The following is a 72089-nucleotide window of genomic DNA, read 5'->3' as shown; positions in this document are numbered from 1 at the left end:
CTCTTGAGGACAATTTACTTTCAATTAAGTGCATATCAAATGCTTTGTGAATCCATTGTTACTGAAAGGAATGCCTTTGATTTAAAGAATATCAAATCTGTTCCCTTGGGGGTAAAGAATGCCTCCACAAGTTATCTAATGATTGATTTTAGCAAATATGTGTGCATGTTTCTGTGATATTATTTCAACTGTTTAAAAAAAAAAACTTTCACTAGTTAAGACAAAACAACAACCCTAAATCTGTACTGTGTACAGATCATTATGGGTCAATCCAAACTCTAAAAAATAAAAAACCCTAAAGAAATTGACAACATACAAAGGAATATTTTTATAGGAGTTTTGATTTTAACTCATTAGAAAAAAGTTTATTGTCTGTACTTTGCTGTGTTAGTGTCTTGGGTGTGTCATGTCCCATATGCAGTTGAGTCATGATAAGAAAATTCTTAATTTTGTAATATGAATGGATTAACTTTGGTACAGATACAGACGGATTTACTCCGTTGACTGGTTCACATTTGAACATTCAGGTTGATTTGTGAATAGGCAGATACACAGAGCATAGAGGAGTATCATCGTATCATCAGAAAGTTTCCCCTCAAACCCCTACCCCCTTGCCCGTCCGCTATATTTGTTTGTCCATATTATAGAGACAATTAAAATGACATACATGGAACGCCTGAATGCCGTGCCGCAGAGGAATGAGTAAAAGTTGCCCGAAGGCATCATGGAAATAATAAATTTGTTCTCCCCCCAGTTGATGGTCTAGTAATGGTGTTTGTTGTCTGTGCTGTGCGTACCAGACACGTGACAACTGGCGGAGGACTGTCATCATTTTGCGACTCCCGAGGAAACTTGTGGCGTTCGGAAGTCCCTGTGATGCTATAAGCGGAATGTCATACCTTTGGATCTGCAATAGTGACAAGATCCAAAAGACAACCAGCGGTGGGGGTTGTAAATCTATTGAATTAGGAAGCCGAGAAGGATGTTACAATTTTCGGGAGAGATTGTTCGACAACCAGGCGAGAGAAGAGATGTCGGAAAAACAGGTTGAAGGACACTGGGATGGGGTGCACTGGGAATGATGGGAGAATAACAGGACCCATCATTTGGATTTGTCTGGCATCCCCCCAAAAAGTGGAGCGAGGGGGGAATTGTGGGGTTACGCCATTTAAACCCCAAAAATGGTTCCCGGACACTGGCTGGGTCTCTACTCTTCTTCTGCACACTTTGAGGCTTTTAAATTTCACCGAAAACTTGCCTGGGGGACAAAAAATGCCCTTCAAACTTTGAAAACAACATTTACCAGCAGTCAAAAGAGAGTAACATAGTAAAAGAGATGAAGATGAGAGAAAAGGAGAGAGAGCAAGTGAAGAGATTTTATCAATGGGATGTTTGTTTGACTCAAGGGGAAACTGTTCCCTCATCTACATGTTGTAGCTCTACCTCCCTATCTGGCAATTGTGCATCCAAATACAAATGTATTGTGCTCAATTTTTTTTTTTTCATTTGCACCATGTTAGTTTTGTGTTTCATACAGTATATAAGTATGATAACAGTGAAGGCACAAGTTATGTAAGTTCTCCCTTTAAAAAAAAAGAATACTTATGTCATTAATGAAGATTGGACAGCAAGCCTTTTGTGAAATAATGTTAGTGACGTACCATCATTGCAAGTGTCAAGATTGTTGGTGGACATTAGGCAACGTGCTACAGCCTTGATGCAAACGAAGTAGACCATACAAGTGGTTTTGGTATACAATGAAATAGGAGAGCAAAAATAGTCATGAAGGATTTTTTTTTTGTAAAAAATAAAATGTCCTCCCTATAGGACTACTTGTACAATTGACCCAGTTACTTATCTACTTGTTGCATACCTGGTTTGCTTCTCGATTTATCTATCATAAAAGTGTTGTGATCAGTAAAGACACCTTTCCAAATTGTTGTGCATTTGTTTACCAATGTGCTTCAAGTTGCTATGGAAACCCAAGTCTGAGTTTTTTGACAGTGATGATGAGGAAGGTTTATCAGTGTTCCGATTCTCCCCGATGGTCGTCTGGGATGAACTCTGGAGATCCAGGTGTTAAGCAAAGGGGGTTGCAGGGACTCAGATAATGACTTGACGATGCATGAAGATTGAGCAGTGCCGCAGCTGACTGGAATGAGTTTGTGTTTTAATACTCTTCATCACAGGATGGGGGTAACATATTTCACAAAGATTTGTAAGAGTGCGACTGCTCCCAGCTTGCCATTGCAATCACAATTCATTATAGGTGATGCTGGTTGCACTCACATGTGTTCATTTTGGTTCATTAGACATGTTTGTTTATCATGGGCGAGTGTCCACTTATGAGATTTAGAGGCGGTATGACTGTTCCCCCGCCTTACCATTCCAGTCATAGTCCATTTGTTTAATGTTTGTTGAGTTCACACATTGCTTTTCTTTTTCTTTTTCTTTTTTGTGATTGTTTTGCTGTGAAATATATGCGATACAGCAGTGACTTGCTAAATCCAGTCATAGGAGACTGACTAGAAATAGAAATGATACATCATTTCTTCATTTGCAAAGCTTTGGTGTCGTAACAGTCTTTTAAAAGGGGAATTTCAGACCTGATTAAAGTTATTCTGATGAGAAAGAGTAAAGTTTCATTAGCACAGCAATGAAAATTTGATCAAGTTAAAGGATATTATTAAATTATGATGCTTCACTAATTTTCACCCCCCAAAAATCTCGAACAGTCAATATGAATGTGCAAATGAGTGAGTTGATAATGTCATCCCATTACAACTTGCACTATAGTGTACACAAAATCTTGAAATTCCTTTTTTTTTTCTTTTTCTTTTTGTTGTTGTTCAAATGCAGGTATGTCCCAGTCTCAAATGCTTATATATCTTGCTGACCATAAAAAAACAACAAAAACCAAAAAAAAAAAAACCCAAACAAACAAACAAACAACAAAAAATGTTTTTCGATTTTGATCAGGGAGTGATATGATGAACTCTTTCTCTTCCATGGACTTAGGACAGTGTGTACGACTCTTTAGGGTTTTCTGTCCTAGTCTGCAATCAAGGCATACAAAGGATTAAGAGCACCCATTATACTTTGTACTTGATACTGATGAGGAGGACAAAGATTTAGCTAATGTCCTCCCCCCTCCCCCTCTTGCCTCCCATCCCATCCTCACCCACCTTTACACCCCTCAGGAAGTCTCTGGCTCCATTTAGTCACGCTAATCTCAGCTGGCGTCCACAGCGTGGGTCCTGTGAATCAGTTTCCATGGAACTTGAAGTGACAGGGGGCTTTTGATGAGCAAAATGTTGCTTTGCTTGTTCTTGGAGCAGATTGTTTGATTTACTCATAAAAGATATGTACACAAGCACATGTCTCACACACACAAACCCTCACACTCATTGTTGTGTATATTTGTGGCTTCATTACGGTTGTCTTTTGTTATAAATTGTAGATATAGCCTGTATGTGGGGTATTTGGTTCTGTACCAAGCTCAGATTGTGATTGTGCAGGTGATGGGGGGGTGGGGGGGGGGGGGTGGAGGTCACACAAATACCTTCATAATAATCAAATAATTGTCAGTTTTTCACTGGTCTTTCAGGTGTTCATGCTTATAGTCATGTTTGATATGCTAATACTTGTTGCTGTTTTACATCTGCTATACCTTCTGATGGCTGGTCACAACAATTTTTTTTTTTTGTTCGAACTCTGTTCAGCTGCCGTTTGCTATCATGTCATAAAGATTCCTTGTGTATACTTTCTAGGAAGAGGAAGGTACCCCCCTTCCTACAGATCGCATCATGAAACTCAAGGAATGTGGAGAAAATGTGCAATTTCAGGTTTTACTTGCAAAAATGTTTATACAGCTCTTACATGTCAAAGAGAGGAGTGGTCTGACTATAGCAATGTAGGGGCTAATGCATGACAGCTTTCTCCATGCTTTCATTGGAAAAAGTACTGTCTGTGTACCTTCTAGATTAGTACTTGGAAAAAGTGACAATATATATCTGCACTTCTTTTTTTTTATTGACAGACGTATCCATCTTGTACAGTTTAATGACTGTTTTGGCCTTTAATTCGCCATGGATGGTGATTTATGGGTGTAAAGTTCATGAATACACATAGATATCTCAGTTAAGCGATCATTCTCATTTACTAGTATTGGGAAACCCATAACACGTTTGTTTGATTGCTGTCTGTGTTAGGTATTGAAATATTACAATGAATGCCATAATGACCCCATATTCACCTCTTGTATTAGGACCATCTATTCACTGACTGGAAAATTGTGACATTTTGGTGAAAGTTGCTTGGCAACTGCCATAAGCTATTGAAACATCGCCAGAAAAATCACAAATCAGAGTATACTTTTTCTAAGTCTTGCGTGAACTGTGCTGTGTCAATTCATATTGTTATGTTATTTTTTGTCATGTGACTTTACCTTAATGTTCGAGATCTCTGCACGGCCACAAATAATATGTGCAGCTAGCTGGTCATGCAGTTGTATGTATGTCACAGCCCAACGGTGGCAGCAGACTGCCACACCAGTTCACACATGCATGCAACCCTCTGAGTTTTGAGAGGGAGCAATAAAGATTGAGAATGAAGGAGTGTTTCATGAGGCAGAAAACAGGAATACATGAGCAAAGAGATATGGCTGACAAAAGCATTAACAGTGAAGAAATTGGATGAAGGAGAAAATTATGGGGGCAAAACTGATGAATAGTGTTGCAATGGTGCATAGCACAAGTAGCTGTAATCATGAATTGCAGAATATTGAAACAATCTTTTCTACTGAAGTAATGCTGCAACGTATGCCCCTCTTTTATATTCCGCTTGAATTCTGGGAATTCTGGAAATAGATTGGTTAGGGTAAATTGCGCCTGTCTACTGAATATGATTTCTGAACATGGTTCGCGACAGTTGCCATTTCCCCTTGAAGTCTCTTCCCCATCTGTTTCCTTCCACCCTGCATGCCGGTACTGTATTGTGGCTACAATTTCAAGTATAGCACCCTCCCTTTTCTGTGCTCAATGCCACTCGTGGGGAGTGATGATGAAAGGAAGAGTGTCACATGCTTGTTTAACCCTAGAAACCCAGGATTCACTACCAGGATAGACAGCTTATGTGTTCAGATGAAATGTTTTTACTGAGCTGGCATAATTAATTGTGAAGTAAGCTATTAAACTTTGGTGGTTGTTGAGGCCCCAAGGAAGTTATGCTTCAAGTTTGGGATTGGTATCATTTTTGGCTAACTTTGAGTTATGAATCATGGTCCTAAAGGTAATGACAAGATTTGGTGCAACTGAGTCATTGGATACGTAATTTCTTTGTTTATGTGTCTTGTTTTAATTAATCGAGTTTGTTTGTTTGTTTGTTTTTTTAATGGAAGAAAACTGGAGGAAAGAGTCCAGTAACTTCTGTAGCTGTACCCATAGATGGACTCATTGCTGAAGGGGATGGGATGGGGGAATGGGGTTCTCCAAGACTTCTATTGCTCAGTCATCGCTTGGCAGCGGCTCTCCCAAAACAGGCTGTTCACGACAGCGAGTTGTGGGAGTAATTATCAGCTCAGATCAGAGAGCAGTGCACTTTATTTTACCCTTCCTACTCGCTTCATTCAGGGCTGAATGGGTGAGGTGCGAGCCAGCTCTTTACGCACTCATTCTCTGGAAAGACCAATATCATTTTGATGTCGAAAGATTGTAATGGTGTGGTAACTTTCGACACTCTCTCCTTTAATAATCCTTTTGACTCTGTAAGACAAAATCTGTCCATAATTGTTCAGAATAACACTTGATAACAGTCTTTGGGGTACTATTGTGAAAATATAATCCGTGCACTTTGAGTCTTTTTATGTGACCTTTACATAAGAACAAAAACATTGTTAATGCATCTCGTGGGTCATTAATTAGACTTGCCCATCCAAACGACATTAATTCTCTTTTTCCTCAGTGTAATTTCACTCATCTCCTTACTGCACATTTTCTATTCCTTACTCTTTCTTTGTCTGCTGGAGCTAGGGGCCAAACTCCCCCAAAACATTTCCTCCCAGATCCAAAATTGAAACCTCCTTTTTTGTTTATTGCTTCTTGCAGCGGAGAGTGTGACCCACCCCCCTCCTTTGGTGCCTATGACAATTGGATACCCCCTTTTCAGTTCTTGCAACAGAGATCATGACCATCCCCCTCCCTCACTGACTTTGCTTCTCAGTGTTAACCTCAAGAGCTGTATCCATTTTCTTTTTCCTGCTAGTGTGATTACACATATCAGTGGTCCTTCCTTCCTCGGTCAAGTCCACTGGGTGCACATCTCTCAGTGTGTCTTGCCAAGGGGGTGGAGTCGGGGCCCCTCCCCTCGTCCTCTCTGGTTGCACAGTCCATCATCGTCCGACGGGAAGTGCTATCACTAGCATTAGGTGCCACATCCGGCGGGCAACTCCCAAGCGTGATTGCCCGGCCATCTCACTTTTCCTCTTCTGCCTCTGCCTCCTCTTTCATCCTCCCCCTCCAGCATCCTCCCCTCCCCCTCCCCCTCCCATTCTCCTTCTCCCCATAGTCTCCTGGTCTCCATTTCTGGAACTCAACAAGATGAAGACGACACTCCTGTAACATCTGGAAAGTGCAACCTCCTCCTCCTCCTCCTCCTCCTCCTCCTCCTCCTCCACCACCACCACCACCATCTCCTCACTTTCCGCCCTCTCCCTCCCCCTCCATCTCCCTTCTACCCACCCCCTCCCTCCAATCAATTCTGATGTTTGCGGAGCTTGAGACGTGCAAACATGTTTTTCATGTCCCACAAGCTATAAAAAAAAAGGGGAGGCAGAGGATGTTAAAAGTTGAGGGGAAAGAGGAGAGAGGGAGGGGGGAAGTAATAAAATTGGATGGGTACGAGATGGGTGCATTCCATTTACGTAAATGGATGGACATTAATAGGCTTTCTAGTGTCTGCATTCTTCACACTTAGCCATCTAGTTTTGAAGATGTAGGCCTGGGGGTGGATGAGTTGCGTCCGGTGGGGAGCTCGTTGTTTGATTGATGAAGAGGAGGAATACTTAGAGCTTTCTAGGATGATACTGTCGAGGCCCTCTGGGATACGTTCGCAATGGTGATACCAGTCATCACCATCACCATCATCATTATCATTATTATCATTATCATTATCATTATCATCATTATCATCATCATCATCATCATCATCATCATCATCATCATCATCATCAAGATTATCAAGAGATACAAAGAAATGTTTGCCCAATGATCATTATCTTATTTGTAATTTGTAGGAGAGAAGGAAGTGGTAAAAAAATTATCAAATTCGAAGATTACCAGCTCCCGCTCCTTCAGTACCACTATTTAAAAATCATTCACAGGTATGATGTGGTTGGGGTTCCATGACAAAGTGCCTTTTGTGTGTTGTTAGCGTTAAGACACAGCATTGTTTTGTGATTTTCAGTGTGTTGGCATGTTTTATTTCATGATAACTGTATCGCTAACAACTTTGGAAATACAAAGAGGAAAAATAGATGCAGGTATAGTTACAGAAACTTATATGTATTCTGTATTACAGAATCCATCCTTTTTAAAATCTTGCCCCATTAACACTTGAGAAAAATCATTGTGGAGTTTGGCTTTGGTCTTGGCTTCAGGCATTGCGTGTAAAGCATATAGTGCATGGACCTTTTCTGTGTATTACAAGAGTTACAGTGTATACCTCAATTTATCACAAGGTAAAGGTGATTATTCATTTTTATATTCATGATTATTATCAGTGTCATGTATGGTTGTTTCCATCACTATCATATACTATCATTTTTGTTACTTTTACTATCATTTCTGTTAAGTTATAGTTTATCCAGTTTTTTTTTTAAACTTATTATAATTTCTGTCACTCTTACAAACTTTTTTTTGGGTCACTTTTACTTTCATTTTTATCACATTTACTATCATTGTTATTACCTCAACCACTGTGCCAAATAAGCTATGAACCTCATTGAGAATCAGCGTACTTAGCTTTGGTCACTTTACTTCATAAAGTATGGTGTTTGTTAATGGTATTCCTATGTGAGGACATATTCATATTGCACCAGAAGTTGCCATGGCAACTGGAAGACATATACAGCAGCAGTATTTTCTGGGAAAATGACTGTGAATAGATACCTTGCCGCAGCACAGTTAGCCGAGGAAATTCTTGGCAGGGGAATACTATCAGGTGCTACTACTCTCCGTGTCACGTGTGAATCCTGTGCCTAATTAACAAGCTGGTTGAGACATCCGCCAGCAATTAATTGACAGTGTGGGACTATGAGGGTTGGGTTGGGTTGCTTTGCAAGGGTTCTCTGCTAAATCACTGTGTGGGTGAGAGGAAATAAGAAATAAAGTTTATCTTCATTTGGGATTGATTAGCACTTACGCCTACAAGCAAGTTTTTTTTTTTTCCCCCAGTACTAGCTTCTGTGCTTACACATGCTCTCCCTCTCTGTCAAATGAAGATAAAAGATAAAAAAGAAGCCAAAATTTACCGGAGTTGAATTGTGTATTGTCTGTTACAAACGATTAAGAAGAATTTGCAGCAAGAAGAAAATTCTCTTGAGAGAGAAAAAGTGCATGCATGACTTTTTTTTTTCAGTGAAAATTTCAGGGGAAAGAGGAAATGAGGTAATTGGAGAAAGAAATACTGTGTATGTCCTTGATAAACAGAGTGAAATGATCACTATAAGAGTGAAAGTTTTGAGAGAAACTGACAAAATCAAAGGTGACGTCAGAGGAAAGTTTTAAGTAAATCACAAAGTATTTAGAAAGTATGGAATGTCAGTAAAAGTAAAGCACCATGTTGTGTAGACTTCAAAATATTATTAGTTACGTTCAGACGACATGCCCTAACCTCGAGGTTATGCTCTTGTGTGTCCACACGGTGCTGAACTACAAGTGGGACCCTCCCGCGGCTCGTGGTTAGAGCGCTAACCATAAGATATCTCGTGGCTCTTAACATCAAGCTAACCTTGAGGTTAGCTAACTAGAGTGCGTCTACACGGTCCCTAACTACAAGCTTAACCTCGAGGTTAAGGCTTGTCGTCGGAACGTAACTATTCTTTCTATAATTACCCTGTTGTTTACCTGGTGGTATACAGGATTTCATGACTGAATCTTGAAGCTCATTTAGTTACCCCTCCCGTTACATTTGTATTGCTGTATAATTGCCCAAAACTTTGTGAGTTTCTCCTAAGCATACTACATATACTTGCTAATCTAAGTAAAAAAGATGGCGGCATGTTTACAGTGAGTGCATTGATTTGCAAATTGCCATTGAGTGTGTGAATCTGAGAATGTGCATACCTTTCTGAAATGGAACCGACAACGTCAAGTTTAAATGGCCTGGGTAAGCAGAGGTGTAGACTCCTACAGTGAGGATCGTCTTTGGATGGGGAGTAGGGTACCACCCATGGGTGCCTTGTCCACCCCCATCGTCTGGGGACGGCATCCTTCCATCCACTGCCAGTTTCCTGCCCCAATTTCCTTTGCGGTGTGTTTGGGGGTCCCAAGCCGCCCAACAGTATCGTAAGTGAAAGGAGCGAGAGAGAGTGTGACTCGGTCGGAATTTTGCATCTTTGCCGTGGTTTTGTGAAGCCATTGGCCGCGTGATGGTCCAAGGTGACCTCACAAAGTTCGGTTCCCTACCTCTGTTGTCGGTTGGGTTGAACCTGTCTGGATTTATTCAATAATCATTTTTAGCTCAGTGACTGCATAGCAACCAGGAAGCTCTCAGGTAGATGCTAGACCCATTCACATAGCCACCAATAGTCGCGATTTGAATCGTGATGCAAAAAAACAACAATAATTTTTTATGTGTGTAGACATAAAAATCACGACTATAAGCGAGATTCAAGCTGTGATCCATACACCACTAAAAGTGTGATGTTTCTGAAACAGTCACATTTTTTTTTGTTTGAAATTGATTTTATATGTGAAGTGAAGTGTGTATGAAAGCTGTGAGAAATCGCATAGGTTTTTTATATCTCATAATGCAAAGCGTGCGGGGACCTCACTGATGCACAGTCTGTCCTTGCTTGAACCTGTCTGATTTGAGTCAAGATTTTCCTCTGTGAACCAGTGCGATTTAGACTGCAGTTTTTTTCTTTCCTGTGTACGTGTGAATCAGAGTGCAAAAGAGCATGAATTAAATCACGATTTGACTCAGGCTTTTTTAATGTATGTGGATGGTCTACTGAAAACTTCAGAAAATGTCAGATAAGTTTTTACTAGATCTTCTGCAAACATGAGCATAGTCAGGCCAAGAATTCCTCCCCTCACACATACACACTTATTTCCTTTTCTCCACTCCTTCACTGAGAATCCACCTGTGACTTAGGCCTTGAAGTTCGAGATTAGTCACTTTATAGGCACCTTGATTCCACGCCTTTTGACGTTATCTTTCTCTGGCCTTGTTTCACATGCCTTAGTGTGTCTTGTCATTTAGTCTAATTACTGGCCTAAGTACATGTGAATTATTGCCGTTTTACAAGGGCAATTTATACCAATAAAACAGCATTCAGTGTCATGACACGCAGTGTTCCTTCTTCATCTCTTTCTCCTTCTTTTTCTTCTTTAATGTGTTTTTCTCTCTCCTTCTCCCCCTCCCTCTATTTTCATCTCTCTCACTCTCTCTTTATATATCCCCCAAATAATCTACCACACAGGAATTATTTAAAGCGCTGGGTATCTAAAAAATGTTGTTCAAATTTTATTAGCGTGTCAGACATCTTTCTATCTATCTATTTTTACATTTCTTTCTCCTCCCCCATCATTTTACAGTGTCATTTTTACCCCCCCCCATATCACTCTTCTCTGCACTGACCTAGGACCAGTAGCCCCCGCATGTTACAAACCTCATTCTGACGTAGTCTGGACTACGTTGTGCGTTGGTGAATTCCGAACCACACGCTGGCATAGCTATTTGAGATGCGTTCTCCTCGGAATTATGACCTATGAAGGTGATTTATAGCATATTTATAGAGCTGGGTCTCCTAGAACTGAGAGAGACGACCAGCCAAGTTCAAGTGCATGGACATAAATTGCCTCCCCCCCCCCCACCTTCTGGAATGTGTTATATATGGCACAGCTACTTGTCTTGCGATCAACGGCCGAAGATCATTCCATGCCCAATTTCACCTCAGCGAGGTCTGACACGACATATGTGACCGTGCACCTCAAAACGAACATAAAGTTGCACACACTGATTTTGTGTGAGGACTGAAAACAAGTGAAATGGGCCAACCTTGCCGAACTTGACTTTTTCATATTTTCTGAAAGAGCGGGTCTTCTTTTACATTATGCTAAAATTTGGTATCATAAAACGGGCAGGAAATTGTGTTTTTTTAGCAGTTTATTTCGAACATTTTTGGTAGAATAGTGTGATTAGGTGTGCCTTTAGAATCCCTTTTTCATTTCTGAAAAACCTTGTCCACACTCTTCACTTTCAACTCTAATAACTTTTGAAAGGATAGTGCTACTGCTTTGAAAGTTGGCATCAATTATGGACAGAATGTGTCAATGAGGCTTGCTTAATTTCAGTTTAATCTGATAATCCCCTCATTGTTGTTACTCTGGTGGTTTACTTCTTGTTTTTTGTCCCATTCATCACACAGCCAGCACGGTTTGGTAAGATAAAGCGCTTGAATAGACACTACTTCAGAGCCTCTTTTCTCAGTTCACACTTTTCCTGAGTTTGTGCTTTCTTTCCAATATTTAGATAGGTTAGAAGAGTCCATTCGATTTGAGTTATACATCATTTTAAAGCTTAAAGTCTGCTCTTTCAGAATATGGTCTTAGCTAAAAATTCATGTCCGGCGACTTTTTGTTTGTTTTGAGTCGCAGGGTCACATATATTGTTACGGAGTGGGCGGGGAGGGGGTGTGTGGCAATTATTAACCCATTGAGGACTGTTTAATTTTGCTACAACACGCATTTCCCATAGAAGCTTGCCTGAGTATACTCGGGACTCGTCCTCAACAGGTTAATAAGCCTGGAAGAAAAGTACAAGAGATACATGAGTCCAAAAGTACCAGTAATAGTCACAAGACTTGTGGCTTTCCCTGAAGTTCCAATACTTTTCCTGTCGATACTCTATGGGGCGATATCTTCAATATTTCTTTTGTCTCATTTCCTATTACTCAATGCCCTTCCAGCGATCCCACCCCTGTTTGTTCAACAACAACATAAGACAGCCAAAGAAACAAAGCCATCCTTTTACATCACCACCCTTTTTAATAACTATTTGTTATATTTTTCAATGACAAAATCTGTTGTACACTGTATGTCCACCCACAAGATGCACTGTCAGTAATTTCTGCAAATATTTCAAAATACATTTCTTTGTTACTGATGCAATAGAGACCTTTTATCTTTATGTGAAGATCTGTGCCACTAAGAATTATTAGGAGGGCTTATGAATGAAATTAGTCGAAAAATATGTGATGAATAGTTAAAAGGCCTCAGTAAAAATAAGTAATAAGTCTGAAATAAGTGCCAACACACTCTTGGTAATGGGAAGAAGACTTCACTCAACTTGGTGATGAATATTGGAGACTAATGAATATCATGTATTTAAAATCAATTATTTCTCCTTGACTGTTTTGGACAATTACTGACTGGTCGTGATGATGCATTTTTTCTTTTTTTTTTGCACAAAGATTTTCAACTCCCCCCCACACCATTCATTCACCCGTCATTCATTCATGAATATTGAGTTTGCCTGGCAGCGAATAGCATCTCAAGAGTAACAGGAAATATCTTCCAAACATGAGTAGCTCCTCTTTAGGATGTGGACAGCAGATGATGGGAGGAGGAAGAAGAAAATAACAGCAACAACCCAGGATTGATGACGTGCTATCTTTGTAGTGAAAACAAGGAGACTTACGTCAAAGTGGATGGCCACAAATATGGGCCGGTCACTGGTGAACCGTAAAGTATTCCCCATGCTGCAGAGAAGTTGTGTTTATAAGACTGAGCCATTCACATCTCTCAGATTTACTCCACTCTACCTACCAGTGATGGCCGGGGAGAGGGGGCGGCTAGTAATCTTACGCGCATTCCCTTTTCTCGAGGGGGTGAGGAGATTTATGTGAATGCATTCATCATCGCAGATTGCGGATGATCAAGTGGTGTGTGTTGCAATCCACGCCTCTTGCCACCCTCCCCCCACCCCCCCCCCCCCCCCAATCTCTCACAAGCCTTGAGTTCAAGAGTCGGGCTGTCGAGAGGAAGACCGGTCTCTGGAAATAGACCTCTCTCCTCACTATCGGGCTCAGGCCCTGGATGTCCTTACATGGACAGGAATATTTGGTAACCACTTGTGTCGCGTGTGCCCGCCATGAATATTGATGAGCCGCATTCACAAGTGGCCTAACATGGCCACGACGAGGTCTTTGAATATTAAAACCCCCCTCGTCCGATTTGCATAAAGCGAACGCACAGGCTGCATTTCTCCGCAATGATGGGGCCAGAGTGAATAACGGTGAGCATGATGACAATAAATTCTCTTGTTGGCAAATAAAATCTGTGATGCAAGAAGAGGCCAATTTTGGATGTATAAAATGCCACGACTTGACGAGTGGTGCTTGGTTACAAACTTTGATTGAAATTCACGAGACCTCTTCCATATCACTGTGTAGAGATGTCTGTGCTATGTGCATTTGTTCAAATTATTGAATTATTGAAAGGAAGGGCTTAATTGCATTGTAAAATGTTATATTTCTTTTTTACTGATGATATGAGAATTATTCATGGGGAATTTTCATTACTGGAAGGGAATCTCTCTCTGTACCTGTGCATACTTCAAAGAACACAAAAATATTCTGGGATCATATGAGAGAAATATTTGAATTATTTTGGTAATTCTCATAGAAAATAAGAAATTTGAAATTCCTGTATCATATATGTGGCAGTCATATGAGGAAAATGAAGTAATAGCCATCTCTTTCCTCATACATTGCTTGTGTTAATCTGAAAAAAGGAAAAAAAAATGTTTAAGTATTAAAGAAATACCAGTTTTAAAAGAAAAATCCCTCAAAACAACCAGAAATGAAGAAAATAATTATCTATCCATGTTGTCATTATTGTTGTAATGTTGTTTCATGGTTTGTCTACGAAATGATAAGTTGAGCCCCATTGAGAATCTGTCATGTAACCCCAAGTCCCTTCCCTATGCCATTAGCTGTCATTCAAAATTGACATATCAGTGTCTGACCATGGTAATCCATAGGTAAAGATGTCATTTATCTCTCCCCCATCTATCCTCACTCTTTCTTTCTGTTTTGGTATTGGAGGTAGGGGAGGGGGTTTATCACTTTAGTGGATTATGGGGATAAAGTGAATTAGGTCACTCAGCAAGCCATCACCTGTCTCTGGCCTTCAGTTTTCCCCCTGCCCCACCTCCTTTGGTCTCTGTCAAGTTCAAGAAGTCACTCACCCCGCAGACCTCGAAGGTTCTTCAAGGGTCTATTCCTCCACAAGGAGGGAGTTGCTGTCAGGTATTAATGGCAAAGACAAATAAAAACATCAGAAGGGGGGGGGGGGCTAAAATAAGACAGAATGGATAGATGATTCTGGGAAGTTCTGACCATTCAAATGTTGGTAACTCTTCCAATCCATCTTTCCCGTGGTATGGCTTGGTATGGAACACACTGACACATTTTCTAAGAAAAATGCAAATAGCGTATTGAGTACATTCTATTCCTGCTCCCTGTTTGTGTCAGTATACATTAAAGATGCATTAAGATTTTTTTTTTCTTTAATACCATCTTTCACACTGGCAAAAAACAAAACAAAACAAAACAAAATAAAACAAAACACCCAGAAATGTGCTTGCTTGCAAAACTTTCAGATTCTAAGTTTAGGTAAGTAGTACTAAGGCTCTCCTTCTTGTGATAAGTCCTGTGGAATCTTCAAACAATAGAGTAGGATGAATACAAAAGTATTGACCTCATACTTGCATGAGCCCAAATTGGGAGAACTACAGAACCAAGAGCTCAAATGTCATTTCACTTTCCTTTTCTTTTTTTTCTTTTTTTTTGGGGGGGGGGGGGGGGGGGGGGGGGGGGGGATAAATTGACCATATACACAAAAGAAACTTCCTGTCTGCTTTCAATAAGCCAGTTCGGGGTTCCAGTTTGAGCATGAGCAGAAAAAGGTCATTTGTACCGAGAGACAGGTTGGTTTTTAATTTCACTGAGATGAGCACCTGTAATGCTATGATTATTCATTTAATCCTTATAAATGGTACCTGCCAGTACATCCACCTGACAGCAAGCCTGGTATTTGGCAATGTTAACAGAAAAAGTTTGTTAATGTATTCAAAACAGCACGATGAAATAGATGCTTCCCAAAGTGTTGATTGACGAACCATTCTGGTCCCTTCATCTACACAGGTTCATTCTTTGTTAGAATACCAGTTCCATAAATTGCGATGTTGGGCAAGCTGCTGCATTATGTCGCTTTGAATCGAGAGAAGTGCCTAACCAACTGAGAAAAATGAAAGGTCATTTGTACCCATGTCCACATGAGCTATCTCCGAACTGGCTTATTGGCTTGTTCACACACACACTCCAAAAAGAATGGTTTTAAAGAATAGATATTTGCAACCTGGTGTGAAAGCTGATGATTCTTAATGTGCAGACACATACACACACACACACACACACACGCACACACACACACACACACACACACACACACACAAAATCAGTAACTATGGCTCTCCACACGAAGTTGCACAAATCAGTCCTTGATTTTTTTATTATTATTATTTTTTTTGTGTGTGTGTGATCCTATGATGATTTGCCTTGTGTAGTACGTTGAAATGGCACACAAAAATAATAGCATTCACCCCCATCACAGTGGTTCATCTCAATACACTAAATCCAGGTGAGGGTGGAGGAGGTTGTGCTCTGGTTATTGTTCAGGAATGTGGAGTTCAGATATTTGAGGTGCTTTTCTTGTATTCAATTTTTTTTTTTAATGCCAATAGAATCAAATTTTGCATCATGATTCAAGAACCAGTAATTCATGTATGTGAATGGGCCTAATGACCCTCGTGATTGTTACACACTTTCACACCTTCCAGGTTTAATGATGTCCATTCCTTGAGGGACAATCTTGAATACTTCTCTCTTTTATTTTCCTGTTTTTTCTTCAAAACAAATGAAGACTGTGATACATAAAAGATTATGTACATGTGGTGTTGTGTTTGCAGGAGTAGACATGATCCATATTAAAGGCATAATTTACCATGTGCAGATGAAACAAAAACCCAGCTTTAGTGCTTTAAAATAGTTCTAAAATGTGAGTTATGGATAGAAACAACCACTGTAAAAATCTGAATCCGTAAAATTGATGTTAAGTAATTGTTAAATATACAAAATGTGAACAATAGCTATAATAAAACATTTTCCAGACTAAACCGTCTACAGTTACGGTTTAATGAGAAAAATACAAATATCTCCTTATATCTTAGGCTTTATCGTGAAAACATTATATGATAGGATGTTTAGTGGTACAACATACCTACACATATGCATCAAATGTCATATCTTGAAATTTTTTAGAATCACTGTTCCCAAAGGTAAATAGGACCTTTAAAGTATTCCTTGCCTGCCATATTGGATATCTGACTGAAATTTACTCAGTATGCTTTTGACTTTTTTTTCTTAAGTTTCATAGATCCAATCTTTCACGTATCTATCCTTTAACTGAAAACAACTTCCTCGCTGTATGGAAAGAGGCCATCATTCTTAAATTACAAACTGTTTGGTCAAGATGACATCACAGAATAGCTAGCCAAATGGCACACCCAACTAGAGGCTGCAGATGGAGTGAATATCATCTAGGAGTCATGTATACCAAAGCAAGTTGCATACTTCATGCTTCAGAAGTATCAGTCGAGATCAAGACAAGTGTTTTCGACCCTATTACCTGTCACTCACTGGATGCCTACGTGTCCAAACATTCTTTTGAGAACACATTCATCAGTTCTTTTTTTGAAATATCTTGTGAGTCATCAATAAAAAAGAAAGAATGTGACAGGAATGGCTGTCTCAACAGAAAAAAACGGTGAGGGGGGAATTGATTTCGTGAGGAGAGAATGTTGAGAGAACGAGTGATAAGCATCATTACCTATGATATGTCCCTCCTCGGCTCTCTCTCGTGCCCACGTGCGTTCTCTCAGCTATGCTGTCTTGGATTGGCAATACCTGACCACAAGAGGGCAGCATTCAAATCCACATCACAAGGTCTATTGTGTTGATGGACATGATGGCTTATGGTGTGATGCCATATTTCCTTTTCTCCTTCCGTGATAGGAAGGTATATACTCAATCACTCTGATTTTAAAAAAAAAAAAAATATGCATAGAGGATAAACTCCTGGGTGAAATGCCAAATGACTTTTCAGAAATTTTACCCTTGAATCGTCCCTGGTAAACTCACAGGTGTCCCTGCAAACTCCCAGGTGACGCTGTTGCATGAAAGGCATTGCAGGTAAACTCTTGTGTGAAAATACGAGGTCAGCATACCAACAATGTTCTGTGGGCCCTTTGGTGCATGATTTGCCCACTGCAGAAGAGCGGACAGAATAATTCCACTAGGAGCTCATTTGCTAGTATCAAAGAAAATTTTGGCAGGCGTTCCACATTTGATTTCCCCTTGAATCATCCAGATGATCTCCCCCCGCCCCCCCCCCCCCCCCCCCCAGTGACGAGCGCGAAAGGGATATCAGAGTTTCTCAGAACATGGAAGGTGCGGACATCCCTCCTTCCCTAGGAAACACATTGACCACAGGCGGGGTCAGTCTCAATCCTCATGGCTGACCGTCTGTCTGTCTGTCTGTCTAGACCTGACATTTCTTATCTGACGGAGCCAAGGTGTGGCAAAAGGAGACTACGGTGGGTCGTGGGTCATTAAAAAGGGAGTTCTGGGAATTTCAGAGAACTGGCCCACCAGATATGACATTTTGATGACAAATTTGGCAATGACTGACACTGTGGTCTGCCTTCCTTGAGAAGTGACATAAAATGAATTAGGGCGAATCAGAAAGAGGGAGGGATAGAGAAAGAGAGGGGAGAGAGATGGAAAGTTAGATAAGAGAAAGTGTTTGTCTGTGTGCATGTGTTCAAATTTACTTTAAGCAGCAGTAATGAGTGGAAGACTGTCTGTTGTTACTGCTTTTTCGTGTAAGTTTTTTGTTGTGAATGTGATTTCTGTATCTGTGGATCAAATACAAATAAAGAAATATGAGCAAAATCATCTGATGGGATGGGTTCTGATAGTAAGATAAGAAAGAACAGCATAGTTACCCACGCCGATGAAAATCGGCAGGGGGTTATGTAAAGGGTTCCGTATGTTTGTTTGTTTGTTTGTTTGTTTGTATGTTTGTTTGTTTGTTTGTTTGTTTGTTTGTGTACAAGATAACGGGTAAACGGATTTGCACGAAATGTTCAGGGAATGTTTGGATAATGACAGGAAAGAATCGATTAGATTTTGGTGATAATCGGTTGACCCTTGCAAATTCTGTGTGACCTTGAAGTTTTGACCCCATGGTATAGTGACCATTCCGAAAATTTCCCGTTTCTCACTTTGCGATTTTCCGCTACCATACGAACACATAAACTCCCCAACGATCCGACTTCGCTGCTCAAATGTTCGTAAGAATTCCGAAATTTACGTTTAGGCCTATTTGAGGGACTATGTCCTTCTAGATTTATGAAAGTTCGTTCTCCGTCATCACAAACTGGCCCGTATTTTGATGATTTTTCAAATTAACATTGATTGTTTTTTTCGTTGGAGGAGCATTTTGCTCGGTCGCAGTCACACTGCACGATATGCGTGCTCAATGTCAATTCGTGTGCAAGGCCGCTGAAAATGTATCGCGCTCTACACTGTTGGTGCAAACTTGCACCGGGGACGTTGCGGCGCTCGTTGGTGGCCGAATACTGGTGCAGTAGACATTTGCATTCAACCCTTGCATTGAATAATTCCCGTAGACACTAATCATAGGGGTAATTGCCTAGGGGGTACGTAAATTTTGTTTTTCTTTTTTGCTTTTGTGGATACCATCAAAGATCGTACACTCATACGACCTTTGATATTTGATGATTTTTCAAATTAACATTGATTGTTTTTTTCGTTGGAGGAGCATTTTGCTCGGTCGCAGTCACACTGCACGATATGCGTGCTCAATGTCAATGCGTGTGCAAGGCCGCTGAAAATGCATCGCGCTCTACACTGTTGGTGCAAAATTGCACCGGGGACGTTGCGGCGCTCGTTGGTGGCCGAATACTGGTGCAGTAGACATTTGCATTCAACCCTTGCATTGAATAATTCCCGTAGACACTAATCATAGGGGTAATTGCCTAGGGGGTACGTAAATTTTGTTTTTCTTTTTTGCTTTTGTGGATACCATCAAAGATCGTACACTCATACGACCTTTGATATCATCACACTCTCGGCTTGCTATAATCAAAATATCCCGCAAGAAAACGGCGTATTTCTCGATTGTTAGCGCTTTTTCCGCGACCCGTCGCGTAGACAATACTCTTAAAACTGGACTTAATTCGCGCACGCTTGGAAAAGTTCCGATTCTGCACTTTTGATGGTGGAATTTGGGATTTTCGATGGATTTTTGGAGGAGACTTAAGGACTTTCCTGTACGTGAATGAGTGTTAATACCGTATGTGTAATGATGTGATTTGCGTGTGATGTGACTGTAGAACCAAAGATCGTACACTTCAGTGTACGATCTTTGGTAGAACTCACTGGCTGGTGATAAAGCACACTGGCAATTAAGTGGCCGAATTCTGGTAGATGACCGAATGCACATTATGTTTACCCCGACTTTGTACTTAGGCGTGGGTCTGCCGCCTTTGACGGCCCCTCTCTAGTTGGACAATGTGCTGTGCTTTGATGTAAGATTATGATGTAATAAATGTTGCTATGTAGAGCAATTTTTCAAGCTATATATTCATGCAAAGAGAATGTCACAACCAACAAAGTCATGTTGCAATATCTGTCAAATTCATTTCATGAATTGAACAAATTTATGAATCTGTAGTAATTTTCTTTTTGACTAAGGCACATTTCTGAATACCACAAACCATGTTTAATGCTGTAGTTAACATACGAGACGTTGCTTCGTGGTCTTTTGGACATTCTGGCATCGAGGCTTTTATATGGAGTAATTGTTGTACACAGACCATGTGGTTTCACCATTTCACTTGTCTTCCGGGGCTCCCCTGTATGGTATCTTACCTATAGATGGCGCTATAACTATTTCCCCCTTCCACATCGCTTGGATGTCCTGGTAGCAGGTATATTAGCTGCAGTGGTGGATTGGTTGCTTGGGAGAAGAAATCAAGGAGAACTTGTATCAGCACTGTTATCTCATTGGTTACCGGACCTGTTACCATGTTACTGCCAGTCAATGTCGTCCAATGGAAGATAACTCAGTACACAATAATCAGTGTTCGTTTGGGTTGATTACCTCAGAATATTGCAGATGCTAAAATACAAGAAGAAAGGGGAAAAAAAAAGACAGTGTAACTAAATTACCCCCCCCCCCCCCCCCCGAACTTACATTGTGGATTGTTCCATCCATTGGAATAATCAGATGGATATGAAATATGGCTCAACTGATTCATAACTTCCATAACTATATTTCAACCAAATTTGAATTAAAGGTTCACAGTGCCTAAATGATGATGTTGTTGTTTTTTTTTTCCCTTGTATATTGGACTTTTTTGTGTGTGTTTTATAATCATTAGACATTGAGTTATGATTTCTCTTCATAGAATTGATTGCATATTCATCTATTTCTCTTGTGTTTTGATCTTTTCACTGCAGGAGGTCCACCGCTGTTAGCCAAGAGGATAAAGCCAAAATATAATAAGAATGAGGGGGAAAAAATGCTCCTCCTCCCCTGTGCGGGGAAGGGAACGCCCAGACCCCTCATGTACTGGATGAGGAATGGGATACGGTTACAAGATAACCAAATTCCAAGACTCAAGATAAAATCCAGCAAGTAAGTGGCACCTGATGTTGTTCCTGTACCTTTCTATTTATACCACATTTATTATGGAATAAGATTTCATAATGACACTGTCTAAATATTGGTTTTACTTCAGATAAGAGAACAAATTTCTGCAGCTGTACTATTATTGAATTAACCTCCCCCCTCCCCCGCCGTAATTGTGCTTGCACATTTATTTCTTAAGAATTAATGGGGGTGATCATACACTTTAAGATGAATTAAAAATCTTGTTCCCCCCTAGATTTCATGTATTTACACAAAATACAGTTTATGTCAATTTCATACTTTTTTCCCAAAAATCAGTAGGCATTTGTAAAGAGGATGGCATTGTAAAATACAACATTGAATACAATTTGATTTTGATTCAATATCATTTTATATGGTGATCTTAATGTCTCCATGGTTTTTACATGTCATAAGTAACTTTTTTTTTTTACATTTGTATGTCAAGATCTATCCATATATGTAGGCAAGTTTCAAATTATAGATGTCAAGATATTGCAATGCTATCTGTGTGATTGTCTTGTTTTATCTGATTTGTGGTTTTGGTTTATTCTATCGTATTGATTCTGTCCATGTGTCCTGTCTCTCCATTGTATGATCTCTTTGTAATCTCAACACTATTCTGCTTTTGTTTTTGTTTTTTGTCAACTTCCTTCACTGAGTTGTTTGGTCTTATATCGCCGTCTATCATGCTGCCTGAAATTTTCTCCCATTTTTCTCAGGAGAAGCATCAAACTTCAGATCAGAAAGTTAGATAAAGAGCACCGAATGAAAGCAATGCTATATGTGTGATTGTCTTGTTTTATCTGCATTTTGGTTTCGGCATATTCTGTCATATTGAGTCTGTCCATGTGCCCTGTTTATCCATTGTCTGTTCTCTTTGTTATTTGAACGCTATTGTGCTCTTTTTTTTTTGTCGGCAACTTCACTCACTCAGTTGTTTGGTTTTTTGTTACTGTCTTAGTACGCTACCTGAAATTCTCTCTCGTTTTTCCGTTCGTGTTCACAGGAGAAGCGTCAAACTTCAGATCAGAAAGTTAGATAAAGAGCTCCACGAGGGAACCTACTCTTGTGTGGTCACAAACACGGTGGATCCACCGGTTATTGGAAACAGCACGCTGAGTAAGTTTTTGGTTTTTTCATTTATTCCTTTGAAGCATCCAGGGAAATACATTTTTTTTTCCCCTCTTGAGTAATATCCATCAAGAGTAGAAAAATAGCATTAAAGGGATATGTCACCCCCTGTTTAGGCTGACCTCAATGAATGGCAATAAATCAAACAAAAGGATGGAAATTTCATTGAGATGTAAAAGAGAAGATTAGGAAAGCTGAAGAAATTTTGAGGGTCCCACATTTACATTTAACAGTGATGTTGATTTGCTATCACAAATAGATATGAATTAGTCTAGATGGTGATTCCATCACATCTTTAAGTTTCTCATTGACCTGTATACAGATCCTCAGTAAGGGAAACAAAAAAGCAAAGGCTTAAACACTGAAATAAAAGTGACTAATGTTTGTCTTTGACATGAAATTTATCAGTAACTTATGATAATTTAACAGTAATTACTTATAACTTGGGTAGGAGATTACTTTTGCCAGATTACCGTCCTTGCCCAAAATAAGGTTTTTATAGTTCCTATCTTATATGCTAAGCCAACGGTGATAGTTGTAGCAAATTCCATCGTTCATATCTTGTGTCAAACTCTGAAGATATATTTTGTGTGTGTGTGTGTGCGTGTGTGTGTTGGTCAGTTCATTTTGCTCTCTTCATTGAAGTCAACTTAAACATGGGGTGCCACTTCACTTTTGCTTTTGAGAGGAAATCAACTGAAAGAAAACCCTCTTTCAGACGGAACTCCATGCATCGAACAGGATCAAGAGGCATATGAGTTGTTTGCCCCACGAACTGTCTGTGTCTGCCTCTGAAAAATCACTGAATCTGTCTTGGCTACTCTTACATGTGTATTTGTGTGTGTGTGTGTGTGTCTGCATGATTGGGCTGTAGGTGTGTTAAAAATGATGTAAGTGTTTCTTTGGCTGGTCCATGTCATTTCTATATCACCCCATTCTCCATGTTAATCTCCGACACAATCGACTTGTCTGAACCTGATGCAAAATGGCATGAAATTATCTGCTTCTATGGGTGAGTAGATCCAATTTGACAGTGGGCACTAGAATGATGGCTCAATTTGACGTGCATAATGAATGTTAGGACCATTTCTAGGTTGGGATGTCATCTATCATGTTATGACTGGCCGACACCTCGTAATGGGTCGTGTGATTGTGAGCTGTGTGACTGGAATCATGTGACTGAACCATGTGACAGAATCATGTGACTGCTTTCATTCAGTGTCATTTAATGTTGGATAAAAACAGGAAAGATATCGCATCTTTCATATATTTTATAGAATATTTTGACATGTGATTTCAGCATATTTCCCTATGGAGAATTATTTACCAGTGTGTAAGACCTGCAGTGTGGGTACTGTGGTCTAGTGAACAAGACTCATGGCCTTTAAACAGGAATTCCTGAGTTCAAATCTTACTGGGTGGACACATCTTTGATTCAGATGCTTTACCAGTGCTGTCCCTCATCAGCTTGGTGCATAAATGGGTTTGAGTAAATGTCAGGGGGTCGATGGAGACAGGGCGCGTGTGAAGAACATCGCTAACACTGAAGAAGCTACCCTTGGTTGATACAACACTGTCGTCTTTATCATTCCGGACAAGCCCCCAATTTTGTTACAACCAAAATCACACTGACAGTGATCACACAAAAGAACCAATGTAGTAATGTTCAGGCAGTTTATTAACAGTGTTATTTCTTGCACAAACACTTACCTACCAGAACAATCATTATTCTATTATAAACTCTTTTTGTACTTATCCTCAGATGCAAATGTCATACAGTATAAGGGAATGAAATACTAGCCCCAATGAACTCCACTTTATACGTCTCGTCACAAATTTGCCACCAAGGAAACAGCAGTAGTTTTCACGACTGCAAGAATCGCATCTGGTTATCATTATTGATAAAAACAAAATCAGATTTGTATTTGCATTGGCATTCATTACATCGATCAGCTTCCATCACTGAGAGGCGTATTTATGGATCAGGAATTATTATGCGCCAGCGCTGAGGCTGTTTGTTAGAGCTGAAATTGAATACCTTCCCCCTCCCCTTGACAAAATACTGTGACTAATTGGTACATGAAAGAGTAAACATCTCACCCATATTTCCTTCTTTACAACTCTATGACATTGTCAATGATCAAACTAATGAAGATGGAAAACAACTCTGTGGATCCCCTTAACCCCTCCAGCTAGCATCAAACATACCAGAGTTACTGCAGACAAATCACATGCAGTCGCACATGCTGTCCGTGACACTATAACTTCCAAGTCTGTTCAGGCAGTTACAGTTGGAAGTATAATGAATGACTAGAGATGGGCTTTTTACCATCAATGCTGTACATTATATCAATAGCTGTAACTTAACTGATGTAGTAGACTTTTGCATTACACCTTTTTGAATGTACTTGCAAAATGCATCTGTGCACAGACAGACTGTTTTTTTTTTCAATAGATTAACCCATCAACTCTTGAGGGGAGATTTCATGCAAAAATGATCATCTAGAATTAGTACATTGGCACTTTAAGTTTGTTGAATACATTTGATTGAAGATAGATTATGTAGAGTTGGTAAATATTCATCAAGTTGGCACAAAATAAGAAAATAAATGACAAAACTTTGCCAATTTGAGACAGAAGCATTCACGTTAATCTCCAGAAATGTGTTGTCAATTAAGGATCCGTTCAAAATTTGGAAATTCAGAGGTTTTTGATGGTTCTGACACTAAATTCATAAATAGTGGTATATGACCAAAATATAGCTCAAATGAGGAAGAAGTTCCTGTTTACATTATTAAATACTGTCAGTGAGTCATGAAAATTATGACATAATCATGAAATAGCACCAAAGCAAAAAATTATGTGGTTTGTGATAGCCATGCAGGATGAACATTACCTTGTTTGTGACCATATGCTAAAAGCAGAAGGCCAGTAAAGCCATATAATGCAGATGTTTGGTACAAGCCCTTCTGTCTGTTTAGAACAAATGTGAAATGCAGCTTTTATCAGTGACATTTTGACAAAAAACAACAACAACAAACCCAAACACACAAGATATCTACAGCGTGATGCTATGTGGAATGTTGCTTTAGTCAACAATCATGAAGCTCGACAAACATGAAACTTGGTCGGCACCAGAAAATAGCAAAGTCATGTGACTGTAAAGCATTTTATGCATGATATTACTCATTTGCTTCCTAGAATAAAATGTCACAACTGTCTTTCTTAAAAACATGTAATATTTTCTGCAAGAATGATTTGAAGTATTTAGTGGATTTTCCATGTTATGTTAAGAAGGCAGCTGATCTGTTCATCTAACTCATTGCCGACTGGTACATGTAGATCCTGTATAAAAGTGTATAGGAATTGCATAATCTTGTAGAGAGTTGATTTATAGCAACATCGAAAATTCATTGTTTTGTAATCTTTTTTGTGCACACTATAATGAAGAATTTTTGTAGCAGTTGCATCACATTAATTTCACCAAACTATGTAGCTTGGTTATGTTTGAGAATGCACCTGACATTCAAACTGTTACAAAGTTTATAATTCAAGGAAGATTAATTTCATTTTTACGTTTTTGCCAGACTGTCAAGTAAAAACCCCGCACTAAGTATATTATAGTGACCTACTCGCGATTGAGGGTGAACAGATGATTATCCCCTACTCCCAAGATGTAACTTCCAATGCATTCAATACATTGATATCTGGCCCCAAAGGCCATGAGACGTATCTAGTCATTGCTAGACCATTCACTAATCTTGTGCTCTAATTTTGCTTGTAAACTTCCCCCAGAACAATATTCTTCTATATTAAAGTAAATGTCCTTTTTAAGTTTTCAACATTGTCTGATCAGCCAGGTATCATCAAAATGCAACTAGGAGGTTTGCTGACGTATTAGGTCAGAGTTTATCGCACCAGAAGTCTGTTATTATACAAGAGTTAGTCACTACTCAAACAGCAAGGGGCATTTTACATTATATTATGTAAAGCAAACTATTTTGATGACAGACACTTATTTGCTGGACTTTGGATGATCATCCTACCTGTCTATCTAAATTATTTAATCTTTGGCAGGGCTATTTGCAAATTTGTGAGACCATCAGATATAATTGATCACAAACATTTTTTGTTCAATGTGTATTTGTGCACTTGGCATAATGTCACACTCACTGAGATTATGCATCATTCCTTGTTTTCTTGGCACTCCACAATGGCAGCCTGTTGTAGAATTTCCCAAGTGGACTTTATATCAAGAAGAGCAACCTTGAAAAATGTAGATATAAAGGTGAACATTAAGCTCTGATTTCAAAACTGTTCAAAGACATCTCTCTGAAGAAAATGAAATGAAAGATTTGCAAAGTTGAATGGAGTGACAAAACTGCATCACATCGTAACTGACCTCCAATTCATGGATTCACCTTTGTAGACCGATATCATTACTGGTACATCCTTGCGGACAATTACATGTAATGTACCAGACATAAAAGCCACCATCACTGATTTGTCCCTTGATGTTTTTGTGGCGTGTAGAGCCACGTGGCATCCTTCAGGTTTTATGTCACTGATCAGCTTAGAATTAACCTTTTCAGGCCAGCTTGTTATCAAATTACTCAGGATGTATGACATACAATGTATTAAGCTTTTTGTTTTGTTCCTTCATTGGAGTAACTAGACTGCTACGATTGCATGTCTAGACAAAGACAATGTAATGTTTCGTTTCAAGTTCGTGTAGCATTTCTGATGACATCACGGCACAGAGAGTGAAATTATGATACCAAATCCAGAGATATCACTTCCTCATTTCCACTGCTTATGTTCTTGTGACAGGTAACAAAAGAGTTAATCATCAGATAGATCGCAATGACGTATTGCTGCTCTTTGCAATTCTCATTAGTAGTAGTGGTGCAGGAAATGCTTCCGTTAATCCCAAATCCTGTATGATGACAAAACTTGATCAAGTCATGTGACCTTAGGAAAGCCCTTTATTCGGGGGGGGGGGGGGGGGGGGGGGGGGGAGGGGTTGGAATGGAAGGACACCTATGTATGCAACCTTTGTATTTGGCAGAACTGACTGCCTGTGTTACCGCAAGGCTCCAGATATATGTTGGCAAGTCAAGTGCTAAATTTCGATTTCGCACAAACTTTTACTATCTTATGATGCAGTCATAGAGAACAGTATTCAGGCGGAAGCATGGTTTGAAAGTGAAACTGCCTGTCCATGGACCCATTAAATCTGACATTATGTGTGTGTGTGTGTGTGTGTGTGTGTGTGTGTGTGTGTGTGTGTGTGTATGTGTGTGTGTGTGTAAGAGAGTGGGGGGGGGGGGGAAGACAGACAAAGCAGGCTTTGTCACACAATTTTTTTTTTTGTCTACACAAAATCATATTTTTGTGTATGATACATCCTTGTGTGTGTTTATGTGTGTTTATGTATGTTTAAGAAGAGTTTTTTTTTATGGGTGTGACCAATTCAGCTATTCCACCGATTCCGTAGGAACCAGATTTCTTTACACAACCTGGTGGCCTAAATCTTTACCACTATCCAGGATTTGCCATAGAAGCCGAGTGCCCACATTCCTTTCAGTAGTATAAAATCTCCCTCATTCCTCTCAGTAAATTCTCCTGGAACTAAAAGGACTTTTAGTTGAAACTACCCTGTCTAAAAAAAAAAAAGAAAAAAAAAGGAAAAAGAGAATGTTCATCATTCTATCTTTTTCCTTTATGGTATATAATTTTTTTCCCTTCGATTTTGGAGAAGAGACGTCAATTGTCTTTTCCTTTCTCAGTTGACAGAAAGGCTGACACTTCTAACCTTTCCATTTATGAAAACAGAAAAAGGCAAATAACTAGACCTCTGGGGTTACAAGATACCCTTTGGGAGTCAAGGACAGAGTAACCTCCAAGAAATAAACCAAGAGGGAAAAATATAAAGTTGGGTGAAGCGGGTGGTTCATACGTATCTCGGTTCCATCTCTTAAGTGGAATTCACACTAACGCGAATTAGCGGGATACAAATCTAGACTCTTGCATCGCAGTCCAAATCTTAGGATTTTTACCTGTGCACACATAAAAATCCCACCATCAGAACAATCAGCATTATGATCCGAATCCCGAGAAATCTTGCAATTATTTTAGAATCATAGCAGTAATATGAGAAATAGTGCAATAAATTGCACATGACAACTTTGAATGCTGGAACAAATACTCTCAAGATTTTTTATCTCATCATTCAAAATACATATGATTGAAAAGCACATAAACGTATGAGCAAAGGTCTCCATTTCTGTAGATTTCGGGCATGTGCAGTTTGGTTTAATAAATTATCATGATCGGCAATTAACTAGATATTTTTTCCCCATCTGAATAGGCACAAAATATTGTTGTATTTGGATTGTGATCATTATCCTGATATTTTGTCTGTGTAAATATGATATTTGACTCGTGTGTAAATGTTATTCTGTCCAACCACTTACCACAGTTTGCTATGACTAAAGAATGAATGTATGAAATACACAACTTGACATTGACAAAGCAAGTTTCAAGGAAGTATGAGCATAAAGCTAATTATAATCATAGAAGCAAGAACCTGCATTATCATCATGGCATGTTTTTCCTGGAATCTAAAAAAAGTGCATTGACCCGACACTACAGTGCTTTCTTCCATGGCTATGTGTGACTGTGAAAATGATTTTGAAAGCAGCTACAAGTGGCAGAGCTTTCCTGAAGTATGTGTAGGTTGACGAATTGTGAATGGTGAAGTGATAAAATACGTGTGTGACTCAAACTCTCGCTGTAGACGTCATGGAACTTTCCCCGTGCTAACGCAGACACTTTTTCGTGCACAAAAATCATTGCTAAACTCTCATAAGAAAGAATACCAGCGCATCATCACAAGACATCTTTTGTGCAGTCTCTATAAAAAAGCCAGTCAAGTAGGGGAGTGGGAGGGGGAAGCACAGGACGGTAAGTGGTGAGTGAGCGAAGGGTACGGCAAAAATATTTGCAAAGATCTGAGAAATACTTTCACAACACTGTCTCGTGTTGTTATGGCTCTTCTTTTCCCAACCGCTTTTTTCGACGGTGAAAAGTTGCTGAGTGAGCTGCGTAGTGATGGTGATTTGGATGGGGAAAATTCTAGGCATAATCTGAATGTGTTCACTGAAATGTAGAGCATGCCATCTGTATTCAGAGCAATGTATGCGCTGCAAGTTGGGTTTAAAATGCTAAATGGGAATCATGACAATAATTTATCTTTCCACTGATATACATTTTGCTGCATTTGAAGGTGAATGGTATTAATGGCTAATTCCTGAAAATGATACCTACAGACCAGTCTGAAGCATGACGTATTTTTGTACCACTTTCATCACAGACTACAGACAATGGAGGTAAAAGTTGACAATATTATGACAGATGCATAGATAGAATCAGATATTGAGAAAGTGTGATTATTGGTTTTAAAGCATGATTTTTTGCTTTAAAGGCAAACTATGAATAATAAGTGAAAGTACATTGGGCCACCAATATTCCTTTTTTTATATTCGAAGACATAGAGCAGGAATTTATCACTTAAAATTATGGATGGGAGTTTATTCAGAACACATTCTTTCAAAACCAGGCATCATTTGACGTAGTAATCTACCATTTTTATTTTACGATATATATTTTTTCTCGCTGAAACTGAGACTTACGAGTGAGTTGGAGAAAGCGGTGGTGGAGAATATAAATATTGATTAGCAGCACAACCTGGAGATCAGTAACAGGAGTGATAGATCAGGCTTTGCCGAGATGAATGATGAATAATCTCTTTACTACTCACTGGCCGATAGTGGTTGCTGAGAGCAAAATGCTGTGATTGAAAAAAGAAAAGAAGAAGAAGCCACAAACATATGTAAGACAATTTCAATGTAAGAGCAAGATTGAGCATCTGATGGAGAGAGAAAGAGAAAGAGAGAGAGAAAAATAGTGTGAGAGAAACATATAGGGATAGAGAGACAGATTAACACAATAAGTCAGAGACAGAGTTGGAGGTAGAGAGAGACAGGCATAATGATTGAGAGTATTTTGTGCGTGTGTGTTTGTGTATGTGTGTGTCTGAGAGAGAGAGAGAGGGTGAAGGAGAGAAAGGGGGAGGAAGGGGGAGAGATAGAGGGGGAAGTAGAAAACGGAAAGGTAGATAAATCAGGGTAGGTGTAAATACTCCTGGAGAGATGGTGGTCAGTGATTTCATGGGCATTTGGTGTGACAAGAGGAGATATCCATCACGCATGAGAAGAGCCCCACTGCGATAAATTTGTGAAAGAACATCACTAGCCTTGCCCCGTGATTGGTCAATGAGGATTCCATTCTGTTGCTCCTCCTCTTCCTCCCCCTTTGCCTCCCCCTTCTTCCCTAACACACACACACACATACACACACACACCGCCTACCCACAGTGCGAGCAGAATTAGCAGCGGCATCACCGTCGCCACAGTGACCGCATCACTTTGCAAGAGACTACCAGTAGGCATTCCGAACTACCGCCATCCTTCTACCAGTGGTGTTGTGTAACTAACCGAGTCACAGGGGGGTGGAACTCCCCTCTGTTACATACCAGAATTCATATCATATCTCACTGTACCTAGCTCTTACGTGATGATGTCAGGTCCTTTTTCTGTCTAATGACATTTCACCGTGTGTGATTTCAAACATTACCCCTCATGTGAGTCAGTAGGAGGGCATCTTGTTGGATTTTTTTTCTCCTTCTTCTGAATCGCTGCATCTTGTTCTTTGAACTCACAAACTGGAGTCTTGCAGTAGTATTGCGACATGGACCTTGGCTTGTCCCAACCTGTGTTTTTTTCGAAATCTGAGCCTCGCAGTTCATAACCTCGTGATATAACGGGCCACTTTGCTTCGAGGACTGCATGCAGCTTGGAGGTAGCAGTTAGAGCTGAACTGTTTCATTTCACCCCTTCAACCTCATCAGCTCTGACAGCGCTTTGTGATTACTTCATCATGTGACAGCATTGAGCAACAATGATTTCTCTTTCTTGTTCAGCACCAAGGGATATGCATCTCCACAAAATCTAGTGAGATTTTTTTGTGTGTGATTCAGTGATCAGCTTCTTCTAAACTTTCTGAAGGTGGGAGCTTTTTAAAAGAAATGAGAGCTCTGTGTAATAGGGAGCATTGATCTTATCAGAGCACTTTTTCTTTTTGTCAGCCATCTTTGTAATACTGGAAAATAGGAGTGTGTGTCACCATCTGATTATAAGCAGACAAGCCAGCAAGCAAAGCAATGCAGACTGCAAATAGATTGCTGTTTGTTCTGAAAAAGAAAAACATTTCACAGCATTTACAAAACAGTTTTTGAACTCAAGTTTATGAATCGAGTAAATCAGGAAACGGCAGTTCCGCAGAGCGAGCTTTTGAAGTGCTTCAACCTTTCATCGCATTACTGTGTCTCTTCCTAACACTTTTTTTTTTCTGGAAGGATATTGGGAAACGTGATTACCATAGGGATCATGGATACGATGAGAAAGGGGTGATTTTTGACAGAAGGAAATGCAGTTTAGTTCTGTTTCAGAGCCGAATTCATTTCATCAACCACTGAGTAAGACTAGATGAAATATTCACTCCACAATCCTTCACTATCGGAAGTGGCATTGTCTGATCAGGAAAACACCATTTAAAATTTGCGAACACTCAAAATCTACGTGTATATTGAATTTGTGGATACACACATATGCACTCTCGTAGAGCATTGATGGCTGATTGTCTGATATTGACGGCAATCTAGCGTGAATGCAGCAGCGATTAGTTCACCTTTGCCAAACAAAGCCCCTCTCATCAGCAGGGAGCAAGAGGCAGAGTAATCTGTGGGAATCTAAATCAGGCCAGCATTCCTGCGAAATTCAAGAGTGAACCGGCGGTGATTTGTGCCTGCAGTGTTCTCAGCTCGTCAGGTCTCCCCTCTACACCAACTTTACTTCTTTTCCTCCCGGCTTCACCGTGGGCAACCATTTAGCAGCGGAGGATCCCTCCCTGGTCTGGTCTTGCAACGGCACAATCATTGCATTGACCTTTGGACCGCTCAGTAATCCCTCTAGTTTCATGTTTGATGTGCTGGCTCTAGTGTAAATGCCTGTGTCACATTCTTGAGTCTGCTTTATTCCCCTTCATTATTGTTCTTTTCTCGAGTGAGGGTTACTCCTCTCCAAAGTTACCAGCCCCTGCTGCTCCGGTGTATTTAATTACCACTGACGGTAGATCGTTGAACTACGCCTCAAAGCTTGCTCCTTGGTGATCTCAGAGTCACGATTTCCATCGCAAGCTCAAGAGAATGTGACTTTTTTTTTCCAGCTGAAAGAGAAGCTTTGTGTCATTTTTTTTTTTTGTTGAGGCTGCCCGTGATTGCTTTTATTTCACTGTGCCCACAATAAAGATAACCAAGGAGAGGATGAGGATCATAGCCTTGGATACTAAGGTCATTTAAAGCTACCATAGAAACCTGACTGGCGTGTGGGAGTCTCGTATGAGTGGATGTTGAAGATTTGGTGAAACACTGAGACATTCCTTCTCTGCTGTCACATCATCGCGCTTTCGCAAATTTGGCAGTCCTCTGTCTTCTCCGCTCTGTTCTTGTTCCACCTTCCTCCAGTCAACACACCTTGATTAAAGCATCTTGATCGTCGACTGTTTGTCTTGTTACATAATAGCTTTGCTGGATTGCATAATGTTCAGTGGTATATTCCCTTATGCCAGAAAAAGCATATTACATTATGAAGTCTAGTTTGACTTTGGAAAAATACAAACTAGGTTTCTGTACTCTACCCTAAGTGGTTGCATGTGATGTGTTCTCCGATTTGATTGTTTCGTTTTTCTTCCATACAAGTTGGGAAATTACCAAGACTGGATATGTAAGAGGTCACACTTTGTTCAAACTGTTTGGAATGTGTGGAACACGGAGCCTGCTGATGTAACTTTCGTATCATGTCATGTGATCACAGAGATTGGCTGTACTTTCCCCCATGTGCTGGCTGGAGCGCCCAATGATCGCTCGCATTCGGTTTCCGGTACCAGCCATCTATGGTTTCACCCGGAGACGGGGAGCAGAGCGGTCCTCATTAGCCGAGCAACCATTCGATGCGAGATAATCAGCGGATTTCTTCCTCCTGATGGATCCACTTGACAATAGCGATTCAGCGTGATTGAGGCACAGACCAATCTGCCATCCAGTACACTCATAGCTTTTTTTGAAAAAAACAGAACATTCTCTGCCAGTTCACACAAAAAGAATGCAAGGAAGGGAGGAATCTTGAAGTGTGTGGGACAATTACTCCTCGAGACTTTGCCAATCATTTATGGGAGCTGTTGAGTGCACAGGACCAATCCCACGGATGGGCACATATGTATGACAAGGCGGGACTGAAGGAGGAGGAAAAATTAGACAGAGCATCTCTTACGGGAGGAGAGTGATTCAGAGGTTCACTTGGAATTGATTGTCCTGCACGGGACAGGAGGAGAGGGCGAGAGGGGAGCGGAATCATAAAAAGAGGTTAATAGGTGGGACCACTCTGTTGACATTGAGCTTGAGGTGCTGCATACCTGTGGGAGAGGTAATTTGGATTTTTCGAGGATACTCTGGAGCCGGGTGCATATCTACAGGTGAGCACATGCCCTTGGAGTTGGTTTCCTTGGAGACACAGCTACCCCGCCCCCATACCAGATGGGTTTATGCCCTCTGACATGATACAGCTTCTACTGGTACTCACAATGGATTGATTGATTGACTGTGCATAACAGGTAAGCATACAACAATGCTTTGCAACCCAGCCCTGGAATCTACCACCACCTGGTGTTACACTCATTAGGAAGTTCAATTATAGCAGGATCTAGACGAAGCAGGATCCATATCGTCCTCTGGTTCATCCTAGCTTTTGACGAAAACTGATTGTTCACTGTAATCATTTATTTCTGCAAATGAATAATGACTGACAGTCAGAGGGAATAGTACCTGTGGTGCTGTAAACTGCTACATTTCTACAAGGGTGTGATATTTCCATTGAATCTTTTTTTTTTTTGAGAGAGAGAGAGAGAGATAGAGCTTTTATACTCCTCATTTTGCAGAGGAGCTGTGAAACGGAAGTCTACCGAAACATCATCTTGGTTCCCCCGGGGAACATTAGTCTCTATGAAATTGATATATAATCTGTGGGATCGCCTACAAGGGAGAAAATCTGTGGAAATGGCCAGTGCAGTCTCAGCCGAGGTGGACGAGATTCGCCTGGAGGAGAGCGACAAGCCCCCCAGGACCTTTTGGCAGCGGTGTCTGCCCTTCTTCGTCTACTCCTTCATTATCGTCTGCATCATCGGGGCTCTCATCTTCCTGGTGATCACCTTGACGACCAACTGGTATCTTAGGTACATCTTTGTCGGGGAGGAGTACACGGACAATGGTGAGTAAAATAATGGATACTGCCTGTAGATGGCATTTATATCTTATGTAGCAGGATATAAACACAATTGGAACACTGGTAAAATATTCACACTTTGCCATAAATCGACCACAATAACACTGGTGCCATCTATTTTTTCCCCGCTACACAATCTGTGTGCAGAACAGCAGTTCCTTAAAGATGTCTGTGGTTATGCAACATAGAAAGGGCCGTGTGGTAGTAGTTTGCCTACAAACACATACACAAATACAAACAAACAATAACCACTCATCACCAAACACAATCCAATATTTACCTTCTTCGTGCGCCATCAGCTATGGCAGTTTCAACTGCATTTAAATCTATTACTGTGATATTCAGTTTCATTGAAGTTACACAACTTAAGAACACTTTTCTCCTAAGTACGTCATCAAAATAATCACACAAACACACTATATATGTAGCTTGTTCTTGTTGGGGGGGGGGGGGGTAGTGAGGGGAAGGGATAAGACTCCCATTAAAGGACAAGTTCACCTTCATAAACATAAGGATTGAGAGAATACAACAATATTAGTAGAACACATCAGTGAATGTTTGAGGAAAATTGAACAATCGATGCAAAAGTTATGAATTTTAAAAATTTTTGTGTTGGAACCGCTGGATGAGGAGACTACTACAGCTTGTGAGTCATTTGCGTACAACAGTATAAAGAAAATGTATAAGAAAATTCAACATGTTTTCACTTTTTTCGCATAATAAAAGAGCACTTGACTTGCCTCTTTCTAAAGGCAGGGGGAATAATATTACCCATAACATTTGTTGGTAACGAGTCAGGGGAATGTGTACTTTTTTCAAAAGATGGAATTTTGTGAAATTCTCTTTCTATTTTCCTTATATTGTTGTACGCATGTGACATCGTACACTGCAGTAGTCTTCTCATCCAGCGGTTACTGCACAAAAACTTCAAAAATTCATAACTTTTGAACGGATTGTCTGATTTTCCTCAAACTTTCAATGATGTGTTCTACTAATATTGCTACTTTCTCTCAAACCTTATGTTTATTAAGGTGAACTTGTCCTTTAAATGCTTCCAGTATTCCAACAGCAAATCACTTTTGAGCATAGATTGAGTCAAGCAAGAGTGAGGAAAAGGAGATAAATACATATATACACACACAACAAAAAAAGTGTTCATGCTCACGCACAAGCACACACACAAAAGAAATAAAAGTCCACGATCCTACGGGGGCGAAAATTGAACGAGTACTATATTTCTGGTGCGAGAAGAAAATGGGGCACTAGTCACGCAAGGTCAAAGCCAGCCACATAATGGTGTTCCCGTGATCAAACTCTCCGCCTTTCAGCCCCACAGAAGCCACTTCGGTATGCATTTCCCCCGAAATCGATTCATTCCTTTTTGCCCAAGCACCCATTCCATAATTTTCCTCATTTGTGCTCTCCGCCGTACCATGCCAGCCTCCAAAAGCGCCTGATGTATCAAGAGGTTCTGAAGTATGTGTGTGCCCTTGCACATAATGGTATAAAGAGCGATTCAAACGTTTTACGTGTATATACAATTCTGGATCCAGCTTAAGTGAGACAGTGTGTGGTAAATGTGTATCGAGCATTTTTTTTAGCAGTAAAGCGTAGCTTGATTGGGAGCATGACATTATTCTAAACTTTAAAGAAGAAAGCCACTCCAAAATTTTATCAAGTTCATGAGAAAGAGAAATGATTCCCTGCAAAACAGTGCAGAAATGATCAAAACCAGATAAGAAATAGGGAAGTTATGACAATTCTGAAATTTTAGAATTTTTGGAAAACACTTCTTGAACAGTCGTTATGAATATTCAAATCAGCAAATCGATGATGCCATGCTCTCACAATTTCTTTATTATTTTCACACACAGAAATGACAAAGATCAAATTTCCATGCCATGTTTTTATACATAATTTGGACAATAAAGAAATGAAATGAAATGAAATGAAATGAAATGAAATGAAAATGAAAGATCTCATATTTCAGCTGTATAAATGTAAGACTTGCCTTAAAACCACCCAAAATAAAAAAAGAACAGATGTTTACTCTGATATATTTTGGTTTGGGAATATGCTTTTACCTGTATTAGCTTAAAGTAGCAATCTTAATATCCATTTCTCTTTTTGATATTGATCTTTTTGTTTGTCTTGTCTTTTTTATTTATCACCAATGCATCTCCTGTATATCACCTCACATTGTAAAAAAATTGATCTTTATAAAACATTATTTCATTGGTGTGTATGAGCAGGCCCATCGACGTTGATTGGAAGCATCTAGGTGCTGGTAAAATGAATTGAGTGTGATACAGGCTAGTATACACAATTTGCTTACACATTTGCCATAGTTGGCTCCGTTACCTGGCTTGCTCAAATATACTTGTCCAGTGCGTGGAATGGTTGTTGTATTGTCAGTTAAAAGCAAGTTGTTTAAGGTATCAGATCTCTAAGATATCCAAACACACGACTAATAGCTGAATTGCAATCATGACAGTGAAGATGAACTTTACACCCAATTAATCCTCTTCATTCTTTTTGAATCAGTTTGGGTGACTAGCGAGATGAACAGGAAGCAGATACTGTATACGCCAAATATTTCGCGAGGTTTTTATTTTTGCGAATTTCGCGAGTCAGCTGCTATTCGCGAAATCAAAAACACGCGAAAATATTGACTCTAGTGCCAACATGAATGTGACATACGCGTATACATTTCTCCGGTCAGTACAGTACTCCATGATCGCGAATTTAACTACTCGCGAACTTGTCAGGAAGTCCCGATTCGCAAAAATTTAGACTCTCGAAATATATGGCATATACCCTGAAATTCTTGTGCTTCCATCCAGTCCTAACATCTGTGTATGACTTTAATCATTCTGTGTGTACAGGTGGCACAAATCATAGCAGGAATGAATAACAGATGAATAGAATTTAAGAGGAAAAGAAGAATAGAGTACATTAGATGAAAGTAAATAAGAAAGAATATAATATATGTAACAGAGAGAGAGAGATATTGCACAAAAGGGGCAATATTTGTTTCGACCTGTATTTCTTGGTGTTGTAGATGTTTTGCAAAGGATAATGACTGCTCGTCCTGTATAGAAGCATGGTAACATGGGACTATCACTGGGACAGAGCAGTTTGCCACCAGATACGAAGGCTAAAAACAGAAAGAAAATTGGGGAGAAAAAAAGAGCTTTAAGTGTGCGTGTATTTACTTAGTTCAAGTTGTAAGAGAATGACTGTGGGTTATGAATATTGTGATTTGATTTGCAAAAGAGGGTAGTATTTCATTCAAGTAGACATTTCCTTCCCCCCCCCCCCCCCCAAAAAAAAAGAAAAAGATTTGTGCGATGCTGACTGGATATGATCAGGGATCCCAGACCTCCAACAAGTAGTTTATGAAATCAAGAGTACACTCAGTGGTCTGATATTGGAAGTCCTGTGGGTTTTATTTTATCTTTTAAAATATGTATATTTGCTATCTAATGTTTGCTGAGAGTGGATTGTGTTGAATTCAAAAAAGTTTGATCATAATTTCTTTTCACATTTTAACTCAGTTCAAATCAAGAGCCAAATTTAATGGGTTAATTTCTGTTCATTTCCTTTCAAATCTTTGTTCAGTGTATCAGCTACCATGTACATATTGAATATCGGGGGGGGGGGGGGGGGGGAGTGGGGTGATATTTATGAGTCACCTCAAACAGAAAGTTGCAAATCATATGACTAGTAAGGTCTGTCTTAAGCATTGCACAACAGTCCATTCACAATCACCATGTGACACTACATTTCAAAACATGATACATGTCACATGGTTGATTAGAACATGCATGAAGCGCTCTGATAAAACAAAGAAACTAAGAATTGAAGAGATTACTTTAAGTTTGTGCATGAAAGAATCATCACTTTCCATCGAAATTTGACATCAAAGGTGATTCTACCTTTTCATTTGTATAGGTGGATAAACTTCATGTGTTTTTGTTGTTTTTTTGTGGGGGGGGGGGATTTCTAGAAGAAAAAAAATACTGTATTGAGTGTTAAAACCATGGCCTGCAGAGTGAGTTGTTCTGATGGTAGCATAATGTCCATGTATCACATGCTAAAGGACCGAAAGTGAGAGAATCTATGAAATCATGAAGATATAACACCCCTTTCCTGTTTCATCATCATTTGAAACTTGATTTTTTTTTTAAACCCTGTCCTGTGATATGACTCAATATCATCGTGCATTGCAGAAAGGAAAGTTATGATTGATACCTATTTGATTTTCTTAGAGGTGATGAAGGTCTAGAGATTATAGCACCTTCAAAGAAATCATGCTTGTGCTTGTGAATGTGCAACAGTAACAGAATTCAAAAGGTTTGTGTTGTTTGTATTCATGCAGGCAGCCTCTATACTGACTTCATACAAACCAAATTTAGAGAGAAGAAAAGAAATTTATAAAATTTGCAGTATAGAGGAGAAAAATATGTCTTTTTCCCTCCCCATTATATTTCTAAATAGGTTTCTGTTTCATAGAAATGTTTTCCGCTTTCTGCCGATGCCTGTGAGTCAGTTATTACGGACAAATTTGAAGAGAAATAAAGGAGAACACCAAAATATGTAAGATATCCCGCTCCGCACTAACGGCCTGCAATCAGAGGCATTAAGGCTCACTTTCGGCTCCGCTGATCATCCATGTGCATCAATCTAAGACAGCAGCTTGTAGCTGGGGTTCGTCTCTAAGCTTTCTCCATGCTTATGTTCTGATTTTGGCTCTTTTTTGTTGTTGTTTGTTAGTCATTTTTTTTTTTTCGTTATTTGTGCAAGCAAGGTTGATGCCTGAACCGACGGGAGCTAATTTAGCCACCGTAGCATTTCTTGATTATACCGGAGTCAGACTTTCTTCGCGTGGAAGCTGATGACTTAGTGCAGGATGGAGCAGGAGTGTGTCATTTTCCTTTAAACTTTTGATAGAGAGAGAGAGAGAGAGAAAGAGGAAGAGAGAGAGGAAAAGAGAGGGAGAGAGGAACAGAGAAGTTAGAGAGAGGGAGAGAGGGAGCAAAGTTAAACAAGAAAAGAAAAAGAGGAAGAGAAAAAAAAAGAAATGGAGAAAGAGAACAAAAGAGTAACGAGAGAGGAATTTTTTTGAAGATAAAAAAGAAGACGTAGAGGCAGTGAAAATATGAGAAAAAGAAGAGAAAAATATACCAGCAAGAGAAAGAGAAGGAGAGAGGAGATAATGGAAGGAGCCATAGTAGACATGTGACTGATGGTTTGTGGTAGAGTTTCAGGGAGCTCGAAACTCAAGTCATCTCATGAGGTTGATTTGAAACGTGAGACCAGTTAGCATACCGGCTTTCCTCTCTTTGTTTTTCCTGTCATTAAGGGCCCGATCTGCTTTCATATCTCCCATCTTTATCATATGTCTTCGGACCTCCTTGCGGCATCTACGCGGTGAGCTTTTCCTTTTACCGCAGGTCTCATAAGGTACGCTCAGGGGAGCCAACAGTCACTGCACTTAAGGAGAGATATTACGATAGCAAACTTCTGGAATGTCAGAATAATGTTTATTTGTCTATTCGTCTCGCGTGCGCCTCATTTGCCATTTTCCTTCGGTGCCACCAACCGCTCTGTCTCAAATGTGTCTCATTTTCTGCCAGTTTCTGCCGTAGTTTATTCTCTGCTGTGCCCAATAACCCTTGTATGTGTTTCTTCTGCCCCACAGTCGATGTATTTATAAATTTGTCCATCAATCTATAAACCTCTCTATCTATTTTTTTGTTGTATTAGAGAAAGTGTCTGTCTGTATGTCTTTAAGTCATGCATCTGTCTCTTGCAACATGTCTTCCCATCCTTTGATATCTCTGTTTTGTGTTCCTCCATCAGACTACTCCGTTATCTATTTATTTATCTTTAAGTTTCTGTCTAAATTTCAGGGAAACAGATTTTGAGGTTAACTTTTTCTGTGTAAACCTTGTTGTCAGTGAAGAAATGAATGCAATGTATATCCGGTCATATTCGTACATTTTGTTTCATTAAAGAAAAAGAAGGCAAGAAAGCACATGAATCAACTACAGTACACCATACATTAAGTATCCAGGGGCAATTGTGGTTCAAGGTCAAAGTTTTGCTTTTCTTAAAAGAAAAACTAAAAGAAAATCAAAGCAAATTTCTTAACATTTCTGCTCTGCAAGGAACTCAACCATCTTCAATCCTCTCAGTTTCTGACGAACAAACCGCGACCCTGTTCCGAATTGTCATATCTATATTTAGCTACCAGGATGTTTGTTTCTGGCCGAGGTAGCCCGCAATATGTGCAATTTCCATGTCAATTTTCACTCGGGGATCATTGATTGTCAGTTATAGAAGCATCCAGCGCTCGAGTTTATGATGCTGCCCTGCTATTCCACCTGGCAATCATCATACATTGCAATCTACGAAAAGCTCGGATGGTGCCCAGTATTATGTCTTGACTTCAGATTGCTGTGCTAGATCGGCCGGCAAAAGATGAGGACTCTTTCCAAACATTTATTCTTTGAATCCTTGTTTTTCTCTACCCTAACACCCGGTCATTTTCATAATTGCACAGTTTTGGGGAGAGTTTTTCCTTTTCTTGTGCCTTTCATGAAGGAGTCTCAGTGGCATCACAAACTTCATTTGGGGCTCCAGCAGCCATTTTTAAAAAAAATCTCCTTCTTTCTTTTCTTTTATTCTTTTCTTGTGACAGAGTCTGCACATTCATCCCTATCAAAAATTCCCCATTTTTGAAAAATAGGTAAAAAGGAGAAAGAATGTTTCTTGTACCATATCATCCCACAGTTGTGGATATTAAACAATGATTACTTTTTTCTGTGTTAACTCTGCACAAACCCTTGAGACCAGAGTAAAGTCATGGTAGCATGTCACTCCACTATTTTGCACATAATTATACATTATACAATGTATGCACTATTGTATGATGGAAATTTCTGGTAGATAAAAACATGTAAAACTTGTTTTCTTTTTTTTTTCATTCTGTCAGATTTTATTAAGACTTTCACAGTTCTGTTTGAATTAACTACATTTGTTCAAACCAACATGGCTATGCAGTTATTTAAAAGGCTCACTCACTAATGTGCCAAGTTTTCCAAGAATTTGATTGGTGTTTGTATTTCTTTTTAAAGGTAGCGTGTGTGTCTGTTGTTGTATTTTGTGTGTGATTGAGCATAAAAAGAATGATTTCATTAGTACTATGTATAGACACACCCACACCACAGGTATTTAGAATAACAACTTTTGTTTTGTTGGTGTTGTTTCATAATCTGATGCGTGATCTGTACAAAGTGCACAGTGCAAAAGTGTTCGTTGCAGATGGTAATCTGGTTCTAGTTGGCTCTACTGGATCTGATACTCTTGATACCATAAACATTTAGTTATTGTGCTAGCTGCCCAGGGAATGGGTTCTTAGTGTAACTCCATAACCCTGCATTTGCTTCCTCTTGTGATATTAAAAGTGGCTGTGATAATATTCTCAGAAATGGAGATACCTTCTACAAACAAGGCCCCGAATAACACCTTGCACAGATTATTGTGCTAGTGGGTGCTGTCTGGTTCTGTTTGACAATATGGTCTGTTTTTCCACACGATTGATTGAGTGATATAATGATTTACTGCATATTCATCTGCCCAATCATTTGGAAGATATGATCAACATGTAATTCACTCATCTGTAGAGAAAGTAATTGTGATTGAACAGCTGAGTTTGTGTTTACACTTAGTCTAATGGCTAAGTCCGAATCAATTTGGTTACAAAGACATCTTCCTGACTCTCTCATCGCATGTTTGAGTGGGAAGGGATAATTTATATGAAGCAGGTTTGTTTCTGGAAAGATTAAACATGGAGCTACATGCAGCACATTTCGCTCCATGGATTAATTGTTTAAAGACTAAACCATATTCTCACATTTGAAGATTTAATTCTAGGAATATGGAGAGGAGATTGGAATTGAAATCAAGAACATTCATGTCAATTGATGATGCAAGTCAGGTACGTGTACATACACGTTAACCATGGCACTAGAGTAATTTCAAAATGATGCAAACTATGAATCAGATTTCTTCACGGAAAGCAGGCTATAAGAGATATATATCGAGACCTTAAAGGACAAGTTCACCTTCATAAACATAAGGACTGAGAGAATGCAACAATATTAGTAGAACACATCAGTGAAAGTTTGAGGAAAATTGGACAATCGATGCAAAAGTTATGAATTTTTTAAATTTTTGTGTTGGAACCGCTGGATGAGGAGACTACTACAGCTTGTGAGTCATATGCGTACAACAGTATAAAGAAAATGTAAAGAAAATTCAACATATTTTCACTTTTTTCGCATAATAAAAGAGCACTTGACTTGCCTCTTTCTAAAGGCACGGGGAATAATATTACCCATAACATATGTCGGTAACGAGTCAGGGGAATGTGTACTTTTTTCAAAAGATGAAATTTTGTGAAATTCTCTTTATATTTTCCTTATATTGTTGTACGCATGTGACATCTAAGTTATTCATACACTGCAGTAGTCTTCTCATCCAGCGGTTACTGCACAAAAACTTCAAAAATTCATAACTTTTGAACGGATTGTCCGATTTTCCTCAAACTTTCAATGATGTGTTCTTCTGATATTGCTACATTCTCTCAATCCTTATGTTTATGAAGGTGAACTTGTCCTTTAATTCCCATGAAGTCAAATCTGATAGTGAATACGACTTATCATGGAAATTATGTATCAAGGTAACAATTACAAATCATTAGGTCAAGTGATTGTTGCTATGGCAGTTGAAATTGAAGTGATGGCTAAAGTAATATCCTCTTTGCAACAGAGCCAAGAAATTGTAGGTATAAATCATCAGCCGCTAACCAGAAGGACCGGACATCAGAGGCTTTGCATGGTGCCTAGGGCTGAGTCCTAGCTTACGAAGTGATGATTTTAATGAAAAGTAAATATTTTGAGCAAATTGTGACACTTTTCCTTTTGTCCATTCTGCATTTATTTGATGGGGGAGGGGGAAAAAACCTGCCAGAGAATCGATTTGTGTGCTTCCGAAGAAAAGATTTCACCCACAGAATTTGAGTTGATATCAGGGTTATAATAATACCCACGAGGATTTCCAAGTTATCAATGAGGTGTTGTATAGATATTTTTCCAGTTTGTGTGTAATCTTACCAACGTTATGCTGTCTGCTGCAGGCGTATGGATGGTGTGGGCACTTCTGTAACATGTGTGCGAGTATGGATATGTTTGTGTGTTGGATAGAAAGAGAGAGAGAGAGAGAGATAGAGAGAGAGAGAGAGTGTGTGTGTGTGTGTGTGTGTGTGTATCAGTCATATGAATGCTGCATGATATATGACAAAATTCAGCGTGCAGGGTGTCGACTCTCTTGAAGAGCATGATATGTGATCTCGAGACTGTAATCAATCGGAGTAAGAAGAAATGGACCAGTTGATGGCTAGTCACACCTTCTTTCCTCTTTCTTCTCCTTCGTGATAGCTGTTGTTGTTCTTTTTCTCGATAGATTTCATTATAGAGGGATATATATGGAGATAAGAGAAAGCCAGCCCTTTCTTTCTCCTTTTCCTTCTTCTCCTTCTTATTCTTTTCCTTTCTCCTTCCCTTTCTCCTTCTTCCCCTTCTTCAGTTTCTTCATCTTTTTTTTTATCTTTAGAGTGGAGATTCCTTGAAGTAGAAGGGTGGTCATTCTTTTCTCTTCTTCATCTTTTTTCTGTTTCTCCCTCCTCCATCTCCTCCTTCTCTTCATCTTCTTTTTCCTTTTTCTTCCTTCTCTTCTTTTTCTCCTTCTCCTGCTTCATTTTCTCATCTTCTTTTTCACCTTCTTTAGAGTGGAGTATCCATGATGTGGATGGGTAGTCATTCTTTTCTTACCTTCATCTTCTTTTTCTCTTTCTTCTTCTTCCTCCTACTTCTCCTTTTCCTCCTTCATTTTCTTCATCTTCTTCATCTTCATCTTCATCCTCTTCAAAGAGGAGTATCCATGAAGTAGTCATTCTTTGTTTCCTTCATCTTCTTTTTCTCTTTCGTGTTCTTCTTCAACATCTTCCTCTGATCTGATAAAAGAGTGTCCATTCAGTGTCTGCTCACCAACCTCCAAGCCTCAGTTTAGTTTCTGCCGTAAGATTTTGTTTAAAAATCCAACGGGCTATAAAATGCCTGCCCAATTGTTGATTCGTCAAAAACTGCTTCTACGCTCTGTCCTTCATCATAAAGTCATGCAACGTAGCAGTCAGGCGAACGCGCATGGACACAAATACACAGATTATGTATATAAATGAAGATATTTGCTCACTTTCGCATCATCATTACTGAAATGTAGTCTGCCATTATAATGTTCAAGGAAAATCTATTTTCTGATTCCGTGCGAGTTCGAAAATCTATTTTCTGATTCTATGCGAGTTATATTTTCATGTGACATTTGCACAAACTGAGGTCTCCCATAAGAAGCAAGCTGGTCAAAGAAGATGAAGAAAAAAGAAATCCGTCTCAAGGATACAAATTTTACCTCTTGGCTTCCCCACTCTCTCTCATTGAATGTGCAAAGGTATATTTCAAATGTCACACGAGTAGTGACCGCGCTATGTTTGTCGCCGGCTTGCGCAACTGTGCGTTGGGGAATGAAATGATGGGATAAAGCCAATTTTCCCCTTCATTTAATCAAGGCAGGCTGTGAGTGGCAGAGGGGAAACATGGAGTACCAGTCTACTACGGGGACTTGATTAATATGTGTTTACTCATACTCACTGATGCTGTTAATTAGATGTGTTGGAAAGAAATTGCGATGGATGGGGGGGGGGGGGACAGAGAGAGAGAGAGAGAGAGAGAGAGAGAGAGAGCAAAGGAGATAGAAACAGAACAGATGTAGAAAAGACATTGTGGGTAATTTATTTTTGCCATGCACTAAACACTGTCCTAAAATTCAGGTTTCATGCCTTCGTATCGCCTTTGGCTGTATACATTGTTTTTCCAGTTGTAACAAGTTGCAATGCAATTCAATTTCAATGTCAGTCTTGTTATTATTAAAAGGGGGTCATTGTTTACTTGTGATATACAAGAAACAAAAAGAGAGTAAACATTTTGTATTGTTGGTAACAAGTGGAATAATGCGCGGCTGCATCCAGAGACGATAAACATGTTTGTAAAACTTCAAACATTGGGTCACAGCGAATATCTGACTACTGTGGAGTGTCGTCTCCCTTCAGAAATACCCCCCCCCCCTCAAGTGAGTGTGAGTCCACTGTCATGTGCATGATAATTCCCTTTAATCCCCATCCATCAATGTACAGCACCACCTCCGGCCCTGCACACATTCTATTTCTGCCAGTCATCCTCCCCTTTTCTCCTCTTCCTCCCCTTGTGCCTTCTCATCTTCTGGCCCTGCAGACCACCTGCCCGAGTTTCTCCCCGCCAAGTGCGCAGATAACGCCCCGTCGTCGTCGTCACACGACCGACCCCATCTCCCAAGCCATTGGCTGTATCGATCGATCGGGGAGAGCTGCCCAACTCGCAACTGTTGTTTTCCACAGTGGAGGAGAAATCTGTATGATTAGTCCCAATGTCCCTTCCAGTAATTGGATTCATATGGCTTTCTGCCCTTGACTTGAAGTAACAAATGTCTGGCATGGCAGGATTCATGGTAGAAAAAAAGAAAAAAAAATCCAGAAATTATTTCTGCAGTCTCCATGTACGTGTAGGAGAAAATAGGGAAAATATGAATCACAATTAACCTATGGTATGGCAAATAAATTCATCGCTTTGCTATCTGTGGAAGTATTTTGTAAGCGGTTTGATGAAAACAATAAGTTGTAATGTTTCGAGGAGAGATGCAAAGATAAAAGATGTTGTGTGACTCTTTTGAAAGTAGCCCCCATTATTGTGCATTTTTATCCTTTTTACCCCCATTTGGAGGATGACCCTTGATGTCAAGTGATTTAATGAATAAAGACTGATCAGAAACTTCTCCAAAAGCAGTCAAGGTATATAGGTAGTCTTTATAATCTCTCTAACCCAAACTAGATGAGACATACCATCAACAGACATGGTGGTCAGACAAGTTTATGTCGCATTGCAAGTGGTGATTCTACCCTTATCTTGTCTGTTCCTTTTTGCTGTGCTTTTGTTTTTTGCTGAAATCATTCCCAGTATTCAATTGATGAATATACATTGTAAGAAAAATATGACTGGTTCAAAGTAGACTTTTTTCTTGTCAGTGGTATTTATTCATTTCCATTCAAATGATAAGGACAGTAAGCTCCACTGCTATTTCCACACAATATAACAAAATATTCACATCATTTGGACACAATTAACAAAAATACTAGCACGCACACACATACACATTAAAGGAGGGGATCAGATTCCCCAATTTATGCCTCATGTCTTACACCTGGCCTCTGAGTGCGTTACATCAGGAGCACCATTTGATTCTGACATTTAGAAGCAGACGGGCGGTAATCATCAAGTCACCTGTACAGAGTTTAATGCCCTACTGGTTCTCAACAGATTGGTGTACACACAAATTTCCTCAGAACGTTGTACCACTCGGCTGTTCTTCATAAATAGCAACCAGGTTCTCTCATCTTGGTCGATGCTGTGCTTTGCATGAAGCGCCAAGGTATTTATAACCCTTCCTCATGAGAGAATGAAATTCCAGGCATGATAATGGTGATATACAACAATCGTGGAGGCAATTCAATGCCATTAGTGACGTAATCACAAATAAACCGTTGCGCTCTTTGCTTTTATCCCAAGGAGATTTTGAGGAGTTCAAAGAAGATCCGATGGAAGTTCAGCTGGTCTTTTCCATGGGTACCAGCCGCGTGAGATGAAACCCTGCAATGGTGCATCAAAATGCACAATTTGTGTGCCTTTAGAGTTAAGGACAAAATATTTCTGACAATGACAAATGTGAAAAACATTCTAATTAGGAAAACTCAGTGACTGATTTTCTTCCAATTCGTCTCTCAAAATCGTCCCATATTTCTTGACTGGATACCATGACTCTTTGTTTCTCATTTGTCTTAGCTCCAACAAGTGGTAACAAATAATATCTAATGTTAGTAAAATGTCAACACCAATCGTAAATTCACTGAGGGGCAATTCAGCTACTCTGTCCTATTTGAGATGATGGAACTTGTTTTGTGGTGCTAATGTATTCCATACAAAGCTTTCACCATAAAGAGGAGAGTTACCATGACAACCTAAATGCTTCTTTAAATATTTCTTCCATTCTATTTAACATAGCAGGAAGAAATCTCAGCATCATGCCTTTAAAGATGCAGTTAAGAATGGATTCACAGGATTGATATCTTTGAAAGGAACATTAGAAGTTCGTATTTATTATGTTACTCATCTGGCTAACTTGAGTGGAAAAAGCATCATAACATGATTCCTCCAATGTGTAGAATAATCTACATCAGTGGAACAGGGAGAGTGTAAACAAGGAGCTTCAGAAGCTCCTTGGTGTAAAGATGATGTCTGTCTGAGAGTGTGTGTATCTGTTTGTGTGTGTGTGTGTGTGTGTGTGTGTGTGTGTGTGTATGTGCCTTTAATGCACAGAACAGGAATTAGAGATTCTCAAGAAGTGATGTAACCACTGTCTCTACTCTACCCCCCCCCCCCACCCTTTCTCCAAGTCAATTACCGATGCATGCTCACGTTTCTTGATCAGCTTGTCGGCACTTATGTTGTGGGCTTGCGTCTTTATCATTCCGTTTCTTTTGAGTCTATCGATATTGAGTGCGCACTCCCCTCCTTACTTCCAGAGAAAGTGCTTCATGCTAGAGTCCAGTCAGGGCAGAGTGTTCTCTTCCCCCCCCCATGTTTTCACCCCCCCCCCCTTTTTTTCCTTTATCCCTCGCTAGGGTTCTATCAAAATACCTCAGGGGGGTGAGGCATTCTGTGCATGTTAGCCTGATTGTTGGGGCATTTTTCCGCCAGTCTTTGGCTTATAGGAAGCAGCGGCAGATTTTGTCCCCCAGAGCTTGTGTAAATGAACAAACAGAAAGAATTAATCATCACTCCGGTCTGGGAAAATGGGAGAGAAACATACCTGCCAGAATTCTAATCGACACAGTTTGACTCATCCAAAGGGGAGGCGTGATGTCGCAAAGAAATAAACAATCATCAGATTTTTATGTTCAAAATCTTGTGGTTTTTTATTCATTGGGTAACAGAAAGATGCCATTACTGGAGGTTGAGCCATATTAGTGTCTTCAAACATGTTTTAGGTAATTAATTCATGTCAATAACTTTAAAATCTGATAATTGCTCTTTTAAAAAAAAGTGTTGTTCTTTAAAAGTTCAGATACTTTTTGAAAATTACATGTGTGATTAACCTGTAAGTTTATGTTATTAAAATGTGACGCTGTATATGAGATTCTGAATGAGGTAATGTAGATTAGGAAACAGATATTCCAAGTGAAAGTATTCAGCCAGATTCTGGCGACAGTGCACAATGTCCGGGGGCAGGGAAATACCAGGTCATGTGAGAATGAAACGTATGTAATGTCATTTTGAACATGCCTCTGTGAGGGCCTTCCTTCTATTTGAATGATAAAAGTTGAATTATGTGCTCCAAGCAAATAATGAAATATGACTTCAAGCAAATAATGAAATATGACTTCATCAGGAAGAGTTAGACTGTTGAGCGGGAAACCATCAGCCAGAGTTGGGGGAAACCTGAAGGCTGTGATAATCGGATCCGTCTTCAAAGGTGACAGGGGGTGTTATGCACCGTCTTTATCATCCTGCTGGGGTTTTCGAAATAGGAAGATGTAGTTTCACACTCTTCTTGCGGAAAAGTTTTTCCCTCCGGTCTCATGTGGCTGATTAAGCCGCGACACCAGGCGCGGGATGTGACATGATTGGATTAATCTGCCTCGTGTAATTCGATGCATTCACGTCGTCTATCTCCCTGTCCCCCAAATCGCATCAGCGTTTTTCCGTTTCTCGGCTCCGCCACACGAGAGAACTGAAGAAAATGGAAAGCAGGTGGATTGCGGGATGGATTTCATTTTGTTGTTTTTGAAATATCTGATGTCTTTCTGCAGCAAGAGAAACAGAAATTAGATTGTCTCAGAGCAGTCATTGAAGCGTAAATCTAAACCAGTGAGGCTCCAGAGCTGTATATCTTTGACAAGGTATACCGGAAACTCGATGCCGATCATTTTTCCTCGGAGCGTTGACAAGCTGCGTCCATGGTCCATCTCTATTTCATCACAAAATATTATTGTGTTAGTGTGATATACGTTTTTTTCTCAGCTTTGAGCATTTACATCACATCTCCTCACACTTTGGAAATCACGCCACCATAAAGAGAGCTTTTTCACATGATTGTGCCAACATTGTTTGCATGTTTCACAATGTTTCACGATTTTACATTGTCCTGCCTACAAAAGGAAAGAATTTATTGTCAAAGTGAGATTCAAAAGTATTATGTTGAATCAAATACATTCATGATTCCCATTGCATGGACAGGACAGTAAATTGACCCATGATTTAGTATTCATCCACAAGACTTTCGCAATTTATCTTCAGTTAAAGAAACATAAAAAAGTTACTCTTTGTTTTGTTATGAATGGTTACATCAGGGGGTGTTTCATCAGTGTTTGTCAGCGCTGACAATTTCAGCAAAATCTTAGATTTTGATTGGCTGAGATGGTCTGGTCACTGACTGTTGCTATGGTGATTCAAGTTGTCAGCGCTGACAAACGTTGATGAAACACCCCCCCCCCCTCATGGAAAAGGGAGAGGGGGAGAGAGGTGGGGGAGAGATGGGTAAGTACCAGGTAACATGTTGCTACTTCAACATCAGCAGAAGATTACAGCTTGGGTTTATGAGCAAAAAATGGCATTTGCTCACCAACCGTGTGCCTGAGGCACGTCGATGCTTGATGCAGTTAACCTGCGGATGATTAAGGTAGGGTTAAAAGGGAGGAGGGGGGACACTGGAGATGGCAAATAAGTGACGATGAGTTAGCACACGAGCCATACCATCAAGGCTGGGCATGACAGGCCAAGAATGAAGCAGATTGAGGCTTGAAGGAACAGAGTGCATTCTGGTTTGTTCTCTGTCTGTCTGTCTGTCTGTCTGTCTGTCTGTCTGTCTGTCTGTCTGTCTGTCTGTCTGTCTTTTTCTCTGCCTTTGTATCTCTATTTCTCTTGTATCTCTCTCTCTCTCTCTCTCTCTCTCTCTCTGTTTTATTGTTTCTTATTCCTGATGCATTTTGATCAAGACAGAGAGAAAGTCTATATTTATCTCACTTTACAATAAAAATCACATATGATTTTTGTAAAATGCAAGAGATTCAGATTACGAGCAGCATGTCACTAAAAAGTGTTTCCAAAATATTCATGCCTTTTTCAGAAAGTTGCAATTATTTGTGGTGCAGAATGTGTATGAATGGTGTGTGAAATTTTTACAATTTTTTGTATTCCATAACACAAGATGTGTGCCAAAATGCAACACTCCTTTCAATATGTAGGCCATTGTGATACAGTAAAGATCAATTTAACGAGGAAAATTGATCCCATTATGAGATTTCCCTTCACAACCAAGAAAGACTGAGGACATCTTTGCTGTCTGGAGATTCCAGGTTACGAACAGACATGCTGACTGGCAGACACTACACACTGACCCCGAATGTTATTGCGTAGCAAAATATGAATTATGTTCGTACTCATCTTTATGCATGTGTTGTGAGCCTATTGAGTATTATGACTTTGGTGTGTTTTGATTTCATATCATTTTTAATGTGTCCTTCTGCATTGCAAAACATGTTTTGAAGACCATGTGTAAATATATATCACAGAGACCTATAAAATTTTGCTGGTACTTAGTTATTTATTCCAATAAGTTTCATTTGTGAGTTGAGAGTTTTTGCGAGCTGTCAAGTAGCAGTGTCCCTTTCGCTGTATCATACTCGGCTTCATTCTTTCTCGCACACGTGTTCCGGTCGTATCAGTGACTGTCGTTCCGCATCACATAATTCGCCGGCGAATGTTAATGGACAATAGGCGCGCACTGTCCAATTATGCCATTGCATAATTGTATAGAAGTGGTGCGCACTCTCCAACATACCAAATTAAGCTAACTCGATTTGACATCTATCATTGCTCTCTCCTCCGTCTGAGGCTGAAGGAGCTGCTGTCTCCGTCCGCATCCGGCCCTTTCTCATCCTTGGAGGAGGGTGCCCTGAATTACTGCCCTTCCTAATCAAATCTGCCCTTGTGAAAACGTCAACTAATTTGGCAATCCGAACCATTTGAGTGCAGATGAGATTCCGACAATATTTGGGTCGTTCGGAGAAAATGGGATTGGTTGCGTCGATTTTTTTCCCCATATTATTCTCTCTTTGAGCTACTAACGGTATTACATTGAGTTGGAGTGTAAAAGAAAGAAGTATATTGTGGTATTAATATATGAGATGGAGGCATAGCATAGGATTGACTTTTTCAGGTGTATGGAGAATTTTGGACATGAAAACAGTCTTAGATATGAGAAAATCACTTTGCGTTATGGTATGACACTTGTCAGTTTGACACTGTTTTTATTTTTTTTTTATTAGTCACAAAAGAAGGGATTGACTAAAATCCAACTTAACACTTTGGTAGCCAAAACAGTACTCTCGATATCTAATTGCAGTAATGATTCAAAGTATGAAGCGTGGAAGTCTTAAGTGGAAAGTGAAAGGAATCATGGATTGTATTTGTGCTCTTTAAAGTTGAAATAGGAAATGAGAGTCATTAAAAGTAAATACAGTAGAAGACAGAAAGATAATTGGAAGCCTTACATACTAACCACAGAGAGAAGTAGGGAAGGATGACTGACCCCGAGTGAAAGTAAAGTAATGCTGGAAAATATAATATCCATATAAGTAAATATGCAGTGTATGTATACCATATATGATGTGATTTCGTGTGGGCAGAGGGATGACAGACAGACCGGCAGAGAGACTTTGATTGTAATTAAAGTGATTATGGGAAGGGTGGTTAGGGGCAAACGAGAGATTAAATGGTGAGAATTAACACTCGAGCAGTTGTGATCAGCAGATAAAGAGTTTGACCGCAAAAGGAGTTAACTCCGTTCTTGTCTGTCTAAGATGTTGGCGATTAAACTTTGCTATAAAAAAAGAGAGAGAGAGAAAAGAAAACGGAAGTATGGGATGTTGTTGAATTGATCATAAATTCAAGAATATAACACGTGAGTCATCATTGGAAAGGTTTTATTTTGCTTTTCCTGATGACGAACTTTCTTTGAAATGTTTAAACTTTGTGCTTAAACTGCCTTTTCCCTTGCCCAGCAAATTTTTAATGATGTTGGGATAATGCACTTATTTCTGAAAAATGATGCCCTGTCAGTAAGTTGAATAAAAATTAGGCAAATTTGCCCCCTCCCCTTCCATTAGAATTTGGGTATTTCAATAAGTTTGCACATGAGTACTGGACTCTAGGAGCAGGGCCATGTGGATTACGAAAGTCACACAACAATAAAAGTAGCTGCAGCATTTGTCTAATTGCAGCCGGCAGCCTGGAGGCTACGAAATATTGATACTTGGCCACTTGTTCCAAAGCCCGGGGTTTTTACAGCTCCCCCCAGACAGGGGTGGACCGACTGGATTGATTGGTGGAGAATGGTGAGATGCTTGCACGTACCTAACCAGTGATCCCTCACCAATCTGGGTACATTGCTGCCGCCGCCGCCACCAAGAATTTGACACTTTTTTTAAAGAGATGGGGGTTAGTCACAATGCTAGCAGCATCGCTCCCTCCTCCTCCCCTTCTCTCTCCTCATCTGTAAGTGATCAAGAAGCGAGCTAGAGGATGCACTGTGATTATCAAGGGGTAATTTGCCAAATGAGGCATGTCTGCCATGCGGGGCAATTGTCTCCGCCCAAACGTGGTTGATTTCAAGTTCTCTCTTTCTCTCGTTCTCTCTTCATCTCTTTCGCTCACTGGCAATCTTACACCCTTTCACATGATTTAAAGAACTACCTCCAAAATCTGGACAAAAGCAGCATAACAAGGAATCACTTCCTTCATTTGGAAATGATGAAGGTAGAGGGGAGGGGAGGATTAGGGGGAGGTTGAGAGTTTTCTTTCTGAAGGGCAAAAATAACTGCAGGAAGATGCTGGTAAAGGGTGTGGCTGGGTGGGTCTCCTGACCTCATCTAAGTACCGGTATCCTGTATGTATTGTATATATGTATGTATGTATGTATGTATGTATGTATGTATGTATGTATGTATGTATGTATGTATGTATGTATGTATGTATCTCTTTTGTATGTGTGTGTGTGATTATCTAGTGACATATGGTAGCAATGCAGTGCAATGTTTCGAGAGACTCTTACAGTGTATGTAAGATGGTATCAATTGTACAGGAAAGGGACAGCGGATGAACCATTTCCCATCAGAAGTCTTGTTTCAGATGTCTCACACATGTAAAATTGTCCGCACTGAATATCATGTGATATGAGGAAAAAAAAGCGCTTCACATTTGTTGGGTTTGGTGCACAAGTTTTCCTTTGACTAGATTTTTGTTCATTGGTCTGATCTGATTTATGGAGAATGATTGTTCACAATACGAGTGGCAAATTTAAGTTTGTGTGGCAAGAAATACTGTGCACAGCAGGGATATTATTTGATGAAAGCCTTAATTGAAGCATGGATCAACTGAACTGTGCTGCCAAAGTCCTCCCAGCCATTCTCTTCCTCCGATAGATGGGCTGAGATTGCTACAAATTGGCTTTGAAAAGCAAGCTGTTTTGTGTTTTCACGCTGTGGGGGTATTAGCGCTTTTCCCAGGGTCCACAGTGAAGCGGAGAATGAATTAGATAAATTTGGGTATTGAGTTGAGGGCAGATCCTGTTTAATCCTCCTGAAGATAGGTTAATTGTATCAATGCTTTCGGAACTGTACTATCTTTCAAGTATAAATGTTACTGTGAGAAGGTTTTTTGTTTCTTTTTGTTTTCACATCAGTTGGCAACCAAGCAAGTGAGGGTAGATAACATGTGGTGTAAAGCAAAATCTTGAGATGTCTTTACTGTCTGACAGAGCCTCTGAGTAGGGTTTTAGCTATACCCTTCAAACCATTGATCATTCCATAACATTTATATTTCATATGTGATCCTCATTCCTGTCAACTCCTCATGTTTCTTTTTTGACCTACTGAACCTATTTTTCATTGCATTTCCATGCCTCTTATATGCCTGTAAACAAACAAACAAACAAACAAACAAACAATGAATTACATGTAATTTGTGTCATGTGTACATCTCCCTGATGGAATTTCAAAACACATGAAACATTAACTGTCTTGGTGCCATATTAGGAACATGTGTATACACGATGCATTATGACTTTCAAGTGATGACAGTGAGGAGGTTAAATGAAGAAGCTACTTCAAACAGATAGTTGCTTGCTATACATCTGATCAGGAAGGTTGGACTTTTCTCTTTCTTTGTTTTGGTCCGATGCAGTATAAATCACAGTGAAACACCTGTGGAAGTTTGAAGAACACAATAGCAGGTGAAATGTCTATCCAGCACTATCTTTCCTGGATGTATCTTTAGTATACAGAAATCCATATGAAGGCACTGATTTGTTTTTCATAAAGGGGATAATGATGACAGTCAGGACTTGAGGTTAGGCTTAAATCACAAAAGAAATAAGGGATGTATTTAACTCTTTTTGTCCAAAGTACTAACCACATCCTTATGCCATATTTCTGGGGTTTGTGTGTGTGTGTGTGTGTGTGTGAGTGTGGTTTTTCTTTGTTGTGTTCATTTTCCGTTTTGACAATGATAGTCAATGTTCAAATTTGATTTCCAAAGTGATTATCAACTCATGGCAAAGGAAATCCCTGTCTGTTCAATTAAGCACCTCAGCAGTTTCCAGACGGGGTTATATGCTGCCATCAACTTTTGTTATGTTTATTTTGTTGTGTATCATTTTATTTCATTCTATTTCTACTTGATATATGGGTACAGATAGTATGATATATTTTTGTAACAGATTTATGTTGTGTTTTCGTAACATTACACAAAGACCTGCCAACAGGGAGCCCTACTGATGTTACCCTGGGGAAGCCGAGGGCATCACCAGGGCATCAACAGTTGAGTTGGATGCCTGGATACTGGCGCCTAGTCTCGCCTAATTTTATCCCAATTCCATTAATTTCCTGCTCCTAATCCACGGAAAATGAACCAAAATCAATCGGCCGAACCTCAATGGTGCTAGTAATGAACATTATTCACGTCACGACTTAATTTAGTAATTGTTGCTTATAGAAAAAAGTGTTTCCAAGTAGGATTTCTACTGAAGTCCCTGAATTCCTGAACAAGCAATTTGATGAATTGAGCTGCCATCACTAGAATTAGATTGTTATGAATTTTTGTGAGATGATATTTATTTCTCAATTGCATAGTTTTAAGAAGAGATAGACCTAGGTAGAAAACAGTATGTAGTCTGAAAATTGCATACCATAAAATTTACCTGTGTGTAGAATTGAATTATGAACAGAACATATAATAAAGGCCTAAGGTTATTTATTGAGATGATCTGTGTTTATCGATAGTGTCGTTCTTGTTGGAGCATAAGAAGAAGACATACGGATTCCAACTCTCTCGGTTTACCATTGGTGCGCATGTAATATCACGTGCATGTGTCATGTAATGTGAGGCTATGGAGGCTAATTATCCTTCTCATTGTTCGTTTGTATGTCTGCTTGTTTCTTGTGTTCAGGATCATAGGGTTAGATACATTCATGCCACTCTCACAAATTTGCATTTTTCTGGAAAGGACAATTCAAGGTACTCGTCCATTTGACATTTAACACAAGATACATGTATCTGACATAGTATAACACCCCCACTCATTAAAGCAGATCCTTGATACCGTACATGCCAAGTCACGTTCTGGGAGCCCTCCCTCCAGACATTATGCCGGGGGGGGGGGGGGGGGGGGGGGAAGAATTCAGAAAGACTGAACCCCTTCTGCAGATACAGGATACTTTGTGGGGGGGGGGGTTAGGGCAAAGATGGAAGAGCATGGATACAGATCATTTTATAATGAGCAGGGGGAAAATAGACGAAAGGAGGCAGAAATCACGACTGTCTCTTTTCGGCAGATTAAGTTGAGGCAGGGGGAAAGTGGCAGACAGTAGATGATGAAACAAAATCCCAATGGGGCTAGCAAAAAGTTTGTAGCACTTCCATGGCTGTGCCGTACATACGTGAACATGTACGTGTGATGAAATGGCAGTGGAAGGCGCATATGGGGCTAAAAATAGAAGGAAACATACACAGCTTGTTAGGACGGCATTGACGGTTTGTGTATGCCTCGGGTAAAGGGGGAGAGTTGGAATGAGGGGGTAAGGGGAGGGAAGGAAAGACTTAAATGGAAGAGGTGAATGAAGAGTGTGAAAGACAGTCTCACCAAGAAGAAAGAGAGAAGAAAGAGAGATCTGGAAAGGGAGAGGCGAATTGCTGAGGAAGGGAGTGTGTGCTGGCTACTAAGAGGGAGGTTTGAATCTTGGGGATACGATCGGGCAAAAGCAAGCAATGTCATGGTATGAAAAGGCAGTTTCAAACACCCGTTCTCCTTCCTCCCTGCAGGAATTGACACAAGCTCTCATGAGGAACACGTACTGCTTTCCACACAAACAAGACACCACTTAAAGCATCCGTGTGTAGGAAGAGCTACCCTCCGGTAGATGACTGCGAAAAAAACAGCGCAGTGTAGGGAAGCTTAAAGATGCAGCAAGAAGGCCATTAGTTAAAGCTTGCCAAAGCACATTGTGTAAGATGGAGAGAACATATAGAGTGTATTTCTACTGAACGATAAAGATATGAGGTAATGTGAGGTGGTGTGAGGTAACACCTGGAATTTTTCCTTAGTAGAAATGTATCGGCTAGTGGGTGATACGAGATGATCGGTACTCCACCTCTTTACGCGGTCGATGCAAGGTAATGCGAGGGACTATTTTCCCAAGAAACAGAGCAGCCGGGTACCGAAATTTGCTGTGCGCCAGAAGTCTTGAATTCTTACCGAAAGATTCCATGCATTATTCAATTGATTGGGTGCCACCCCCCGGTCTGTAACCTTACACTACAGTAGGTAACTTCCTGGTTCACAGCATTTTGCAAGTTTCCGTGCTTTACCTGCATTCTACCACATTTAATTTTGCTCACTAGAATCAGTTTGGGAAGTAGCTAAAGTCGCATAGACCCGGTAGTTGCAGGGGTGCTGTTGGATGATAGTGCCGATCACCGTTAGCATTGATACGAAGATTGCCAAAGTTGAGCTAGTGTCATCAAGAGTAAAGTGCGTAGGTGTTGCTAAGTAGTGTTGCCTTCGTTGTCTTGCCTGCGCATCACGCAGTCTGTAGTAATGCCAGGGTGAGTGCTTATGTGCTTCTTAGTATGACGTCACAAAAGAAGTTTACTAAAGCTGTCATCCCCCTCGGCTGAATCGTGAGAGGAACTGTCATCGGACCACTGACTACAGTGGATCAGACTTTTTCGGACTCGTGGAAATGGGTCATAGCGTAAGTGCTAAAGAGGAGTCGATAGCATAGGTCTCTGTAGGAAACTTCCGCCGTGCGCCCACGTGTGCATTCGACTAAACCACCGGGTCTGTGTGCCTTTAACTACAAGGTGAAATAGGTGACAAAATTTGCAGTAATGCAAGGTACTAGTAGGTGCCCAGTAGAAAAATACTAAATGTGGTTGGTGTCAAGGTGCCTTGTTCGAAGGTATAAAGATGAATCGCTGCCTTGTTTGGGATGAAGCGAGAAAGCGAGAAGGTTACCGTAAAGTTCCGTGTATAGGACGCACCCGTGTATAAGACGCACCCCTAATTTCGGACCTAAAAAAAAAAAAAAAACACAGAACAAGAAAATGTCCACGCAAATATTGCGTGTGTCATACATATTATTTCAGCTCAAAATTTCCCTAGAATGCAGCATGTATTTGCTCTATTTTTCGTTTCCTTTTATATTTTCTTTTAACTTTATTCATCGGACATCAACACAATATGGAAGACGCAAAATGCGAGACTTGTCTCGGTACTCACTTGCTATTGTTTCGCCTTTCAATCGTGGTACATGTGTCATGCATATCGTACTCATGAGTGTACAGTACGATCTTTGCTGTCATACATAGCAGAGGGTGTCTCGCATATTGACGCATGTCAGACTGGAAGGTTCATTACGAAAAATAAGAAAAACATCAACAAGTGTAGCAGAGGGATCATACGGCAAGACGTACGGTGCGTACGGTAATTACACTCATGCACTGTTACCAGTAACATGTGTGTCTCTTGTACCATGCCTGTATGCACAGTGCTAGCCTTTTGCAAAAGGCAGCTCGCTATAATTTCAGCACACGCACACAGAGAGCAATGGACTTGCACACACAGCGCGCAACGGGCAAGCGCGCTTCGATCCGATCGCTGTGTGCACGCGAGTCCATTGCAAAAGCCTCTCTGCAGCTGCTGCCTTTGCCAAAGGCTTGCATGCTAGCTACAGTGTAGCTATGCTATCCGGCCTAGCTGGCCTTGCACTCGTGAAATGAAGAGCAAACGAACGACATGGATATGCATGCATGCTTCACACATCGTTCATATTTACGGTGACATAGTGTCGATCCTACTCCGTATTTTACAGCTTTTGTCTATGGCCATATCGATACTAGTACATTGATAAGTTTTACGGTATCGGTAATTTAGTAATGATACCTGTACATCGCGTATTCCAGCTACTAGGTTGGCTGTTGGTAGCTTGGTAGACTGACATCGGTAGCATGTACAGCAGTGCTGTTAGTGTTACAGCTGTTGTCTATGGCCAGATTGATACATCGTTACTGCACAAGGCCGATGTAAGTTTATCTCGTATTTGCAGCTTTTGTGTGTGTCCAGATTGAAAGATCGCTCTTATCCGTAAGTTTTAGTGATTGCTTACCTTCCAAACGTCGATGGGCATACATGGCCCCAAGTTGGCCTTATAAAATTGGGTGTACATGACGGATTTTTTTCCGTGATTCGACTGTACCTGTGTATACGACGCACCCCCGATTTTCAACGTTTTCCGACGAAAAAATAGTGCGTCTTATACACGGAACTTTACGGTACTTGTTTGTTTAATACGTTCAAAAGGGCCAAAAGAAACTTCTTGTCCTGACGAAGGCAACAAGATGAATTAAGACCAAGTCAGCTCTCATCTTGTATGTGGCACCATAGCAAGTTTAACAATCTGTATTTAATGTGTTACATGTTATTTATAAAGCTTCCATCGAAATATGGTGATAAAACCTCCTTATATGATAGGGTGTAATTAAGCATGGAAAGTGAAACTCCCTGTGGTAAGTGGCAAGGAGTTAAGGATGTAAAGGCAAGTATCCCAGTCTCATCGTTAAAGGTGGCCTTGAATGTACTGTGAACATGAACAAATGCACTATTGCTTGAGAGATTTTCTTTTTAATTTTACATCCTTGTCTATTTAAAGTCCACTTAAGAACATTTTAGAATTGATTTAAGATGCAAACATGGATGCTGTATGCTCAAACTGAGAGATGAACATGTGTCTTTTTTTTTCTAGCCACTAGAATGCAATTTTAGCCTGTTTGAAATTATGAAAAGAGTTCGACTGCCAAAACTGTGCTGGCGGGGCCTCAAATTTTAAACAGAGCCATGAAAAGTTTGAAGATGTTCAAATTGAGATCCAGTGCATGTTTAATTGCATCTCTTCATGCTGGTACTCTTGACGAATAAACAGACATGCATATGTTAAACCAATGCTGTACTGTTGTCAATACAGTGGACTGGTAATTTAGACCTAATAAGCATGTGCATGATGCATATCATTATGACACAAAAAAACAGAGGAAGGTTATGCACAGAATTGATGTACGTGATAAATGCTGTAAATGCCACAAACTATTCCTTGGTTTTCTATTCACAATCACAGAAATCATAGCCATGCTACAAATATTTCGTTGGCATGTGTTTGCAAAGTAATAACAGACGAACAAAAGTCTTCAATAGCACAGCAGTCCCCTCTATGAAGATCGCAGAACTTTTTGCAGGGGGGCAAGAATTGGACGGGTTTGGGATACATTTGGAATCGTCAGCTTACTGCGAGGATGTCGGCAGACTCCGAGGAGCCTGCACAAACTCATAGAGTGTGCAGACCATATTGACAATGGTTCTCCCTAGGACTGGCGTTAAAATACCGTGGGAATGAATAAACACATCCTCGCGGGGGCACCCAGTCAGTGGAAAGCAATACATAGTCAGGAAGAAGTACTGTTAAAATGACATCTAGGAAATAAATAGCAACATAATATAAGTTATAAATATATTGTTATAATATATATATATATATAACTTATATTATATAACATCTGTATAATGTCAGTGCATTTATGGAAAGGTATGCAATGTGTCTGTTTACCTTTTTTTTAAATTTCTGGGACACTTAGAGTGTGCAATTATTTTTAGGGAATCTCTGCTAGAAGTGAGTCATGGAATGACATTATCTTGCTGTGAGATAATAGAGTGGAATGGCTTAATTGCTAAATGCATCAGTTTTCCCAAATTATTTTGGTCATGAATCACGTATCAGCTGGGTATGATTAGGAGTGTTGGTATTCTCACCCATGTCTCCTGTCGGTTCGAAGAAAATGCATCCATCCTTGCGTGCTCCACGGAATATTCAGTTTGAGTACGATGAAGACTGGAATTTTTGGTCTACGCCGAAAAGTTGAGGGGGCATTGTAGAGCAATTCTGATTCCTTGCTGTGATTAGAACTCCTCCGCTAATCTCTGTATGCTCAATATTGCTTCCTTCAGTGTCGTTCTTCTCCGTTGTATTAATACCAATTTCATTTCTCCTCACTCTCTCCCCCGATGCTCGTCTCCAGTGTTCTCAGCCCCCTAATTTCTTCGACGAGTTGCCCCGGAGCCAGACGGTACCTCGTGTTTGCCCAACGTGCCCTCCCATGTTTACCAGTCTATCGCTCAGGGTGACAAGTGGGAATAGAGATTTGGCCACGAGCAAGGACGATTTAGGGCGGTTAAATTGATGTAGAAATGCAATTTTTTCCTGAGAGTTCTGTCATTTCCGGCACGATAGTGTGTTATAGGAACACGCCATTGATCGTTTTTTCCGAAAGACGTCTCAGATAGTGTCACGAGGGACACAGTGTATGTACAAATGATGTCCTTTCATCATCAAGTGGAAGGAAATCCATTTCATGTGTCCATTTCCTGTGATCATGGGGTAATATTACCCCAGTGACACATTAATGTTCAATGAGGCATGTGATAAACTGTTTTCTTTCCGTAGGTAGTGATTGATTAACAGCGTATTAGCTTTGTTGACGACTTGAAATATAATTGCTACTAATCACTTCGATTTGTGTTTGCTTTGTCTGACAAAAAAGACTCGAACCATTTTTGATGGTATTGCTGAAATCATTCATTCCGTTATACGTCTGTATACTCATCTTAGGCTGTAGGGTACATCTTATATTGTCCAATTTGTTTTTCCCCATTCCACGTATGCAGGTATCCCTACATTATGCCAAGATGCGCAATCTCAGTTTGCTGTACTCTCGCGACTTTTTGAAACATCCGACAGAAGTTGATGGGGGAAAAAGTGCGAGACCGTGCGGACGGCGTGTCATGCGCATAATATAATCTGCAACGTATGTGACAGCTTTGAAATGAGCAGATATCGAGATCATAGAAGGCTGCTGTGCCAGTTGAAATTGGCTGTAGTGCTTCTGCTCGCAGCTGAACAAATATCGGTGTGATGTTATCGTCTGCTGGATGGGAGGTGGGGGGGGGGTGGTAATTTGTGGAAATAAATGTCATATTTGTTCTCTACGGTCTCCTCCTTGTACTTTGTAAGTCTTCCAGCTTTCTCTACCAAGAAAATAACATTCTGATGGACAACGAGAGAAACGTAGATGGGGAGAAATCTTTGCCGTTTTAGATTTCATCAACCATTTCTTCTTCTCGCCGCCGTCATTGGTGTCCGGTTGCCTTGACAGTAAGAGAGAACACCAAGTGAACGTTATTTCAAGGAGACAAAAAACAGCTACAAGAAGACATGTAAGAGCCGAGACTGTCTCGCCAATAAACACTTTGTCTTTCAAGTGTCCTTGTTTCTTTTTTAGCATTTGTTTTTCCCTAAAGTGGCTTATTTCTCCTCCTCTTTGTATTTTGCTCAGCCGTTCTCTCTTCTTGCTCGATTCTCTGCCAAGCCCTCGACTTCTTTCTTCCCCTTTGAATATTGTAAAGCACACACATTTCGACACGCTTCAGACAAGAGTTGCATCTGTCGGGGGAAACAGTGTTTTTTATATGTGGTATCGAATATTTGGTGCCACAGGGCAATCGATGTGCATGCAATAGTGACTGGGTATTTCAGTGTATGAAATGAAATGAGTAAGAAAGGATGATCTGAGCTTACAAAGATTAAAGCAGCTTATACTCCTGAGAGGTAAAAATGCATCTATTCTAAAAAAAAAAAAAAAAATCCTAAGTTTTGAATGGATTGTCCCATTTTCCTCAAACTTTCTGTGTGTGTTAAACTAATATTTCTGTGTTCACTGAATCCACATAATTATGTTTGGGGTTAATTTCCCTGGAACGATGTTCTCCCATCTTATGTGCATAAAATATTTTTTTCACATAGCTTTGTGGTAGTTTTATTCCCAGTCCAAATGATAGCTATTTGAAAAATCAGTATTTGTATCAAATTCATATCAATCATTGATACATTAATCTTCAAGATGATCATGTAAGTGCGGTGGTAACAAGATGTATTGATAATTTGATAATGATTTGTTGAAGTATATGAGGCCGGCATTTTAACCCTGATTCAAAATGAAATACAAGGATAAAAAACTGGTTATATACTGGTATATAATGTAGTTCAAATGCAAGCCTAAACACAAGCTGAAGACAAAATGGATTGATATGTTTTTTGTTTTTTTTTTTGTTTCAGGTCACTACCATTCTTTTTCATGCCACAAGAAAAAAAGTGTGAAGCTCTGCTAGAGATAATACAGAGAGAAGTGGTGGAGGGATTATGAAATGTGTGATCACTCCTTTGACCCAACAGTAACACTCAAGACATGATTTATCTCTTCCAGAGAAGCATTGTGGTGCAGTGTAGATATACAATTTCATGATTAGGATGCAAGGAATATGATCCTTTGGGTAACCTTAAAAATGAGCCCGCCCTCATGCATCATCAGCAGGACTGGTATGATGGATTATGACCATTCCCCGTAGCTGTGAGAGAGACTCTAAGCATACAATGTTGTACCTGAAGACTTTCAACACTTTTAACGTTTTGTAATACCGGTAACGCAAGAATGTTTGATAAGTTTTGAGCAAGGGCTTGAATGGGGATGTGAAAAGATGTTGCGTAGTAGCAGACACTGCATGATGAAGTAGGGAGACGGAGAGATTGGGATGGAGAGAGAGAGTGAGCTGGGGTGATGCTATGAATGAACGGAGAATGCAAGATAGATGGGCCGCTGTATCACTAAAATGACTGAGAAGATAAACGACTGATACCATGAAGTTGGACAGTTAGCGAATGACAAAGTGTTACATAGCGTTTGTTCAATTCCGAGAGTTTCAACATCCTCTTCCAGCAATTGTGCAGGAAAGTAGGTCATTGGGTTAGGGGCCATCATAAATGCAACTTTTTAGCATACATCAACCTCTTTGCATAATGGCGCCGCCCTTTGGGGGGGAAGAGAAAACCTCCCGCGGGTTCCATGTGAAAATTTCTCGTACATCGAGCGCTTTGCCACTATTCTAACCATGCCGCCGATTATGGTCATCCATCAACAGATGTGCTTTTAAAGTGTCACAGCAGCCTCAAGTTCAGTCTCCTATCACTTGTGGCTTGTTCTTAATTCCTACAGCAACCACAACTTTCCAAAATCCAGTGTACTATATACCACTCTCTCCCTCTCTCTCTCTCATTCTTGCCGCCCGCCCCCCCCCCCCCCCCAATCAAAAGGCAAATTGGCACAAAATCAGCATCCTCTAAACTTTCACTCGTTGCTAAGTGGAGATTTGGAGGAGCATAGATAAACCAGCCAAATTGCCATCCATGTTTGGGGCGAAAACATTTCGGTTGAAGTGCTCTCCTCTTTCTCGTGAAAGGCTGCTGCCCTAAAACGTCACGCCGCCCTGACATTTGCTCAACCCCAATGTGGCATCACCAAGAGTGCAATAACATGTTTGTAATTTCACCCCTGCAACACCAGAGTGTACACTACATAATGTATAGGGAGGAGTTCTAACATGTAGAAGGGTCTCAGACTTGCAAGGAACTTGTTTCATAATTACATTTCTAAAATGCGTAATTCTAGATGCATAGTTAGTGTGCGTCTGACTCTGTAACAAGTCTTCTCCCTAACCACTTGCTGTTTTGAACATTTCATTCAACAGTTGTGTCAAAAACCCTGTGATCTGTCAATCATGTACACAACTCTAAATGTAGCCACGTTAACACAGAGAGTTATCAGTCTTTGCATCAATAGCAAATATCAAATTCATTTACCACCGTTCACATGCGAAAAAAATCACTCAGCTGCGGAATGAAACGCTTTGAATTGCTAGACTGTGCATGACCCCAGGTTTTCACTTTGAGTTTAATATCTCTAATTTGGATATGTGCCTCTTTGGTCTGTGCCCTCATGCTCCATCCACATCTACAGGAGACGAGTTAACACTTTATTTTTGTTTTCTTACATTTGAATAATCTCTATGACATTACATTTGATGCTTTTGTCACCTTTACAGCTCAGCCACCCCTGTGAAATTCATCTGAACTGTAGTGGCTGCGTGTGTGTGGTGTGTGTGTGTGTGTGTGTGTGTGTGTGTTGTGTGTATGTGTGTGGGGGAGTTTGACGGGGAAGAAAAGGCTATATTTAGATTGCTGGTTTTATTCCTTTGGAATAATTCCTATATCATGAGGAATATAAATTTGTTTTCAGATTTATGATTGTATTAAAATTGTAATTTGCCTGTTGTATACATTAAAGTGAGTGCTTATGATTAATGGGATAATCATGTGTTAAATGAAATTGAATAAGTATTATTGAAGTGTGTATGTGTGTGTGTATTTATGGTGTGGACTCAGTGTAAAAGTTTGTCTGCTGCTTAGCCCGCTATCACCCTACCCAGCACCTTAATTCTAGTAACGGTGTCAAATGTATTTTTCTCTTCATCGAGTAGAGGTTAACTCTACAAGAAACCTCTCTGTGCTAAAGGCTTTTAAAACCTGACCCTTGATACTTCATTGATATTCGTTTTTTGCTGTCTTTCCATCACACAGGCATATGTGCCATTAGCTGCCAGCATGGTGTGCAGCACGCGAGAAAGTGCAAGTGTGTGTGCGACGAAGGCTACAGCGGTGAACTGTGCGACGTGGCTGACTTCACGACGACGTCGCCTACCTCCATGTCATCGCCGTCACTGTGCGCACTAGATTGTGGGTCCAACGGCGTGCTAGATGAAAATGAGTAAGTTAATAATAATGATGATGATGATGATGATGATAATGATGATGATAATGATGATAATGATAATGATAATGATAATGATAATAATGATAATAATAATAATAATAATGATAATTATAATAATAATAGTAATAATAATGATAATAATAATAATTGCATTTATATGACGCTTTATACGGGTGTTTCTAAGCGCACTGGTGCTATTTATTCAAGAAAAATTGAAAACACAATAACATTACGACAATGCAAAACCAAAATAACAGTAACAAGGAGAAGAAGAAAAAAAAAAACAATACATGTGATGCAGTGATACAATAATTGATAACTGACTGTGTGCACCTCCAGAAAAACAAAAAGGTAAGCTCCATTACATTTTTTTTTCTTTCTTTCTTTGGTAGCTCTGTGCATTGCTTTCACATAACAAGTGATATTTTCGGTTGCCATTTGACCACAGCCAGTTCTGTTTACTCTTAGATACTTCTGAAACTATGCTGAACATCTTGACCAAACAGATATGATACCTCACCATCGTGGAGTTGGATTTAATGAGTAACCATGGTCCTCAGAGATGTACACCATTCACAGGGATCAATGTAGCAATTGTTTACAATGTTCTCTCGGCTTACCATGGTCATCCAAAGGCTGCTTGAACTGCCAGACTTTATATCATAGGCAGGTTTTATAATTAAAATCATTTCTCTCTCCTCTGTTGAATTGAGATCAGTCTACAGATGCACAGATACTTTGTACATCTGCTCCATGTTGTATGGGGCCTACATTATATCAGTGACAAACTTGGTCTTTATTTAGAAGGCCCATACATTTGGGATCTTTAGATGCATTCAGATGTCATCAGGTGTAGTTTGTCTTTAAATACAAATATCATTGAACAAAAGTGCATTTGTGGCATACTTTGCCTGCGCGGAATTCAGGATTTCCGAGGCAGTTGTTGAAGAGAGCGTGACAGCTGCTATATGGGATGTGAAGTGTTGGGAAGTGGACCTTGGAACATGCACTCAACCACGCTAGGAATGGGGACATTTTTTTTTTAGAGTTACCTCTGTCAATCAGTTTTTTGTTTAATAGGGCTTTCTGGACTTGCTCCAAGGGCCTTTCTACTTCACCATGTCATCTTTAATTGCATTCAATAGACCGAATTCTTTTTTTTTTCATTGCCTCTCAGTAGAGAGATCCTCGATCAAAGTCAACAACAGGTACTGTACATATGCGCAATTTATATATATACGGATATATATATATATATATATATATATACACACACACATACATACACATACATACACACACACACACACACACACACACACTCAAGATATGCTCATTGTATCAAGCAAAATTGCTTGTGCATACACTGTACCTTCATGTCTATAACTATTGTCATGCCTGTAATGCTCTATGTTCACGACAGCACTCTGTAAAGAATAAGTAGTCATTGTTTCTTTACCCAGGAGGATCCCAAACTAGACAACTGTAACCCTCCCCCCCCCCAAAAAAAAAGAACCCAACAAACAAACAAACAAACAAACAAACAAACAAACAAACAAACAAAACAAAACAAAGTAAAGCAAACAAACATACAGATTAATGAAAATGCACTAATTTGATACATGCATAGTGAAATGAAGCTCTTACTGAAAATATGATGAAAGATGATTTTTTTTTCCCTTTCTACTGATGAGAAGAATAATTCAGTATTTTTTTTGTATATATAATTGTCAGAGTCATAGAATTATAGGCCTGTGCTGTCTTGGGTAAATAATGACAGGCTTAATGTTAATTGATAACTTTGTTGCATAGCTGCTGAATGTTGCATAAGGAATAAACAAAACATTTAGGATTACCCTCCTTTTATGAAGCTGAGCAGATGGACGCAAATTATTCCTGCTAGATCCGTCTGCATCACAATTGCAGAATCAATTTGGAGTTTGATTGCTTAACTGATGTAACAAACGCAAATGTAATCAATTTTTCCTCTCCGTTTGCGGCAGTCAAATTTGCCTTGTTTGTGCAAATATCGAAATCACCGTCAGGACCAGATATGAAGTTAGCACCGCGTGTTTGCGCAACTGCCGCGGCGCTGTCGTTGGCGGAGCCGAAGGGGAAATTGGGCGCATATTTGCCGGTTCATTATCGGCTAATGAAAAGGATGGTTTTAATGTCGCTGCCCAGATTATCTGATCAGAATTAGCAATTACTTGGGGGAGATGTTCAGAGCGAGCACAAACACTGCGGTAGGATAACAGTGGCAGAAAAAGATGGTATAATGATGGATATGAGTGGAAAAAGAGGGTAGGAGAGGGTGGGTGGTTAATGGAGAGTTGGATGGAGCGTCAGAAAAAGATGTAAATGGTGATAAGAAATTGAAAAGTGAAAGAAAAGTGGGTTATGATGAAATGAGTTGTGTTTCTATCATCTCATCTCATCTCATAAAAGGCAGTATTAATTCATTCATTTGCCTATTCATTCATCTACTTTTACGTTACAGAGAGAGCATGGTGAAAATTTTAAGCATTGTCCAATCTTCTGCAAAGATGAATATTGGTACATTACATCAGTCCCAGCAAATGAGATATTAAATAAGAAGGGATTGAAATGCATACATGTCTTTATGTATGTTGTGATGTGTACGCTATATAAAGGTAACCCTGTACCACTCTGCCTTTTGTCTAGGAACCAGCCCCAAGGTTGATGTTGGGATGCACGAAGCTGGAAAGTTTTAACCTCTCTCCCAAGTCAGAAGTATGATTTGGTTTTCATTGATTTATTTGAGCAGGAATTCATTCATGAGAGATCGACCAATCAATCGATGAATTTGCTGTTAACCCATTGAGGACAGGCTGATTTTGCTACAACACGCATTTCCCATAGACACCTGCCTGAATATACGTGGGATTCGTTCTCAATGGGTTAATTGATTTCTGACTAATCAAAGTTTCAGAGTGAAAGTGAATCTGGGATTGACTATCTCTCTTTCTCATTCTACATCTACAGGTGCACATGTGTTTGCCACCCAGGATTTGGGGGACCCATTTGCAGTGAGGTACTTCCCACCGACTGGACCCCACCTCCCGAGGACTGCCAGCTGGACTGTGGCACCCACGGCACGCGGGACATCGACGCACTGTGTGCGTGCGTTTGCGACGAGGGCTACAGCGGCGAGGATTGTTCCAGTGAGTCAGAATCCAGCTTCTCGGTGGACTCTTCGCAGACCAGCAGTGACTACTCCGAAGGTGCCGTAAAACTCAGCACTAGTCCAAGGGGCTCGTTCACACCGCAACCATTCTCACCAGTAGTCTAGTAAATACACGGCTATGAGGCACCCAGAGCTATTGATCATGAGATTTTTTGAACCTTACCCGCTTACCTGCTACCTTGTACTATGTCAGCACTGGTTATTTTGTGACCTTGATGATGAGGCAGAGGAACAGTTGACCATACAATCAGTGACCAACTGTTTCATTTCGGCACAAAAAGAGATTAAAAAGCAGCTTATGAGTCCGGTATTTGGTACTCTCATCAGTGTAGTGAAGTAATGCTGCCCCCAAAACTGAAATGAGTTGCACTAGCACCAGTAATAAATCTCTCAGTGCCCTTCCAAATTTGTCGGATGTAAATTTCCAACCTTTTTGTGCTGTTTGTCCTATAGCTCTGCAAAAGGTTCATCATGTTTTTCATTCTGGGTTGCCGCTCAACGCCTTGCTGTGTGAATGAGCCCTCTCTGCACTGTTGTGATTGGTTAAGACATGACTACTCCTTTGTAGCTGTGTATGAAATTACCAGTGTCATGTGATAGTCGGAAATAGTAAAGCAACCATAATCAAAAGAAAGATTTTTTGCACTTACAACTTTGATAGATTTTGGCCAAAAAAAAGAAAAGAAAAGAAAAAGATGTTTTCTTCTATTATAAGAAGGAATATAAGATTTTATAAATTCTTACCAAAATCAAATTATTCTTGTGTTTGGTCAAGGCAGATTTATGATGAGATTTCTTCAATGCAATAAATTTCATTTATTGTGAATAGTCCTAATAAAAGAGGACAATGCCTTGTGATGCCATAATGAAAAAATGAAACAAACAAACAAGATAATTTGTACCCTAATGACTAAGTTGTTTTTAGAGCAGTAAATTAAAGAGTTTCTGTACAGTAGAATAATTGCCGCACTCACGAAAGACCCCTTACACCCACTCTAATGCTATTCCCTAATCTCCCATTTAACTCCAGCAAATCTAACAAGCGGTGCGATGCACGGTACTAATGATGACCAGATAATTACTGTGAATAATGAGATGTAGCTAGCACTAAACTATTTACAACAATCAGCTTGCGTGCACAAATAGTTTCCGGAAAGCTCATTAAATTACCTCATTTATGAAATTTGAAGTCATTGTCGAGTGGCGGCTGGATCAGATAAACAAACAAACTCGGCTATAGTCCAGCAAGCTATTGCTTCGATTTATTTTTCCTGATACCGCTTCTATGTTTTTCATTGTAAATCCTATAAATGAATATGTCCTTAATCCTAGTATACCTGTATAAATTGGTCTATTTTGTCAAAAAGTTTTTAAAGCTTAACTTTTGTTAAGTACCTATACTGAGTGCACTCACTAAATAATGAAAACATCTGTCCTAAAGGATTGAAGAAAAAAAAAAACAACTCTTTAGTAGCTTTCCATCAGAAATTCTCTCAACACCTCAATGACAGTTGTGTGATGTTAGAGATAGCAAGTGGTAATACTCCCTGTTTTTTTTTTTTCCTGTATTGATGAAGTCACATGACCTGCTAATTTCAGCCAATCACAGTGCACTGCTAGTGCGTGGCACTCTCCGTAGTCACTGCTGGTATAACTGACGATAGTGCTTCAAAAGTTTATTGCTTCGATAGTCAATAACTGTTCCTTGTTTGTTTTAGACAATTCTTAGAGCTTAATATTATTACAATTCGAACTCAATGATGTCGTTTGTCATGATTGCATGTGCTGTTGATAAAATCCCCCCAGGATTAATGTTGTATCCCCTACCAGTTGCATGATCTGATGTCAATGAGGGAGCTGAGCATATTGAATTACCAAGACTAATGTTTTGCAGGGGAAAATGCCTCATCTTCTGTCAGATGTATAAGAATGTCTTGCCATTTCCCACCCTTATTCCTGAAACTTTACCATCCCTATGTGTAAATGGTTTCACCTTTGCCTAATTATGTCAGAAGGATTCAATGCCATTGAGTGAATACTAAATAAATTGTTTCAGTTATCTCATATGACGCCACAAATTGTCCAGTTTGCCTCATAAAATGTGTACTCTTAGTCGAACCGTGAGATATCTGTTGATCTCTCTTTTAATGATAAAGATTGCAGCAAGCAATTTGTCCATTAGGCCAATGCAACATTTCTTCAGGCATTGATACCCACATTCTTGTGGTCAATTTAGCCTTAACCATGTCCATTACCATCACAGCCGGATTCTCGGTGGTATGTCGCCGTGGGCAACGGGAAAGCAGATGATGATATTTTTTTTTTCCTCTGTGTGGCATACCTGTGCTGTAGAGAGTTGTGACGCATTCTCGAGGAATTCTGAAGTATGCAATGCACATAAATGTGACTAAAAATACATTTGCATGTTTTTCTCCACTGTAAAAAGAAGGTGATCCACTCACTGGAGCTGTTTTGCCGATGTTTGTCATGTCTTTATAGCCCAAGATGTTATGTTTCTGACCCCCAGTGACCGTGAGATATTTATACACCCCGCTTCTTTCACATCCATTCCTGTAGTCGGAGTTCGTTCTGTCCATGTTGATTGTTCCTTGTT

At 39.9% G+C, this 72089-nt stretch overlaps 1 protein-coding gene across 1 annotated transcript; it reads left to right on the top strand.

Moving 5' to 3' along the window:
- Positions 1-20893: 20893 nt before the first annotated feature.
- On the top strand, positions 20894-69580 carry LOC139712171 (uncharacterized; the record flags this gene model as incomplete). Its single annotated transcript, XM_071624010.1, has 4 exons — positions 20894-21071; positions 22093-22205; positions 66075-66261; positions 69274-69580. Coding segments are annotated over 4 exons (785 nt in total), but the record flags the coding sequence as incomplete, so codon positions are not given.
- Positions 69581-72089: the final 2509 nt, after the last annotated feature.

The sequence above is a fragment of the Diadema antillarum genome, unplaced genomic scaffold (genome assembly GCF_040938485.1).
Source record: "Diadema antillarum isolate AM-2024a unplaced genomic scaffold, OU_Dant_1.0 seq00001768_RagTag, whole genome shotgun sequence".
NCBI classification, from domain to species: Eukaryota; Metazoa; Echinodermata; class Echinoidea; order Diadematoida; family Diadematidae; genus Diadema; species Diadema antillarum.
This window is presented reverse-complemented; position numbering and strand designations above follow the sequence as displayed.